This window comes from Trichechus manatus, unplaced genomic scaffold (assembly GCF_000243295.1).
Source record: "Trichechus manatus latirostris isolate Lorelei unplaced genomic scaffold, TriManLat1.0 scaffold00058, whole genome shotgun sequence".
Taxonomy (NCBI): domain Eukaryota; kingdom Metazoa; phylum Chordata; class Mammalia; order Sirenia; family Trichechidae; genus Trichechus; species Trichechus manatus.
The window spans coordinates 11,410,925-11,483,013 of NW_004443994.1; the positions used below are offsets into that span (position 1 = coordinate 11,410,925).

A 72,089-nucleotide genomic window follows, 5' to 3' on the forward strand; every position below is an offset into this window, starting at 1 on the left:
AGTTTCTCTTTAACTTGAATTCTATTATTTGCTCTTGGAGGAGAAAGGAATGGGAAGTAGAGAATCAAAATATGGAGAAAGGATACCTTTATTCAGAATTTAGTGTTTCAGCTGACAGGGAGGAACCATAGAGAACTCTTCTATAGCAATTCCTTGTTCAATCTTAAGTAGCATCATAGAAAAGGAGTAAAACATAAACATATTAAAGCAGGGTTTCCTAGCCTTTCCTTGGTTTAGTTTCATTTTTTTTTCCATTTGTGTCAGTTTAAAAAGCAGCACCGTGAATACTAGAGGATTTATGGAGGTTGGGGTGACTGTTTTAAGCAGCTGGCTTCATATAGACTTTCACACTAATGCTCATGGTGGTTGAACTTGGTGTTCTGAAAAGAGAAAGAAATGTAGTATTTTCATGCATAATTCTTAACTTTTTTGTTTTAATAATGCTCTCAATGCAGAATTTCAAAAAACAAAAACTGCCAGCAGTTAGCCAAATGCTTTGCCTGTATTAGATGCTTTCTATTTTTTACATGAATGAAAAATCAAAAGTGGGTAGTGTAATAGTTATTTTATACTAAGGGATTTTAACATTTCTAGGTCAGTTATTGATATGAGCATTTAGACAGATAACTGCAATATACCATCCATATGAAAATGCAAACAAAAAACAGGTCCTGTGTGGGGCAGGTGTGTCTGTTTTTGATTGGGCTCTTTTTGTTTGTTTGGCTAGTTTGGTAAATAACTCATTTCTAACAGTCATGTGTTCATTTACAAATGAGTTAGTTTGCAGGTAGAAACTTAAATCATAGAATGTTAGGGCTCCTGATGATGGTAGATAAGTCAGTAATTATGTACTTCTGTATTTGAGGAATGTATTGAAATATGGTACAGATTGTCATTATGCGTACTCATGAAACCTTTTAACACACTGTGTATTGTAAGGAATTTGAAATAGATCAAATATCAACATACCCAATGTCATTGTTGTTAGTTGCCTTTGAGGCGATTTCGACTCATGGCAACCCCGTGTGGTACAGAATAGAACTGCTCTGTAGGATTTTCTTGACTGTAATATTAACGGAAGCAGATCGCCAGGCCTTTACCTCCACTGTACTGCTGGGTAGGGTTGAACCACCAACCTTTAGGTTAGCAGTGGAGCACCAACTGTTTGCGCCACCCAGGGACCTATATCCAATATTAGTTCATTTATAATATTGGTACTCTTTAGATATATTTGGAGACAAGAGTCCTTTTGAAGTTAATTATTATGTTTACATGCTGTAATACTGGGACTGTCAATTTAGAAAATCTTTTTCCAGTATTCAGATTACACTGGTAAAATGAGGCACCTGCAGCGGATGAGATATTAGCAAAATGGAAAGCACATGCATGAGTATGAATGTATATTGTTATTGTTATTTTATTTAACAGACATTTATTGAGTACCTACTGTATGGTAGGCACTATTTAGGCCCTGGGGTCAATGGTGAGCGGAAAGAAGGCAATGGTTCCCACACTCATGGGGCTCACATGCCCCTGGGAGAAGGGATTCATTTAAAAATATATATATCACAAATTATGTTAAATTGCAGCTATAAAGGAGAGCCACAAGGTGCCATGAGGGTATATAATGGGGAGAAGGGTTTGACATGTTGAAGGAGCTCAGAGCAGTCTTCCTTGAGGAAGTGAGGATTGATCTGTGAGCTGAAGGAAGTGTGGGAGTTAACATGGGAGTGGAGGGGCAGGGGCAAGCGTGGGATTCATATATATACACATATATATATATACACACACACACATATATATATACACACACACACACACAGAGGCCTTATGGAAAGAGGGAACATGGCATGTCTAAGAAACAGAAAGAAGGTCACTTTAGCTGGAGTGCAGCAAGCGAAGGCAAACACCAGTTAAAGCTGGAGAAGGTGGGGTCCTCTCATAAGAGCACTGGGAAACCAGTGAAGGGTTTTAAGTTGGAGACAGCTTTTAGAAAAGATTCCCCTGGAGCACTCCAGTCTGATTTTACACTGAAAAGTCCAATTTGGAGGCTATTACAACAGTCCAGAAAAGTGATGGTAATAGCTTGAGAAAAGAGGATCCTTTTGTAAGCTGTTTAGGAGGTGTTAGGGGTTGAATTGTGTCCTCCAAAAATAAGCCTGGGAATCCTAACTCCTATACCAGTAGATGTAATCCCATTTGGGAATAGGGTTTTCTTTGTTATGTTAATGAGGCCATATCAGTGTAGGGTGTGTATTAAGCCAATCACTTTTGAGATAAAAAGCAGATTAGACACAGGAACAAGTACAGATGGAATATCTGCCATACCACATGAAGATCACCAAGGAACCTAGGAACAGAAGCTGAAAGAGACAAGGTTCTTCCCCCAAAGTTCCCCCAGAGTCTACAGAGAGAGAGAGAGCCTTCCCCTGTAGCTGGTGCCATGAATTTGGACTTCTAGCTTCCTAAATGGTGAGAAAATAAAATTCCTATTCTTTAAAGCCACCTACTTTTGGTATTTTTGTTACAGTGGCACTAGGAAACTAAGGAAGTAGAATCCATAGAACTTGGTGGTCGATTGGATATGGCAGCAGAGTAGGAAGATGGAGAAAGTAAGTTATCAAGGGTGACACACTAGGGTTCTGGCTGTCAGATTTGGATGCAGTCACCATTCACTGAAATGAAGAACCTAGAAGAGGGCCAAGTTTAGGGGGCAGGTGATGAGCTTGGTTAGGGTTTGTTGAGTTTGAGATGTCTTTGAGATGTTCAGAGGAGAGATCTGGGATGGATATTTAAACTGGAGATTTACCTGCATATAAGTGTTAATTGAAACCACAGATGGAGATGGAATCACATAAGAAATGAGTAGAGAGAAGAAGGTTTAGGATTGAACCTTAAGTCTATTATTCAGTGGCTGGTAGAGGAAGAAGACCTGCAAAGGTGTCAAAGGAGTGGCCACGGAGGTAGGAGGAGAATAGAAGTATGGTGTTATAGAAGCACAGGGAAGAAAGTGTTTCAAGGAGAAAGTGATCAGTGGTGTGTGATGTTGTTGAGAGATCAGATAACATGAAGACTGCACATAGAAGTCATTGTTGTTGACCTTAGCATTGGCAGTGGCTATTTCAGGAGTGTGATAAGAGTAGGAACAAGAATGGAGTGGGTTGAAGAGTGAAAGGGATAAGAAATGCTAACATAGTAAGGACAAACCTTTCTAGAATTTTGGTTGCAAAGGGGTAGAGAGAGTGGGGGAAAATATATATATATATTTAGGAAAAGAGAAATAGGATTGGAGAAGACGTTGTAGATCTGTTGAATTTTGTTTTTGTCAGAAACTTGAGAATGTTTAAAACCCAGTAGAAGGATCGAATTGAAGAGGAGAGAGTAAGGGATAATGAGGAGTTAAAGATTCCTTAAGAAGGCGAGAAAGGATGTATCTAAAGTGCACAGGTGGAGAGGTTGGCCTTAGATGGGAGGATAACACCTCTATTGTGTAGCTGGGAAGGAGGACAGATGGATCTAGATGTAGGTAGTGTTCATGGTTGGTAGTAGGATTTTGAGAGTTTTCATATATTGGCTTCTATTTTGTGTGTGTGTGTGAAGTAGGATGAGGATTATCTGCTGAGTATGAGGATGGAGGGTTGGAGATTGGTGGCAGGGCCTGAGGACATCAGTGAACGAGGGTCTTTGAGTCTTTGGATGGGAGGAAGTGATTGGAAGGTTGGAATATGGTATAACTGAATGGCAGGGCCAAAAAGGATATGGGTGTTCACAAGGGGTAGGGGGAGAAAGGCTTGAAGGGGGCCACAAGGAACAAAGATGCTAGGACTGCCTTCTGACTCCAAAGTGTGAGAGTCTAGACAGCCACTACCTGAGAGGATTTCAGGAAATGTGTCTTTAGGGCACTGAGAGGAGAGGCCCATGATGTAGCTCTGTTATCTAGGTGTGGAGCAGTGGTTCCAGAGGGCTTATTGGAAGTGCTTGGGAGGTGGAGAGGGTGATGGGCTGGGTCAGGTGGCCGGGAAGGAAGGTTGGAGCATGACGGAGAGAGTCAGGTGGTAGAGGATAGATTTCTGCATTGGTGGTGGAGCCTACCTACATTTTCAGTGTTGAGTGATGATAACAGGGATGAGTTAGGAACAAAGAGCCTAGCGTCCAGAGGACGGTCTTGTTTTGCTTGGCTGGAGTGACAACAGACCCCGAATTTGCATGTCCTTCAGGCTGCTTGAGATGGATGATAGTGGATGCAGAGATTTACTGAGTGCAAAAATACCATATTCTGTTCTGTGTGCTCGATGAACATTGTATCGTTTATTCCCCATGACTGCTGTGTAAACACAGTGCTGTAGTACTATTTTTATCTCCGTTTTACAGAAGAGGAACCTGAGCGTCAGTTAAAGCAAGTTAAGTAACTTGTCTGGGGTCACACAGCTAGTGAGTGATGGAGCTGGGATGCAAACCCAAGACTACCAGACTGAGCCCAAGCACTTACCACCATGTATCCTGAATATTTTCTTGCATGTGAAATTTTGCTGTTTTTAAATGATAGAATGTTAAGAAGTTACTGCAGTAGTTAATACAAAATTATCCTTTTAGACACCAAAATTAATTTCAATCCTAGAATCCCAGAATCTTACTTTGAGGGTACTCTGAAGGTCAGACTAGTGCCCCCACTCCCTCTGCAGACCAATCTTCCTAGTGATCCTTTTGTCACTTCCATTGTGGGTGCTGGCCACTTCTAAACTGTTGGACAGTTTTTCCTTAGATTAAGCTGAATTCTTCTCTCGTAATTTTTGCCCATTTGTGCCGTTTTGAGTAATGCAGAGTAAGTTCCATCTTTCATTTTTTACATGGCACTTCTTTAGATGTTTGAAGAATTCTCTCACGTCTCCCCTAAGTAATCTCGTTCCCAGGCTAACATTACTGAGCCTTTAACTTTTCATGATATAATACGGTTTCTAAAATCACCTTCTTAGTTATACTACCCTAAAGGTACTTTGGTATGTGATTATCCTGAGTAAAGTGGGACTGATAACTTATCTTGATTAAAAGCTATACTTGCACACTATCCAACTATAAATGAGCTTGAAGTTTGATTTTAATTTTTAGTATCTTCATTACACTGTTATCTCTTGCTGCCTTGTGTCACTTTGTGTGTGTCTGTACCCACATGTGGCTATTATATCAAGATCTGTACTTGGGTGTTGCCTTTAAAAAATTTATTCCTATTACCTTTCATCTTTCTGATTGGGATTTATTATTCCAGATTATGCAGATTATTTTGAAACATAATTCTGTTACCCATGATATTAGCTATCTTTCCCAGTTCTGTGTCATATGCAGAGTAAGTAAACGTGTCTTTGTAAACATATTTACTGAAAGCAGCACTCAGAAGAGAAAACCTGATAGAATAGCAGGAGATATTTCTCAAGCCTACTTCAGGCCATTGATCTACACTCTGCTTCTAGTTATTCAGCTGGCTCTGGTTTTACCTAATTTTGTTATCCAGCCCATACTTCTTTGTATTATTCACAAAGCTATCATGAGAAACTTTCAGAATTTCTCTGGAATCAACTTATGCTTCATTTGGCATTCTTCCATCTACTAGGATGTAGCAGTCAGTTAATTGTGGGCGTGAGGAATAGGAAGGAGTCAAGGATGACCTGTTGTTTTAGATTGGAAGATGGGGAAGCGTTTGGATCACAGTGTCATTCACTAATACGTGGAATTGGAGGAAGGGATGGTTTGAGGTGGAGCTCAGTTTGGGCCATGTAGCACCTGACTCAAGCCACGGTCTTTTGGATTGCCTTATATGCATGTATAAGCTGGACAATGAAAAAAAGAAGACAGAAGAAGAATTGCTGCATTCAAATTGTAGTGTTAGTGTAGAATATTGGATATACCATGGACTGCCGGAAGAATGAACAAATCAGTGTCAGAAGAAATACAACCAGAATGCTCCTTAAAAGTGAGGATAGCAAGACTTTGGCTTGCTTCCTTTGGACATGTCATCAGGAAAGACTAATCTCTAGAAAAAGACATCATGTTTGGTAAAGTAAAAGGTCAATGAAAGTGAGGGAAACCCTTAAGAGATGGATTGACACAGTATCCACAACAATGGACTCAAACATACCAAAGATCATGATGATGGCACAGGACTGGGCAACATTTTGTTCTGTTATATAGGGTGGCTGTGAGTCAGTGCCAACTCAACAAGAACGGAAGCCTGCAGGGCCTCCAGGATGCCCAGATGAAGCCATATAGTGGGCAGCTGACCATCCAAGACTGGTGCACTGGGGGATGGTGGCATCTGGGAGCACACAATAAGCAGTGTTGAAGTTGTGTAAAGAGGGCCTGGAGGGGAGGGAGGAAAGCATTGCCAAGATGAGGGAGTTCATGCCTGATAGCCTCTGTTTTCTTGGTGAAATGGGAAGAAACCCCATCTGTTACAAGAGAAGAAGAGCTGGAGATAAGAGAGCAGTGGATGTTTAGAATCGATGTAGATAGGAAGGGGAGCTTACTAGGGATGGGAAAAAGAATGCTAAGCATGAGTGGGGCGTTCTTTCCAGCTTCCCCATACTTGCTGCCCCTAAAAACTAACAGGAAAGACCTTTGTCCCTCTTTTTAAGAGTATTTATTGCTAAACACTACAGCAGTGGTTCTTACCTGCAAGTAGCATCAGACAGTGAAGGAGTGTAGTCGTTTGCGTTATGGTAGTTGCATCGGGGATTCTGACCTTCTCCCTAAGGAACCCCTATCCTGTTAGGAAATAACAAACATGGGAAAATTTGAGTAATCGTTACTGTTTGCAGTTTGGTAGTTCTCAACTTACCTGGTGGTCATCTCTGCTGGGTGTTTATCCACTGGAAAGCAGGGCGTGCTCCCTCAGCATCCTGAACTTACGCTTTATATTGTGATGACTTGTGTGCCTGTTTCCCTGCTGGGCGGTTAGCAGGTTCTCGTTCTATGTTGGAGCACCAGCACAGTGCCTGGCATGTGGTAGACATGTGACAAATGTTGGATAAACTGATGCTGAAGTGAAGACTGAGTCAGTCCTGTCCCTGGAAGTCCTCCTGCCAGGAAGAGACCGGCTCCAGTCAAGCCTTTTCATGTTCTTCCCTCCTAAGAAACCAGCTCACATTAAAGTTTATATTTTTGGGGGGAATGATGAATATCTTAATGGTGAATTGTTTGAGTACCTTCTACTGGATTAGTTAAATTAACAGTTCATAAAAGGGATGTTACATGATACCTATTTATAAATATATTTTATAGCATAACTTTTAACAAACATTTATGAAATAAATGCTCACGGTATACACTGGATTTTAATGAAAATCAATGAGCAGCCTGTGCCCAGCCCTGCTCTAGGACCAGGAGGGAGCAGGCAAAACCCTTCAGAGCAAACCATCCCTCCAGTTAAGAACAGACTCTCCACTCTGTTCTGATGACTGGTTTCATTTTCTTCATTTATCTGACCCCTGGCCTCCGAACCCCTATTTGTTTTAGAAGAATGTTTCCCCTTTACACCTCACTTAGTAGATTTTAATGATATTTAAGTTATGTGTAAAACTTTTATGTATTATTTGGTTAATATTAAACTTAGGCTAAAAGACCTCAAATTAAATATTTTAATAATCAATATGTGTTGAATTTAAAAAAAAAGTAAATGAGCAATATAGTTAATGGAGTCTCAGTGAGAAGAATTGTAATATGTGTAAATTAATGAGCACAAAAAATAGAATGAAGAGTTTGTTATAGACACATGAGCTGTGTGGGAAGGGCCCCTGTGGGAGACTGATTCTTACTATGATATCCTGGTTGGAAGGGAATGAAGTGGGGTTATTGCTGGTGTAGTCAATGACTTGGCTTTTTTCTAGTGAACTGGCTTCAGTAGGTGACTTCATTTCCTCACATTAGGCAGCTGGAAATGTGTATTGACTCGTTTCCCTTTCATTTGAGGGTCAGCTCCGTCAGAAATGGAGCCATAGAAATGCTCTATTTGCTGGATATGAGCAAATGCATTACTGTCTGTTTTTAATCTGAATGTTACTAAGGTTTTTAGGAACCAAATAAAAACCATGGAGGATTTTTGGTGCAAGGAAATGTGTGACTGCAGAATATTTTTTCAAAGTTAAATACTGATTTAAGTAGTAACAGTGGTATGGTTCTTTTCTAAGTCTTATGATCTTAATTTTATTCTAAATATTGCTTGTCCTTCTGTACAGTTAGTTTTTATTGGATAATTATTGTTTGTTTTGATTTTGCAGGTAATGTTATTTCTCTTATGACTTCTAGCTTAATTGTACCTTAGAAATTATCTAACCAGCTCTCTCATTTTATAGATAAGGAATTTGAGGCATAGAGAAATTAGTTGAGTATTTTACTAAGTTTAATTAAAAATAATATTCCTAAAAGGATATCTTCAGTTATAGTACTGCAGATTTCCTCTTAATGTTAAAATTTAAGACTTGGATGATTTTGAATCTCATGTTGTTAAAACTGTCTTCTAAAACACTGAGATCTTTAAGATAATAGATTCCCCCCCCCCCTTTTATTTTAAATACAAATATAAGATACATGACAAATAGCTGGTAAAGGCAAAGAAACACAAAAAGCTTAAAATTCTTATAATTTCCTTGTATTTTTACGTTTGTGCTAAATTTTAAAAAATTACTAAAAAAACTACATGCTCTTTAAAATGTAAGCAATTTTTAATGTAGTTTTATCATGAGATAGCAATTTATATCCATCATTTCTTTTAACAGGTTGAAGAAATATGGATACCATCACTAAACTAGGCACTATTTTTGCCAGCTTTGTCATCTTTCAGCTTCTTTTCCACTCTCTAAGTTCTTGGTTTTCAGCAAAAGTTTGTCCAGGTTTTAATCGTCTCAACTTCGAAAAGAAGATTGAATGGAACTCAAGGTAAAGCATATAAAAATGTAACTGATTAAAAAAAACCAAAAACTAGTTTTGTGACATAAAATAGCTATCTGAAATATCTCAAAAGAGTATTTTTCATTGAAGATGTTACAGAATTTAAGGTCACTTTTTTTATTTGACCTTAGGAGTAAAAGGAACGAAGTAATGTCATACACGACATTTTGAAAAATTCTTATATTGAAATGTGTTAAGATAAAATTATTTAACTTTCTGGGAAAGCGTGGGGAGGTGAGACACCAGCTGCTTGTTTAAGACTATTGTTTTGTCTTCTTTTCTGAAATATTTAAGATAACAAAACACATGTTCTTTAGAAGTGATAACAGAAGAAAACATTCCTTGGCGTTGTGAGTAGCATATGTATAGTATTGACTGGCTTAGGGCAGTTAAACTCAACACATGAGAGAACACAGAACATGATATGCATCCATATCTCTTTTTTAATATACTTTTCATTACAATTCAGAGCCCTCCAGAATGTATTCTTTTGCTGTGATCTAAAATAAAAATTACTTTTTAGAATTTTTTAAATAAAAAAAAGGAAAAAGAACAAAATATCTAAGGATGTAAAAATCTGTTGTGGTTTTTTGATAAATGGGCTATACATTTTTTTTTCCTGCAACTCATTAATGTCTCACAAGGTTTCAAACACAAAATGACTCTGATGACTGTTTCACCTCCTTTAAAGCATTTCATGTTCTCAGACATCACTGTGCATTTGCAAACCTCAGAGAATGGTAGCAGCTATGGGAATATTTTTTGTTGTTATTTAGTGGAACTTAATGTTAACTATAAAATGAATTCAGCAAGTCTTTAAAATTGCTATAATTGTTTTCCATTGACTTTTCTTGTAGAATTAAAGAACTTCTGCCAAATGTCTGAGTATTTGAGAAAGATCATAGTTGACCTGAAATCCCCTATTTTTGTTTGAGTCAAATTGTTTTGTAGGCCTCCACTTTTTTTGTGGTAAATGTATAGGTAACAAAACATTTGTCATTTCAACAGTCTTCACATGTACAGTTCAGTGACATGAAGTACGTTCGTCATGTTGTTCAGCCATCACATCATCATTAACCATTCCTGAATTTTTCCATCATCCTTAAAAGACTCTCAGTGTTCCCTAAGCATTGTATCTTTCTTTCCTGTACCATCTCTCCCGCCTGTGGTAACCACTCAGAAACTTTGGTCTCTATGTACTTGCCTGTTCTAGATATTTCATGTGAGATCATACAACATTTGTCTTTTCTGTTACTGACTTATTTCATTCAGCTTAATGTTTTCAAGGTTTATCCATGTTGTAATATCAGGACTTCATTTCTCTTTAGGGCTGAGTGATATCCCACTTACATATGTGCCATATTTTGTTTATCCACCCATCTTTTGATGAACATTTAGCAAGTTTCTACCTTTCAGGCATCCACTTTTATAAATCCTAATGTGAATTAGACTTCAGTTGTTTTCTTGTGCACCTTATACTGATTTGTCTGGTTCATACATGCTATAGTTCTTCTTGCCCAAAAAGCAAGAATCATTTCTCCACCTATGTTTGAAAAATGAGAAGTATTTTTTTTTGTCTTAAGAATAGCACACATTGTGTTGTTGAAATGTACCATACTAAAGTACTAACCATTATTTGTTTTAAACTCTTCCTGACGTATGGAGATAGGTGGAATAGTGGAAAAGAGAAGGGAGAGTGGGATGGGGGGCCGTGCAGTCTCTGCTACCAATTTGAGCTCTCCATTTGTTTTTCACTGTGGTTAGCGTAGGCTAAAGGATTTTCAGTCTTGTTGTTGTTAGGTGCTGTCAAGTCAGTTCTGACTCATAGTGACCCTGTGTACAACAGAACAAAACACTACCTGGTCCTCCGCCATCCTCATGATTGTTATGCTTGAGCCCATTGTTGTAGCCACTGTGTCAGTCCATCTTGTTGAGGGTCGTCTTCTTTTTCACTGACCCTCTAATTTACCAAGCATGATGTCCTACTCCAGGGACTGGTGCCTCCTGATAACATGTTCAAAGTATGTGAGAAGAAGTCTCCCATCCTCGCTTCTAGGGAGCATTCTGGCTGTACTTCTTCCAAGACAGATCTGTTCATTCTTTTGGCAGTCCATGGTATATTCAGTATTCTTTGCCAATACCATAATTCAGAGGCATCAATTCTTCGGTCTTCCTTATTCATTCCCCAGCTTTTGCATCGGTAGCTGCAAGTCAAAGAAATGGGGCGGAGGGGGGGCGGGTATGGAGAGATAGATGCAAACTTGAAAATGAAACAAAACAGTGAAATTAAAAAATCCTTTACATCATTTAGTCTCATCACTGCCATTCTAGGCTGCAGGGAATTAGCATTTGGGAAAGTGAGTTCCCATTTGCAAAAGGAGCCTGGGATTATGTAAATTTCATTTAGCTCTTCAAATGATGTGTTCTCTCTGTCTCTCTCTCTCTGTCTCTCTCTGTCTCACATAGTTTAGAGTTAGTCCTGCTTCCCACTCCAACTATGAAGTGGAGAGTGCAAAAAGGGAAAAAACTGACATTTGTCTTGAAACCCAGCCTCCAGTCTTGAAACCCAGCCTCCAGCCTTGAAACAGATGCATCAATACAACACACATAGTTCTTCCTAGTAATCAGGAAAAAGTCTCTGAACCGTAGGTGGTTTAAGCCATCTAATAGAAAAAAGAGAGGAGGAAACTTCACCAGAAAATGTACACTTGAGGGCTAACAGCTTAATTATAAATGAGACGTTGCTGTGTTTAATTGTTGCCTTTTCTAAAAACTTACATGCTCGTAGATGATATATAAAATATCTTAAATTTTTAAAATTTTCTTAATTATTTTTATCCAGTTGCTGTCATATAGCTTAGAAAGTTCCATTGTGTGGAAATACTCCTAATTTTGAATCTACTTCTCCAAAATTTAACTCTCCTGTTTATTTGAGATACCATTTCTACTGGTAATACTCAGACTATTTGTGAATGATTAAATCAGTAACTTTAAATAGCTGTTCTAAAAACAATCACTGATTATTTCCTAGAAAGCCAGTATCTTTTTGTAAGCACAAACATTTCTATTTAATCTTCTTTGAAAAAAATTGAAATATTTTATCTTGGGCAGCATTTTGCTATTTCTTTTTAGACACTAATGAATTTACATTTTACTTTGTCAGGAATCTAATTTTAAAGAATACGATAGGAAATTTGTACTAACAAAGAAGCTTCAAATTATAGACTTTTAACATAGAATAGTATGTAACCGCAGGGTGTCTGCTTCTCCTGTTCCTTATAATGGGGACGGTTTGGTCCATGTTACATTCAACTGTCCTGTAATGAATTATAGGAGTCCTGGTGGCTCAATGGTTAAGAGCTTGGCTGCTAACCAAAAGGTCGGCAGTTGGAATCCACCAGCTGCTCCTCGGAAACCCTGCGGGGCAGTTTCACTCTGTCCTCTTGGGTCGATATGAGTTGGAATGGACTCAATAGCAACGGGTTTTTGGTTTTAATGAAAAATATGCCACTTCCATCAGCTGAGGGCTTGTAATCCATACCATTTACCGTATAACTTCTCAACACAAAAGATAATTTGAGGCCTGAGTATCAGGAACAAAGAGATTTCTTCTGAAAGGAAAGTTTTGGACTTAAGGTTATTGAACACTAAAACTGGTTAGTAAGAGAGGCTATGCTTTTTCTTTTTTCCTCTTACAGAATTTTTGAATAGCTACAGAAAGCTGGCTGTAGGATTACTTAGATGGAGTGTTTCATTTAATCATCATTTACGTTTTTCTCTTGCTAAACCAAATGGAACACAGGTGTGCTTGGCATGAAAATTCCAGACTTGCAAGTCAGATAAATTGGGCTAATTATTCACACGTCAAAGTGATCTTTGGTATTATAAAGGATCAGTGCCTTTAAATTAGTGAGATTCTTTGAGACTTTAAAATAACATTTGGTTTAGTATGATTAAACTCATCTATTTAGGAATATATCATCTATTAGAGCAAATATATTGTTTTTTCATGTTATGATGAGATCTTCTAATATCAAGCTTAATTTTGGTTGATATATTTCAGTTATTTTGAAATATTTGGGGTCATATTATAGAGAAATATTTATTGCACACCAGTAATTTCTAGAGGGAAAGCTTTGCTGTTCCTTTTAATTTTTATTCTGTTGAAGAGAAAATAAACTTCATTACTTGCAAACTTAATCAAGATATGAGAAATCCTAAATTGTTGGATAAAAAACTTCACTGTGGATAAATACACAGTAACCTACGTATAGTTCTTTAAGTGGCACATCATAGATTTAGGGTATCATTTGAGTGATTAAATTATTAATTAGCAGGGTATGTTCGTAGAAACTGATGTTTTTCATTTAAACCTTATTCTTTCTGTAAAAGAAAACTGGACCTGGATCTTGTGAACATTTGCTTTCACTTGAATGCTCCTTTTAATAACTGATTCTCTGTACACAGGCCTCAATTTCTCTGTTTATAAGGGCTTTCATAGTACTGTTAAAAAAGGACTAATAATTGCTGCCCTAGCTTTCTCACGGCTTCGTTACAAAAATCAAGTGAAATAATGCATGTGGATGTACCTTTAAAACTGAAATCTCCCAGGTAATACATCTTCATTTCATGATCCATCTGAAATCTGTTTTAAGGATACCAGAGCAAAAAAAAAAAAAAAAAACCGGTTGCCATCAAGTGGATTCCAACTCATAGCGACCCTATAGGACAGGGTAGAACTGTCCCGTAGGGTTTAGGGTTTGCAAGGAGCAGCTGGTAGATCTAAACTGCCAAACTGCTGACCTTTTGGTTAGCAGCTGATCTCTTAACCACTGTGCCACCCGGGCTCAGTTTTAAGATAAGGAAGTGGTTAAAGGTCAATAGATTTGGAAGCATTCCGAACTGATTTCCTAAAGAGCAGGAAACTCAGCCTGCAGTGACCCTGTTGGAGATGGAGCTGGGAGCAGGGTGCTGGGTAGTGGGCTTATCAATTGCCATCTCTCTGTCCAAAACTCCATCAACTGCATTATCACGTATGCTTCTGCTTTAGAGCTCTTCACCAAGAAGTGATTCCTTGGTTTTCTAGCAGGGGAACTGCAGTCACAGGCAGTCTTTTTGTCATTAATTCCAAAGTAAAGTGTGGCCCTTGGGTTTCTAAATGGCAGTTTTGTATTATACTCTGAGATGGATCCACTACAGTATTTAAATGCTTCTAGATATAACTTCTTAAGAATGCTAAATGTCTTCCCAGAATGAGTTAAAGTTTGGTGCAAAGAATCTAAAATCTTTGTATTTTGTTTCATTTCAGGGTGGTATCCACATGCCATTCTTTAGTGGTTGGAGTTTTCAGCCTGTATATTTTCTTTTTTGATGAGGCTGCTATAGCTGATCCACTTTGGTAAGCTGTTTATTTCTAAGATAGTCAATTTCATTCTATTTTTATATTAATTATTAATAAAAACATTTCTTACCTTAAAATATAAAGCATACAGATGGTGTATGTTTTATGAAAATGCATGTGTTCAAGATTTATTTCAGCAAGTTGCCTTAATATGATTTATTTTAGATTTGAGTACATATGAGGGCCATTTTGACTAAGTATTACAATTGTTATCAAAAATAGGGAGTATATGGTAGTAATACAAACATTTTTTCTGTGTTAGTGAATAAAACCAAGTTATTGTAACTACTGTTCTGAGTAAAAATGAGTTATTATTGAGATACGTTAGTCAACTTGGATAATAGCTACTTAAGACTTAGTCTTGAAATTCATGAAGTTGTAGCCATTAATTAATATCAAAGAGATGAAAAATAAGAATTATTGATGGCTATGTGAGAAGAATTTAGTACCACACGAGGATTTGAGGCACTAATAGTGACTGTATTCATCAATCATAGGATGATTTGTAAGATGGTTCCTTTTGAAAAGTTTAAACTCATTCCAATGGCAGCAATTTTACAAAATGTATTTCCTTGTGCTGTAAGAAAGTTTTAGTTCAGCTTAGTTTGAGAGATGTGTTTTGAGAAAGCACTGCACTGGGACATGGTAGACATGGGCTCTGGGGACAGTTTGACCAGGCATTTTGACCACCACTGTTTGCAAGGATGCTGTGTTTTATTCATCAATATGGAATTATTCCAATCAGTATTATAGCAATATTGATGAATTTTCACTGGGAAGCCATATTTTGGAGTGAATCAATTTAGTCAATTTAATTCCTTGACCAGGTTTCTATACAGTCTACCTAAACAATTTCTAGTTTTTTTTTTTTTTTTTTTTTTTTTTTTTTAACTTTTATTTTACTTAGATGGTTTTCAGAAGAACTAATTGTTTTGGGAAGTAAATTTTACAACAGAGTTGACTCATTGATCAAGATTTTTCTTGACAAACTTCAACTTATTATTTTTTTTATTTTTGCATTTTTATGCCATAATTTATTCCAGTTCAGTTTTCATATGTTATATTTTTCAGATCCAAATTTGTAAAGAAGACATGACTTGTGCTAAATCTTTCCATTTGTAGTTTTAGGTGTTGACAGTTTTATTTTGTTGCAAATGACACTTACTTTTTTTTTCTATTGAGATTTAAATATTTCACCATTAGTTCACATTATTAATCAGATAAAGGACTGATAATTTATATTTGTTTTTTGGAGCAAAGAGCATTAGTAGGGCAAAAGTGTAGGATATTGATATATGTAGAGGTTGAAACAGCAAGGTTAAGCTGTCCAACTCTGTTCATTTCCTAATTGTATGATAATAGGCAGATTCCCCTAGTCCTCAGTAAAATAATGATGATAATACCATATTGGTTCAAAATCAGAGGCTGGACCAGATGATCTCTCAAGGGTATTTGTTTGTCTGATTCAGAATCTATCCCCATCGTCATCGAGTCGATTCTGACTCATAGCGACCATGTAGGACAGAATAGAACTGACCCATAGTGTTCCCAGGGAGTGGCTGGTAGATTCCAACTGCTGGCCTTTTGGTTAGCAGCCAAGTTCTAAACCACTGCGCCACCAGGGCTCCCCAATTCAGAAAAAGGAGTCAAAAAAATCAGCATCTGCAATTCCATTTAAATTCTCTTGCAAACAATAATTTGAGAATACATGTATAAAATGTTATCTTTTGGCTAAATTATCTTAGTAAAACTTTTAGCTAATATATATGAGAATTATGGTTATTCATGCAGTTGGAAGTATTATCATAGTTAACACAATATTTTACACATTGTAAGGCTTAGAATGGGATCCAGAATTTCGATTGAGACATTCCTTAGGTGACTTAATACACTGGAGTGTCAACTATAGTGGGCCCTTAGATATCCTCCAAGCCCATCGTAAATTCCACTGGTAGTGTAGATGATACCTTCCAAATTCTGAGGAAAAAAGCAAAAAACTGGTAACCTTTATTTTACCCCCCTGAATTTGGAGATTCTGGGAATAGTTCTTAAAATGTGGCTTTAGTACAAAATGCATGGGAACTTTTCACTACCCTCAGAAGGTTTGAGGTCTTCTAATTCAGGGACCTCGGTATAGGTTGGCTTTAGGTACTTTAGAGAATTTGAGCCTCGTCAGAATTCTGAGAGTTGATGATTTATTCTCAAGGAAATTTTGGAGACTCGCTTGGGCCTAGAGTAAACTTCAGGGAAATTGTGGACTACAGAAGATCTCTTGATTAAAATGAGTCATCTTGGACAGGAAGGCCACAAGATTTCCTCAGGGGGCGTGGTTTGAGATTATCCTGGGGACAGCATATGCCCGCTAGTACTAGTACTACAGGATCATTTTAGTTCTGCTAAGCTGTTATTGTGTGTTTTGTGATTTATATTTGAAAATAGCAACTTAACATTTGAGAAACTACAGTAAGTGTTTTCATTATATTTAAATCTCAATAGACAAAAAAGTAGGCATCATTTATAACCCATGTTCTAAAAAAGAGAAAAAGGAAACTTAATTTTTTTCTTTTTTTTAATATTTACAGGGGTGATCCATCGCTTGGGAGTGTGAATATTGCTATTACTTCAGGCTACCTCGTTTCTGGTATGTGATAAGTGGTTTACTGTCTACTACTTTTTAAAATACTCGCGGAATTGTGCTAACAGTACATAGTGTAGAACCGAACCGAACAGAACTCATTGCCATCAAATCGATTCTAACTCATAGCGATCGTATAGGACAGAGTAGAACTGCCCCCATAGGATTTCCAGGGAGTGGCTGGTGGATGCGAACTACTGACCTTTTGGTTAGCAGCCGACCTGTTAACCACTGAGCCACCAGGGTTCCACATAGTGTATGCTTTTGGTTTATTTATTTGAGAATGAAGCTTTTAGAATTCATACAGAGAAAAATAAAAGTTGGCTTTTGTCCTGATCTCAGATGAAGATCACTGTTGCAGAGAGAAGCCCCAGACAACTGAAGCCCAGACATTTTTTACTAGTGATGGGTCCTTTTGTAGGTCCCTGGGTGATGCAAACAGTTTGCTCTTGGCTGCTAACCAAAAGGTTGGTGGTTTGAACCCACACAGTGTTGCCATGGAAGATAGGCGTGGCGATCTGCTTCCGTAAAGATTACAGCCAAGAAAACCCTATGGAGCTCAGTTCTACTCTGTAACACATGGGGGTGCCATGAGTGGGAATCAGTGAGTTTGGATTTTGTTTTTTTGTCTCTTTGTGTCCTAAGAGTCTCTCAGGTGTAATTAACTGTGAAGCTAAAGAAGTTCAAGCTTCAGAATCCCTCACTTGCAAGGGCCCTTGAATGGTGCTCCTATGCTGATTGTTTTGTTTTGTTAAAATTTGCAAAAGTAAGCTGTTTAAGCCACAATCAATTAAAATCCAGACTTTTTCTACTCCACATTCACCTCTCTCATATTTCCCCTCATGTTAGATGGAGTTGGAGTGGCCAAGGGCACTTGTACAATTAGGTAAAGGGGAAGTTGGGAACATGTCATTTTAACTGCAAAAGACATTGGGACCATCTCAATAAAACAAGAGAGAAATAACAGATTCCTGATTTGGACATTTATATAGGAACTGTATTTTGTAATTTTCAAATTTATTACAAAATTGAGAGAAAATCAAATAAAAATAATGGAATATGAAACAAAAATGATAAATGAAATCAATAAACATTTTTCTGAAACTAAGAAGTGAATTGTAACCAAAAGAATTAGATCATACCAAAATGCAGTAATTCATTAAAAGGAAGAGCTAAATTTTAGTATAAATAATTAGTTAATAGGTTAAAAGGAGTGAATCACTGATATGTTGGAAAAAGATTTTCTGCTTTGACACAAAACGCCGTCTTTGTCCGGGATAACACAAAATTCATAATACACCACGTACACTGGTTAATGAATGTTATCAATTCCGAGAGTAGTTACTCTCCGGGAACTCTTGTATGAAAGAAACTTGATAAAGGTTTTCTCAAATAAGATAATCCAAAAAACTTACAAACAAGAGCTATGGAGTTAAAGAAGCTTTTCTAAACTATCAGAAATTTTTAAAAGCTGAATGAAAAGTGAATTCTTTTTATTCTCTCTACAGAAGAGAATTATAAAATCATTGTCATATAAATTGATGACCAAAGAGTGTGCAACCAAAATATGTAGGGGGAAAAAGTACTCATTGCCGTCGAGTCGATTCCGACTCATAGCGACCCTATAGGACAAAGTAGAACTGCCCCATACGGTTTCCAAGGAGTGCCTGGTGGATTTGAACTGCCAACTTTTATGGTTAGCAGCCGAACTCTTAACCACTATGCTACCAGGGCTGTTATATTACTTTTCTTGATATTTCACATTTGTGGTATTTATTTTCTATTTAAAATTTGTAATTTTATGATGCATTTTCTTTCTAAGTATTGATATCTAATTTTTTATTTGCAATTTTTATTTTTATAAGAGAAGGTCCCACTTTATATAAGCTTTAGACCTCACAAAACCTGAATCCTCCCTCTGGTGTCCATCCATGTTAGCCATTTGTTTCCATGTCTAAATTTCATCTTAACCAGGTGGTTAAAAAGCCACAATAAAAAGTTACATTGACATTTTGAGGTTTTTCGGTTTTGGTATGTTTCCTAACTTATAGTGTTTCAATTCAGGACCTTTTAAGGAAAAATTACCATCGTGACTTCATGGTGGTTTTGCCATTTGAAATTAGTATTTAATTTGTCCTTTGTTCATTTTCTATATTTTTGTTGAATTTGTGTTATAAATCAGTTGGTCATTTTATACCACCATCTTATCTCTGTCTGAATTAATGTAATGATGAAAATCAATAATCTAAGCTTTTTAAAAAATTGTTTGATAATATTTTCATTTTATTTAACACTGGAAACAAGTTATCCATTTATTCATTCAACAGATAATATGTTACATGCCTATACGCCAGACACTGTAGGTCTCCGGGTAGCACAAATGGTTTGTGCTTGGCTACTAGCTGAAAAGTTGGCGGTTCAAACCCACCCAACGGCACTGCAGAATGAAGTCCTGCTTATCTGTTTCTTCAGAGATTACAGCCAAGAAAACACTTTGGAACTTGGTTTTACTCCGTAACACATGAGGTCGCCATGAGTTGGAATTGACTCAGTGGCAATGGGTTTTTGGTTTGGTGCTAGATTCTATGAGTATAAAGATGCCTACAACTTGGCTCTCATCCTGAAGGAACCACAGTGTAGTGGGTGTTATTGTTGTTAGATTCTTAGATACGTACTGTCAACTCCATGCACAACGTGATGGGACCGTTGTGATCCATAGGGTTTTCATTAGCTGCTTTTTCAGAATTAGATCTCCAGGACTTTGTTCCTAGTTTATCTTAGTCTGGAAGCTCTGCTGAAACCTTTCTAGTATCATAACGACACACAAGCCTCCACTGACGGACAGGTGGTAGCTGAGCATGAGGTACATTGACTGGTAATCGAACCTCGGTCTCCTGAATGGAAGGTGAGAATTCAACCACTGAAGTACCAATGCCCCCCAACCCCATAGTGGGTGAGACAGTTCTATCAAAGCAGATACTTTACAAAAAAGTGGGTTGATGGACTAGCTGAGGTATGAGTAGACTGCTGTGGGCTCAGAGTAGACAGGGATGATTTGCCAAGGGAAAGAGTTAAATACATTTGGGTAACAATGCAGCTTTCTTCCTGTGTAATATCTTACTTATTTTTCCTTCTTACAGATTTGTTGCTTCTTGTTTTGTATTGGAGAGCGATTGGTGACAAACTTTTTGTAATTCACCATTGTACAGCGCTGTATGCATACCATTTTGTACTGGTGAGTGCTGTGTTTTTGCAATAGCCTAACAAGCAGACAGGATTGGGTATGGTGACTTCAGGGGGAACATAAGTCTAAGCATATATTTCTTAATTTATAAAGACCAACTCCAAACACATTCAGGAATCTCTTTCGTGATGTTATCTTGTTTATTGAACAAAATAGTAAGTTAACGTGTGTCTATCGCTGTGACTGTTTGGATTTATAAATTTTGAGAGAGACAGATGACCTCAATATTTTGAATTTTTACTTAAAACTTTTAGAATTATGTAGATCTGGACATTTGTCTGTCTTTCTAGATGCATTTATGGTTTAGCAGCCATAGTTATAGCTTCCTGTATAGCCAGTTAAATTATTTCTTTTCTGCTTAATTACATGTTCATTAGTTAAGTAGGTTGCAACAGTGGGGGTGTCTTGCTCAGAGACTTAATCAGAATTCCAGGGCTGAGCTTAAGGAGGATTCTGACAGTAAATCTCAGGCAGTAAAGCACATTAAATTCTGTATCTAAAATTATTTTTCTACGTATGCATTTGTAAATTAACAATTTTATATCCCTTTCATGTTTGTTTGGTTTCTTGATAATCAATTATTTTTCAACCTAGATATACCACCAAGCTTAAAATATATATTTGGAAGTAATACACGTATGTAAATGAGAATTTTATAAACTTTATGTAATAGACATGACATAAAAGTCCATCTTTTAAAACTTAAATGCAATTTCTAGCTTTTTTTTCCTTTGGTATTACCAAAATCCTTATATTACTGGATATTTGTGACTATTTGAGGATTTAAAAAAAAATTCATACAAATGCTTATTAATATTCTTCTATTTTTCTTTATGTTGACTCCCAGAAAGATAGCTTAGTGACTAAGCAGTCAATTTGGCATTATTTCTGCAAGAATCAGATATATCAAAACATCTCGCCACATCACCCATTTGAAGTCACAAATTTAAATAATATAAATGTTTTAAAAACTATGTGGGTTTTAATGTATAAAAATAAGTGCTTCTGTACACCAAAGATATCTATAATCACTTTATTTTTCTGAAGAAATAGGATATTTGTACTGGCATTTCCTACTGTTCATTCCTTAATCTTGTTTTTTTGAAATTTTAATAGATAATAGATAGTTAAAAATATAGCTTCTTAGTTTCAAATTCTAATGATGACAATAGAAAACATCCTTTCAGGAAACCTAATAGAATATTTTCTGATCCTGTGGCAGGTTCAGCATTTTTACTACTTCCTTAAATGTTATCACCATTAATGTATTACCAGTTTAAGATGCATCAAAGACTTCATCCTTTTACACGTCTTAGATATTTGGTATATCGGCACTTTGTTTTTTAAGTACTTTTTCTAAAAAAGGATGTAAACTGATTAACAAAATACAGGTTAACTCTGGAATAAATGTACACAGGTGAGTTTATCATCATGCTGTAATTTAGAATATGTTCTGTGAACATGAGCCACACATAACAAATGTGTTATGAAAAGAGTATAAGCTGGTGAAAGTTAACAGATTACTTACACACATTTTTAAATGTGAATATTATGAACTGCTGTTCTCTGCTGGCCACTGAAATCACAGGCTTAGTAAATGTCTGGCTCTGCATGGATTGGCAAGTTGAGTGTTTAATTATGTGGGATAAATACTTTTTTCTCTTTGGACTATTACACCTTTTTTTAAACCAATAAAATGCATGCTGGATTTTTAAAAAAGAAATTAACTTAAGGAAATCAACTGCAATTTTGTTTGTTTGTTTTAAAGATGGTTGTTGCTTCTTTGATGCCTTCCTGTGTTTTGTTGTTTTAGTAGGAAATAAATTTATCTAACTAAAGTGAATCTATTCACAAGGAACCAAAATAGAAAAAATTAGATGAAATGATGAATGTTTCCATGCAAAGAAATTCTGTGTTGTATCTGTTTTCAGACCGTACGTTTACTGGATTTTTCATGTAGTGAATCCCTAGGTCACTTTGTGCATTTTGTTATTCTAAGTAAGCCTAGCAAAATGACTGTGCAAACCATGATGAAATCCTTGTCACATATAGAACGAGAACTGGTATTTGTGAAGCACTTTGACTTGATACTTAACTCCAACTATTCTTTAGGCTGTTTGTACTAAGCTTTTTTCTTAAAAGAAGTTTTTGTAATTGCAACTAAATTTCAAGTGAAGAATAGAAGGAAATTACCTCTAGCTTTTTTAAAGGTATGCGCTAGAAAAGAAAGAGTGGAATGTAACATTCTTTTGATTTGGAGTATTACAGTTTATATATAGGTTATGTAATGTTGTGATCACTGTTTTTGCACCTCTCTCTAATATATGTACTGAAGTTTTAAAAGTCTCTGGTGGAGTAATTTAAAGCTTAAAGGGTCCTCTTCTGTCTATATAAACCAAACTAAATGTGTTGCCATCAAGTCGATTCTGACTCATGGCAACCCCATGTGTTACAGAATAGAATTGCTCCATAGGGTTTTCTTGGCTGTAGTCTTTGTAGAAAAAGATTGCCAGGGCTTTCTTCCATGACACTGCTAGGTGGGCTTGAACAGCCCGCCTTCAGGTTAGTAGTCAAGTGCAAACCACTTGCGCTACCCAGGGACCTTTCTATCTGTATTGTTAACTGTTGTTGTTAGGTGCCGTTGAGTTAGTTCCAACTCATAGGGACCCTGTGTACAACAGAACAAAACGCTGCCTGGTCCTGCACCATCCTCCCAGTTGTTGCTATGTTTGAGCCTGTTGTTGTAGCTACTGTGGCGGTCTGTCTCGTTGGGGGTCTTCCTCTTTCTCGCTGACCCTTTACTTTATCAAGCACTATGTCCTTCTCCAGGGACTGGTCCCTCCTAATAACACGTCCAAAGTAAGATGAAATCTCGACATCCTTGCTTCTATGGAGCATTCTGGCTGTACTTCTTCCAAGACAGATTTGTTTGTTTTTCATGGTATATTCAGTATTCTTTACCAGCATCATAATTCAAATGCATCAGTTCTTCTTTGGTTTTCTTTATTCCTTGTCCAGCTTTTGCATGCATATGAAGCAATTGAAAATACCATGGCTTGGGTCAGGTGTACCTTAGTCCTCAAGGTGATATCTTTGCTTTTTAACACTTTAAAAAGGTCTTTTGCAGCATATTTGCCCAATGTAATATGTTGTTTGATTTCTTGACTCTATCTGTATAAACAAACAAACAAAAAAACACCAAACCCATTACTGTCAAGTTGATTCGTACTCATAGCGATCCTATAGGACAGAGTAGAACTGCCCCGTAGGGTTTCCAAGGAGCGTCTGGTGGATTTGAACTGCGAGTATTTTGGTTAGCAGCTGAGCTCTTAACTACTGTGCCACCAGTGTTCTATCTATAAAGAGAGGTTAAAATCCTAGAGTTTTTTCTGATATTCAGCTTTCACTCCTTCTTGGACAGGATACTAATTATTAAGAAAACCAAACAGGCTAATCTCTTATTATCAGGAAAATAAATACATTTATGCTTTAATGTCCTATTTTTAAGGATAAACCACCATCCTTTGTACACGCTTTATGATTCCATGGTAGGCTTCCTTTTTGTATTTCTTCTGAATCACCTCATCCCCAATCAAACCACAGCTTAAGATGAGTAACAATAAATTTCAAAAACTATTAGGGTAACCTTGAGAAACAAATCACTGAGTATTGCTCATGCTCATGGCTCTTATGTATTATTGCACTACCCTGGGATCTAATCATTAAATGATTTCACTATGAAGAAACTTTGGCTTCAGGTGGTTCTTGGTGCATTTATTTAAAGGTACTAGGTGTGGTGTAATGCCTTGAAGGTGAGAATTTCTGTCTCTTGTTTAGTGCTTTATCTCGGTAAAATATGTGTGAAGTGTTGCTGAACAATGAAGGATTTGTTATGTCAGAAACAGTAAATTTGTAATTTACATCAGGAGACAAGAATTATAAAAATATTCGTCTTTAGTCTAATGAAAAATTTCCCCAACATTGCCATGAAGTAAATACTAGGACTCACTAACATTTTGCCACTAATATTGTTAAAAAAGAAAAACTTGTTTTCAAAGGATTTTAATAAGATTGCCTATTCTTAATTACACCTAAATACTGTATTTCCTCCTTTTTTCCAATTAGAGTAGCCTGAAAGGAAAATTAGGTAACTATAGTAACCATGATAGCTACATTTCAAAAGATAATACAGTTTCAAAAATTAATATTCTCTTGACTAGGTAAGTGCTAAAAATAGCAACCTAATATAGTTTACTAAAGCAAGATTTAATATTAAGGCCTGGGTGATTTATATTTCCCACTAAATTTACATACAATAAAAGATGTTTAATATTGAAAGCAAAATACTTTTAAAACTTGAATAATCTTTTTCCTACTAAAATGAAGAAGATTTTGAACTTTTTTTCACGTAGAGTAATGAGCAATAGACTGGCAGAAGTAAATCTTAGGAATTAATTGTTCTGTTAGTATTTTCTAACTTACACAAATCTAAATGAAAGCAAAATTATACAGTTAGCTAATAACTCTTACTACTAAATGTTAAGTAATCAGGTTTCAAAAAATATATATGTGCATACATATATATGTAAATCATATACATAAAACACAGTCGTGTGTTTTTTTTTTGTTGTTTGTTTTGCAATGTGTTTTAATATTTAACTTCTTAATATTGAATGTCTGATGTTGCCATTCCCCATATTTCATGAACATAACATAGCTCCTGTAAGGCCTTTCCTCATTTTTGGTTTAGGAGGAGCTGACGTCTAACTCTACCTTCCTTGTTCTGTGGTGACTGCTTCATCCTCTTCTGTGAGCACAGAGCATCCTCTCAGATTTGTACAGTGGAATTACCTTAGCAGAACTCTCTCCCTCTCTTTCTCTAAGCTTGCTAGCTTTCTTAATTTATTTTTTCTTTCAATACCAGGAAAGAAAACAGGTTGATAGATTGGACTTAGTGTGTGATGATTAAAATAGATGTCAGCTGAGAGAACTGTTACGGCCACCCTAGTTACTATTTTATTCTCAATGTAGATTTTTTAAGAAGCAAGCTTATCTAATGACTGAAACAAAGTCAGGAAAAGGAACTAATAATCCATGTGTTGGGTGATGTATTACATTTTTGCAAAAGCTTCAGACTGGAATAATAGGCTGAAACAGATAAAATTTGCTAGTGATAAATGTTAAGTTTTGCATTTAGGTTTAACAGTAGTGTAAGAAGGGCGAAATGACCTGGAGGTGGTAGATGACCACAACTACATTTGCCGACCTTTTGGTTAGCAGCCGACCTCTTAACCACCGTGCCACCAGGGCTCCAATAGCATGTCACATCTGCTATGCAAGAAAGTTATTTCAAATTTAGACTCTACAGGGGAAGCACAATATCCAGTTAAAACAAAGTTATAGTTTGCCTGGAGCCCTGGTAGCGTAGTGGTTAAGAGCTCCACTGCTAACCAAAAGGTCAGCAGTTTGAATCCACCGTCGCTCCCTGGAAACCCTATGGGGCAGTTCTCCTAGGTGTCAGAATCGACTAGATGGCAATGGAATAGTTTGCCTGGTCAGACCACAGTCAAGATCATCATCATCTGAGGTTCCTATACCTGCGTGTGTTCAGGAGAGGGCTTCCAGATAACTGTAGAGGGGAGATTAGGTTTACTAGCTGTTGTCCTATGACAGGTAATTGAAGGTCCCAGAAATATTAGCCTAGAAAGGCCAAGAAGTTGGGGACACGATGACTTTGAAATGTGCTTGGAAATGTGAAAGCGCTAATAAGTGAAAGAGGGAGTAGATTTATTCTGGATTATTTCAGACCCCAGAACTAGGACCAGTTGAGGATGGTAAGGAGAGATAGGGAGACTTCTGTTTTACAGAAGAAAGACATCCCCAATGATTAAAGTATTATAACAAGGTTAATGGCCTGCCTTTTAAATGTGCTGTTCTACCACAACAGATTTTCAGTCCAGTAGATAAATAGGGTAGATGCTTTGGGTGGAGCTTGTACTAAATCATCTGTATTTTTTTTTTTATTATACTTCAGATGAAGGTTTACAGAGCAAATGAGTCTTCCACTGAACGATTAATACACATATTGTTTTGTGACATTGGTTGCCAACCCCACAACATGTCAACACTGTCCCCTTCTCGACCTTGGGTTCCCCGTTACCAGCTTTCCTATCTCCTCCTGCCTCCTCGTCCTTGCCCCTGGGCTAGTGTACCCATTTAGTCTCATTTTGTCTTACGGGCCTATCTAATCTTTGGCTGAGAGGTGAACCTCAGGAGTGACTTCATTACTGAGCTATAAGGGTCTCTAGGGGCCAACACTAAATAATCTTTAAAGTTCCATTCTTATTCTGTGATTCAACAATTTTGTTGAAATTATTTTATTTAGGTCCAATACTGGACAATGAGCAAGTAAGAGTAAGCTATGTCATCAAGTTTTTAAGTATCTCTGGGAGGAATATGTGCAAGCAGCTGGCCTGCAAATCCATTCACTTCCTTGGGGGAAAGGGAGAAGAAAATGTGGCTAGTGACCCAGTTTAATCAACTGGTCAACAAGACATTTGGGTAAATGTTGTTAGCTGCCATTGAGTTGGCCCCCCTACTCATGGTGATCACATACACAGCTGGATGAAACAGTTCTGTGCCATCCCCATGATTGGTTGCAGATTAGAACATTTTGATCCATAGGGTTGACATTCGCTGATTTTCAGAAACCGATCTCCAGGCCTCTCTTCCTAGTCTGTCTTAGTCTGGAAGCATCCTTGAAACATGTTCAGCATTATGGCAACATGAAAGCCTCCACTGACACATGGGTGGTGGCTGCTCATCAGGTGCACTGGCAGGAAATTGAACCCGATCTTCCACACAAACCAACCTGTTGCCATAAATTTGATTCTCATTCATAGCAACTCTGTAAAAGAGAGAAGAACTGTCCCACAGGGTTTCGAAGGCTGTAAGTCTTTACGAAAGCAGACTGCTACATCTTTCTCCTGCATGGTGGCTGTTGGATTTGAACTGGTGACCTTTTGGTTAGCAGCCGAGTGTTTAACCATGGTGCCAGCTGGGCTACCACTGAAACACTAATGTGTCTTGGGTAAGTAAAGTACTGATATTTGTTAAGAGGAGGGTACCTTAACTCTGAAATGCCCTTAGCAGGATGTCCATAGCTAAGGATTACTTACAGTGAAGAGAACTCAGGATCTATGAAGCATGGCTCCTTGGAGAATGTCATGTAGTCTGCACAACTTTCTAGGGGTGTAAAATGGAGATGTTTTATAATTTAAACTCTCACTGCTGTGTGAGGAACTTCATGACCCTCACTTAGTCAAGCATACATCTATTTAGGGACAGAGCTGCCTGCCTCTTCATTGCAGGAAGGACCTGGGCTGCTGTCTGCCCTTGATGTCCCAGACCTCTTTCTGCTTCACCTGAATCTTTTGATGACCATATCTTTGTAACATTTAATAAGGCTTGATACTAGGTAAGATAACTGTTTCAGATGAGTGTGATTTGACAGCCCCATCCTGTGTGTTAGCTCAAGCCTTGTCTTGTAATTTAATATCTGAAAGCTTTGAATGATTTAAGTTAAGCAAATAGTTATAAACATAGGCATGGATTTTGTTCCCCAAACTCATTTCTAGTTTATGCGTACTCTGAAAGGCTTTCCCATAGTAATGTGCTAAGGCTCTGGATCAGTCTGCAAAAGCCTGAATAACCTATAAAAAGGGCCTCATTATTGCTACTGTAGAACACAGTCATATTTTTATACAAAGTTCCAGTTTGGGATGCCCAGAGTTTATCTTCTAATATGCCCTGGGGCGCAGCGGTTAAGTGCTTGGCTGCTAACCGAAAGGTTGGTGGTTTGAACTCACCCAGTGGCTCTGTGAGTGAAAGACCTGACAATCTGCTTTCATAAAGATTATAACCTAGAAAACCCTATGGGACAGTTCTACTCTGTCACATGGGGTTGCTGTGAGTGGAAACCGACTCAATGGCACCCAGCAACAACAGTGGTGGGAAAGGGTGCCATCCCACTCCAAGCCATTGGTGATAGCACAGTATTTAGCACAATACTAGCAGTAGTAGGTGCATAATAATTTTACTTGTCTTTGCCCCTACTTTCCAAACCTTTGGCCCTAGCCACTGTCAGCAGCTAGAAACTTACCTTTCCCGTGGTAAGAAAATCCAGATTTTCATAATCATTGGATAAAAGAATTTTCTTGTAAGCTCTGGAAGGGATCAGACAAATCCTATTTTGCCTTCACAGAGTCGTGCAGAGGCCATGGCAAGTGTGAATTTTACTAGAGGCAAAGCTCCTTAAAGGTAGACGACAAAAGTAGAAACACCGTATTGATAAGAAGTCAGTTGCGAGGTTTGTCATAATTTACTGACAATACAGTATCAAAGCTTGAAATCTATTTAAAGATATTAGAACAGATTTTTAATCCTATCCTTTTAATAGTATCTATCTCACTTGCATTCCAGTAGATATACCTGAGTGGGACGGAAGGGGATAAAGTAACAAGAAGGAATTATTCATAACCTGACACTTATCTAATGGCTACTCATGCTCTGGAAATATGCCCCACATGTGAGTGCTAGCTGTTATGGGTGTAGGATTTAGAAGATTGAGAATCATTGGCATAGAAGACCAGAAAATATAGAAGTAAGACGAACCAGTTTCCATAGAGTTGGTTCCAACTCATGGCCACCCCATGAGCTCTATAGAGTTTTCAGTGGCTAACTGTCTGGAAGTAGATCACCAGTACTTTCTTCTGAGGTTCCCCTGGGTAGAGTTGAACCTCCAACCTTTCAGTTAGCAGCGAGTATATTACCATTTCACCATGCAGGAACTCTAGAAGCAGGACTATTGAAGCAATTCTATACCCCAGTGTGGCTCTCAGTGGTTTTGAAGTAAGAGGGTGGGGAGCAGGGGATAAGGATATAATATACCGATGTTATCAATTAGTGAGCTAAGGTTTCCATATAGGAAAGTACTGAAAAAATACAAACAATGTATACCAAATGATGGATCAATAAAGCTATAGTAATTTAGGGAATGGAAAAATCACTGTGTTAATTTCTATTAATCTTTTTTTTTTTCTGATTATAGATGTTTTTAAAAAATTGAGTTTGTAGAGATAATATATACTATAAAGTTCTCTATATCTGATCTTCTAGAAATAACTACTGATAATACTTTATGTGTATTTTTACAGTTGATATAAACAGTGAATGAATTTTCCTATATATATTTATGCGTTTTGTATTATCTAAGAGAGCTTTTTTTGGAACCCTGGTGGCACAGTGGTTAAGAGATTGGCTGCTAAACAAAAGATCAGCAGTTCGAACCCACCAGCTGCTCCTTGGAAACACTATGGGGCAGTTCTACTCTGTCCTGTGAGTCGGAATTGACTTGATGGCAACAGGTTTGGTTTTTCTTTTTTTTGCTTAGGAGAACTTTCATGATAGATGAGACTTTAAACTCCACCTCGCCTTCCTCCCGCACCCCCCACCCAAAAAAAGAATTCTTGCTTAGAATGGCAGAAAAAAGTAGAGAAGGTCTCCTAGGTCAGAAAACTTTATGAGGAAAGGCACTAGGGAGATGATGTCAGGTCTTCAATGGTGAGATTAAGGACATGAGTTAATCAGGGCATGGGATTTGTGCAGGAGGTGTTGCTGTAAATTTGGATGAGTAAAACAGAACCACCTGTCTTGGTCATCTAGGGCTGCTATAACAAATACCACAAGTGGATGGCTTTAACAAACAGAAATTTATTTTCTCATAGTTAGGAAGCTAGAAGTCCAAATTCAGGGTGCCAGCTCCAGGGAAAGGCTTTCTCTCTGTCAGCTCTGGGGGAAGTTCCTTGTCATCAGTCTTCCCTTGGTCTAGGAGCTTCTCAGTGCAGGGATCCTGGGTCCAAAGGATGTGCTGTTCTCCTGACTCTTGTTTCTTGGTGGTATGAGGTCCCCGTGTCTCTCTGCTCGCTTCTCTCTTTTATATCTCAAAAGAGATTGGCTCAAGACACAACTCAATCTTGTAGATTGAGTCCTGCCTTATTAACATAACTGTTGCTAATCCCATATCATCAACATGTTAGAAATAGTATTTCCAACACATGGGAAAATCACATCAGATGACAAAATGATGGACAGTCACACAATATTGGGAATCATGGCCCAGCCAAGTTGACAGATATTTTGGGGGGACACAGTTCAATCCTTGACACCACCTTATGGAATAAAAGCTCCAACTCATCAGCCTTGGATTTTTATGTTTTATTGCGTAGTTGCAGGACCTTTAGCCAGAAAATCACCTGATACAATTAGCATTTTACAAAGATAAATCTGATAATGTTACACAGGTGAGAGATGAACAATTTAATTTTGGTGGTGATGGTAGTGGTTATATTAATGAGGAAGAAACAGATCTAAAAGCTGTTTTGCAGTCGGTGGAGCATGGTAATTAATTTGGATTTCAGAGAATGAGGGGGAGGAAGAGGCCAAAATGACCCAGAGCACTAAAGGAGCACTAAAGGAATGTGATACTGTGGAAGGAAATGGGAGAACCAGTTTGAGAAGAAGATAACTTTTAGATGTGATGAGGTTTGTGGTGATACGTGAGTATGCCAAGGGAAAGTGACCCATATGCCATTAGAAATAAAGGTTTGTCTAGTGGAGGTGTGGTGTAGCCAGGGTCAGAGACCAGAAGAAGGATGATCTTCTAAAAGAGGCAAAGGAGAACTCCAGAAAGGCAGAAAAAGAACCATAAAAGTGATCATTTGGGCAACAGTGGTTGTTTATTAAAATGGAAGTTTAAGGCTCTTTACAACAATATTGTAAATTAAAATGCTATGGTAAATAATAAATAGAGTCTATTTTTAAAATTAGATAATTCATTTTCATTTGAGAATTAGAAAAATATTGAGAAACAAAAAGAAAATATAATCAACCCAGAGATCATTTTTTATATTGTTTACTTAGTTACCATTTACATTTAGGTATATGTCCTGTTTACTTTTTTCCCTGTATGTGTATGTTTATGTGTGTATGAGTCAAAAATAACATTCTGCGTATGAGTGTATAATACATATTACAAAAACAGGTTAAGAATTGTTGAATTTCACATGTTAAAGTATTGCATACTACAAAATGACCCTGGTGATCTTGTGTCAGAAAGCAACCTGTCAGAGACTAATGGGTTTGTCAAAAGGACAGGAACCAACATAAAGGGTCTCCCATTGGATAAAGATGTGACATTTTGATCGCCAGTAAGAATAATGACTGCAGTTGATTGAAACCCATTGATTCATGAGTTCTTAATGATAGGAAGGAAGGAAGGAGGGAGGAAAGAGAGAGAGGAAGAAAGAAAGAAGCTGAGTGGTTGAAGTCTCTCATGTGGGTGCTGTTAAATGGCAGTTGAGGCTGGAGTCATCTAAAGGCTCAGTTGGGTTGGACCTCCAAGAGGGGCACATGCACATGGCTGGCAGTTGATGCTGACTCTTCTGGGAGCTCAGCTGGTGTTGTCTATAGAGTGCTGTTATTGTTAGCTGTCCCCAAGTTGGCTCCTGACTTCTGATGTGACGGCAGATGACCCCATGCACAATGGAATGCGACTCTACCAGCTCCTGCACCATCCCCATAATTGGTTGTGAATCGAAGTGTTGTAATCCATAGGGTTTTCACTGGCTGATTTTCAGAAGTAGATCGCTAGGCCTTTCTTCCTAGTCCATCTTAGTCTAGAAGGTCCACCAAAACCTATTCAACATCATAAACATCATCCAAAAACCCATTGCCATCCAGTCAATTCTGACTGATAGCCACCCTATTAGGGTTTCCAAGGCTGTAAATCTTTACAGAAGCAGATTGTCACATCTTTCTTCTGCAGCGTTTGGTGGGTTCGAACCACTGAATTTTTGGTTAGCAGCTGAGGGCTTAACCACTTCACCACCAAGGCTCCTTATGAGTATCGTAACAGCACCCAAACCACCACTGACATATGGGTAGTAGCTGTGCATAGGGTGCATTGCCAGCTATCGAACCCGGGCCTCCTGCATGGAAAGTGAGAATTCTACCACTGAGCCACCAATGCCTATATGTGACCCTGTATATAGCTTGGGCTTCTCACAGCCTGACAACTGTTTTCTGAGAGGGAGCATCCCAAGAGCGAGCATTCCAAAAGACCATTCTATAAGAAGCTTCAAGGCTTCTTATGACCTAGCCTCAGGAGACCCAGAACATCACTTCCATTGCCTTCTGTTGATCAAGCAAGTCACTTAAGCCAGCCAGGATTTAAGGGGAAAGGAATAAGACTCCACCTCTTGATAAGAGGAGCATTATGTACATGCAGGAAGGGAAGGAATTGATGATACTCATCTTTCGAATCTGTCTACCACATCTTGATTTGTCAGTTTTAGATAGCATCTATTATCTTCTTGCTATGATGGATAAAGATTTAACTCTCACAGCTCTATTTCTCTTCCCTTCTTCCTTCCAATATTGTTATAGTTTTAGTTCTTTGTTACTTTTAAAACCTTAAATACCTTTATTTCTGGTTCTGTAGGACTTCTTGATACTTTTTAAGGTGAAGGTATTAGTGCTTCTGCCTCCCTTCTACTACTCTCCCAGTTTGCTCTCTGTTTCTGTCATTTGTATTTGTGTTTTTGTATTGCCCATATTTTAAAATATTTATATTTTATTTAGTAATCATACTAAGTTTCCCTTTATCTCTAGTTGATAACATAGGAAGTCAATAAAGGGTTTATTTTGATTATATTAAAGTAAGTTTGTTTCACAACCAGGATTGCATTTCCTATCTAATTCTTAGAGTTTCTAATTGCCTTTCATTTTTTCTTGCATTATCTGCCTTTATCACATATTTGAGTTGCTGCATTTCTCAGGGATGGTATCAAAGCTCTGAAATAACTTTTCTCAGATTCCTGCTCCCCAAGCTCTCCATCCTTTTGCTCCAGTCTAAACAGGCTGCTGTCTAGGTCTGCTGCCTAGCGGCCTGGGGCTTCCTTTCTTTCATTACTCTCCTGGGTTGGAGTCTTTGTTTCCTGGATCCCATGTCCTTAACTTTCTAGGTTTACTCACTCGTTCTTCTGCAGCCTATTCTCAAATAATTTCCTAAGAAAGGGTGTGAAGGCCGTAAACTCTGAGTGATTTTTGCAAGTTCTGCAATTGTTTTTATTCTCACACTGTCTGGTTCCATCCTTATATCTTTTGGTGGCATATGGAGATGTAATATATTTAGCCAATTCCCTATTGTTATGTGTTTCTTTGTTCTAAGTTTCGTTGTTATGTATAACTCTGAGTGAGCATCCTTAGATCTTCATATTTGTGTACATGAATAATTACTACTAATATTACTAATGGTTATTTGCAGCAGTCATTAGTTCAACTTGAGACAACTATTGCAACCTGTCTAAGTGAATATTATGTACAATATGCCATCTTTTAAAAATGGTATAGAATCCCAAGTATATTTCTAAGTCCTCAAAAAGAATATATAATCTGTTTGCCCGTAGAAGGTAGAAAACGCTTCAGTTTGTTTTGATATTAAGAGTGTCATTTTATGCTGAGAAGCTGTTGAGTGCTTCTTCAGTATTTAGAGTTTTTGATAAGAATGTTATAGCTGATACTGTATTTTATGTTTATTTTCCAGAAGGATGGAGTACTGGTATACATTGGGAATTTTCGTCTGATAGCAGAGCTTTCCAGCCCATTTGTGAATCAGCGGTAGGTTACTGATATCATTATTTTAAAGTTGTGCTGTTTATTTTTAGTTTGAGGAAAGAGTTTTCCTTGATCCTAAAGCTACTATATAAAAAATGGACATACGTAATATGAATTATTACCACCATTGTACAGATGAGGAAGCTGAGGCTTGGAAAGGTTAGAGTAACTTTTCAGACTCCCGAGCTAGTAAGTTGACTCGATGGCAGTGGGTTTGGTTTTTAGGTTTTTAGCTAGTAAGTGGTGGTGTTAGCCTTTTAACCTAGCTGTCTTTGCAGCATGACAATGCTTTATTATACTTTCATCCAGTGCATTTGTTATGGATTGAATTGTGTACCCCACAAATGTGTGTCAGCTTGACTAAGCCATGTTTCCCAGTATTGTGTGGGTGTCCTCCATTTTGTGATCTGATATAATTATCTCATGTGCTGTAAATCTTAACGTCTATGATGTTAATGAGACAGGATTAGAGGCAGTTATGTTAATGAGGTGGGACACAGTCTACAGGATTAGGTCATATCTTGAGTCAATCTCTTTTGAGGGATAAAAGAGAAGGAAGCAGAGAGGAGAGGGACCTCATTACCACCAAGCAAGAAGTTCCAGAAGCAGAGCACCCAGCATCCCTGTGCTGAGAAGCTCCTAGACCAGGGGAAGATTGATGACAAGGACCTTCCCCCAGAGCTGACAGAGAGAAAGCCTTTCTCTGGAGCTGGCACCCTGAATTTGGATTTCTGTCCTCCTAAACTGTGAGAGAATAAATTTCTGTTTGTTAAAGCCATCCACTTGTGGTATTTCTGTTATAGCAGCACTAGATAACTAAGACAGCATTCTTACACCCTTATAATGTATGCTGCAGGATGAACTATGTTCCCCGAATCTTAGGATTCATTGGGGTTCTTCACGGGAAAGAATATAATCTACTTCAGTTCATCTTGGGGTCATTCCTATCCCTGAATTCAGCTTCCTCCTGTACCAAATTTCTGATGTCAACATTCTCTTAGTCCCTCACTTTTTAAAAATAAACGGTTTATTTTACATATACAAAAAAGTTGTGAAGTTAGCACAGAGAGTTCCCATATACCGCTCACCTAGTTTCCCCTATTTTTAACGTCTTACATTGCCATGGTACAGTTGTCAAAGCTAAGAAACCAGCATTGATACATTACTATTAACTAAACTTGAGACTTTACTGGATTGCATCAGTTTTTCCACTAGCGTCCTCTCTCTGTTTCAGGATGTAATCCAGGGTGCCACATTACATTAGGTTGTCATGTCTGCCCAGTCTCCTCTGGGTTTGTGACATATTCTTACTCTTTCCTTGGCCTTGTCAATACTGGCCAGATGTCCTGTAGAATGTCCCCTAATCTGGGTTTTTCTGATGTTTTTTTCATGATGAGTTAGAGGTCATGGGTTTTTTGGAAAGAATACCACAGAGGTGAAGTACTCTTCTTGTCATATCCTGTCAGTGATAACATGACATCACTGGTGATATAAACCTTTATCACTTCGTTCAGGTAGTGTCTTCCAGGTTTCTCCAGTGCAAAGCTTTCCCCTTTCCGTACTCTTTGAAAGCAAGTCATGAAGTCTAGCCTACTCTCAAGTGAGGAAGTTACTCTCCCCCTCCTGAAGGGATGTAGGTGCTTACTTTTGACGTGGATTTATTGTTAACCTTTGTTGCCCGGATCTGGTCAGTCTGCTGATTTTTTTTTTTTTTTTTCCTGTGAAATGTTTAACTGTTCCTTTCTCTCTGTATCTATTGACATGGTCCTAGTTTAGCGCCTTCAGAATCTCCAAGGTTTGATTACAGCAATAACTTCAACTAATTTCCCTAATTCCAGATTAACCTTATCCAGAATGCTTTCCTCACAGTGCAATCAGAGTAATATTTCTCATGTTCCACTGTCAGTATCTTATTTTTTTATTAAAAAAATAAACAAAAAACAAAGACCCTGCATTCTGCTTAGACTCTTCCCTCTGACTTGCCAAGTTCTCTGTGATGGGCGCCTACCCTGTGTCTCCAGCTTTATTTACTGCTTGTTACAGTCAGGTTTGTACTCCTACTGTCCCATGCACCTGTGGGTTGTTCTTGCCTTTCTTCCTTTTATTCATAGCCTCCATTTCCCCTCCATCTTTGCAAAATTTACTTGCCTTTCAAGCCTTAATTCAAAATCCTAAACCAAGGTGTCTTAGTTAGCTGCGCTGCTGTAACAGAAGTACCACAGGTGGGTGGTTTTAAACAGCAGAAATTATTTTCTCACAGTTCTGCAGGCTAAAAGTCCAAATCAAGGCCTTGACCGTGTGGATTCCTTCCTTGTCAGTAGCCCTGGGCATTCCTTGGTGATCCTTACATGGCATCTGTCTTCCCTAGTACATGCTCAATTCTGTGTCTGATCTGCTCTTTTTATAACTCAGAAGTGATTAGGTTTAGGACACACCCTGCACTGGCATGACCTTATTAACATAACAAAGAAAACTCTATGCCCAAATGGGATTACATCCACAGGTATAGGGTTTAGGATTCCCATACATATTTAGGGGGGCACACTTCAATCCATAACAGTGGGGAAGGATTGATATATGTAGCCTTTCATGATTTAGTACAGGGATAACAGAGGATTGGGAAGGTGAGTTAGAGAGCTTACCCTGTATCAAGCTTTACTAATGATTTAAAGGATCCAGGTAAGCATGAGGCACAAGCAAAGCAGGGAGAGGCTCAGGACCATCAGTATGGCTCCCTAGGTCCTTTTTGCATTGGGCAAGTTCTTGAGCACGATGACCTGTGTGGTCTCTAAGCAACGTGCGCATTCACATCTCTGACACAGAAGGAGTGCTCTTGGTTATAAAGCATCTCCATTTCATACTCAGATAGTTACACAGCTTAAATGCATACATTCCAGGTTTAGCATAACCAATCCTAGGCTAGGTATATCCTGCTAGAAGCATTCCATGGATGAAGACTCTCCTACTACAGATACCATTAGTCTATCAGGAGGTCTGTTATTAGTATGCTTATCAGGAGATTAGCCTGAATCACCCATCTTTTTTCTTACTTAGGGGGTCATCCCAGAATAGGAGAGAATGGATTGCAGATCTGCTGCGTAACCTTTTCTTTCCCAAGTACTTATATACTGTCTTATTTTCTTTGCTGTTGTTTTGAATATTGTAATCTTATTTCTTCAAGAAGACAGTTGCTAGTGCTTGAGCCCAGTTTTAAAATCCTCAAAAACTCTCATAATGTGAAAGTGGAAGCATATAAGGGGAAAGACCATCTTCTTTGAAGTCTAAAGACTTGGATTCAAATCCAAACTCTCCCACTTACCATTGTCTGCGAGTGCAAGTTGTTTAACCTCCCTGAGTGTCAGTTTTCATATCTATAAAATGGAGAAGATGATACCTACAGGCCTCATAGGCTGTTGTGAAGATAAAATGAGATTATATATGTAAAGCACCTGGCATAATGTTTGTCATTGAGTATATATTCAATAAGTGCTAAATCTAACATATACTCAGTATGTTAAAACCTAGCAAACACTGAAAGTGCACAGTTTATATTTGCTGTCTCATATCCTTTATATCCTCGTTGCTCTTCAACCCAGTATAGTTAGGCTTCTGCTTCTGCATTTTCTTGAAACTGTTCATTAAAGTTACCTTTGACTTCCAGTTGCAAAATCCAATGAGTTGTTCTTGGTGTCTGTCATAGGACTTGATGCTGCTGGTCACACCCTTCTTCTAATGCTGCACTCCCCTTGCTTTCATGGCATTGCCCTCGCCTCATTCTCCTTCCTTTTCCCTGACCATCCCCTCTCAGGAGACAGTTTGTTAAATGATTGTGCTCCCCAGGGACTCTCTTCTGGGCCACTGACTTTCTGCTGGGGTGAGCTCTTCCACTCCCAAAGTTTCAAGTTATTAACTATTTGCTGATATTGGTTTAATGGACTGTGCATGAGTTTTGAAATCAGATAAACTCAAGTTAGAATTTAACTTTGCCACTCCCTATGACCTTGGGCAAGTTATTTAACATTCCTGTAACACAGTTGCTTTCTCTTCTTAAAAAAAAAAAGCATATTAGTATTGTTGTTGTTTGCTATTGAGTTGATTCCGACTCATAGTGACTCTATAGGACAGAGTAGAACAGCCCCAAGGTTTCCAAGGCAGTAATCTTTTTTTTTTTTTAATTGTGCTTTAGGTGAAAGTTTACACCTCAAGTTAGTTTCTCATACAAAAATTTGTACACACATTGTTATGTGACCCTAGTTGCTATCCCTATAATGTGACTGCACATTCCTCCTTTCCACCCTGTATTTCCTGTGTTCATTCAACCAGCTCCTATACCTTTCTGCCTTCTTATTTTGCCTCCAGACAGGAGCTGTCCATTTAGTCTCGTGTGTTTACTTGAACTGAGAAACACACTCTTCATGAGTATCATTTTATGTCTTACAGTCCAGTCTATTGTTTGTCTGAAGAGTTGGCTTCAGGAATGGTTTCAGTTTTGGGCTAACAGAGAGTCCAGGGGCCATGTCTTCTGGGGTCCTTCCAAGTCTCAGTCAGACCATTAAGTCTGGTCTTTTTACTAGAATTTGAGTTCTGCACCCTACTTTTCTCCTGCTCTGTCAGGGACTCTCTGTTATGTTCCCTGTCAGAGCCGTCATTGATGGTACCAAGGCTGTAATCTTTATGGAAGCACACTGCTACATCTTTCTTCCGAGGAGCTGCTGGTGGGTTTGAACCACCTACCTTTCGGTTAACAGCTGAGGGCTTAACCACTTTGCCACCAGGGCTCCCATATTAATGTTACCTACCTCTTAGTATTATAGTCGTGTTTTCTCCTCTCAGGTGGCACATCAAGTTTTCACGTCTAAAATAGAATGCGAAGGAGCCGCGGTGGGGCAGTGGTTAAGCGCTCGGCTGCTAATGGGAAGGGTGGCGGTTTGAATTCACCACCGATCTGTAGGAGAAAGCTGTGGCAGTCTGCTTCCATAAAGATTACAGCCTTGGAACTCCTATGAGGCAGTTCTAGTCGGTCGTATAGGGTCTCTGAGTTGGAATTGACTTGACAGCTACGGGTTTGGTTTTAGGTTTTTAAAGTGGAATGCAACATGTTTCCCTCTGTATCCTCATCTTGTATTCTCTTGTTCAGTACGTAGCGCAGCCGTCCACTCGGTTACCCCTGCTGGACATTTGGGAATCATCTCTGACTACTTCTTCCTCACCTATATTTGGCCCATCACCAGGTCCTACCGTATCACCTCCTAAATGTCTCTTGCTTTTGCCACCTCCTCTCCATCTCTGTCCGTGCCCTAGTTCATCATCTCTTGCCTGGTCTACAGCACCAGCCTCTAACTCTGCATTGTACTATATAGTAGCCACAAGCCACACGTGGCTGTTTATACTGAAATTAAGTAAAATGAAGTAAAGTAAATTCAGTGCCTCAGTCTCACTCGTAACATTTCAGGTGCTCCATAGCCCTATGTGGCTATGGAATTGGACAGCACATATATGGAACATTTTCATTATAGCAGAAAGTTCTGCTTGGCAGACCCTATTCCATAGTGATCTACTAAAATACGTAAATGAACATGCAGCTCCGCTGAGTAAAACCTTGCTCAGTGGCTCCTACTGCTCACAGGATGAAAGCTGAGCTCTTTAATGTGACCCAGAAAGATCTCCAAGTAAAGCTATCTTATCTTCGCCACTTTCTTCCTCAAATTCTTCTCTCTCACCAACTTGCCCATCTTCCGTCACAGCCTCCTGTCTCCTTACTCGTCCTTCAAGACTCAGCCCAGGGATCATTCCCATCACTAAACCCCATCAATTTCCAGGCTAGGTTGGGTGTCCCTCACTTGTGCTTCCAAGTTAGCGGTGTATGTTTATATCACTGTGCTCAGTATATTTTATTGTAACGTTCTCTTTTTTTCCTCTTTCCTGTTTATCTCTATATTTTATTATGTCAGAGACATATTTTGTTAAACTTTGCATAGTCTAGGGTTTACACAGTGCCTAGCACATATCTGTTGCTGTCACAAGTCTTTCTCCCACATAGCCGCTGAGTGGGTTCGCACCATTGACCTTTTGGTTAGCAGCCGAGTGTTAACCACTGAGCCACAAGGGCTCCTGTCTGGCACATACTAGCCATTTAATTGCTTTTTGAATAAATGACTCCCAAGAGGTGATCTGTTAAACTTTAGCGAGGTCCATTTCTTGAATATGATTCCGATTATGAGATTTTGAAGCAGGAGAAAGGTAACTTTGACACAGGAACCTCAATTTGTTTTTGTTTGAAACTCTTCTTCAGAAATTGTAAAATTAAAGATAATTTCATTTATTCTTTAATTTTATAGTAAAAAGTTATACTATGGTTTTATCTAAAAGCCCTGGGTCTTTGTAAAGTAAGAAAATGAAAAGTGAATGGGGTTGGAGTACGAGTAGGAGAAGTGGTATAGTGTGAGCAGCAGACAGTATAACAAAACTGAGCACAGCTGCTGAAGTCCTGTTAAAGCTTTCCATAGTTTACTTATATTCTTTCTAGTTTGTGGTACTTTTATATTTTCTTCATTTTAGAGCTTTATATGATTTAGGAAGGCACAGGGATACATGTGGAGGATACAAATGAAAAAGAGTGAAATAAAGTTAGATACCTGGGCTTTAGTTAATGTCTGCTGCTGATTTTTACCTTTACATCAGGTTTCTTTTGTGAAATACAATTTAATGGTGACAATCTCTTTCTAAATCAAATGTCCCAAACTTAGGAGGACATATTATTGAATTGCTGTTAAAATTGAGTACCTTACACAGACATGGCACCTATGTTTCTTAACATGTTTATTCAGTTTTTTGTTATTATCCTCAGTGCCTAAATGCCCTAGTCCCTGCCTTCAGGTATACTGTCAAGTCTATTCAAAAGTCTATGTAAAACAATGAGCTAGTAAAACAAGACATGTGAAAAAGGGCAAAAAAAATAAAAGTGCTATTAATAGTATACAATGTAGGTTCTTGAACATTTTGGTCTCATAAATTATTGAGGATGCCAATGAACTTTTTGTTTCTGTGGATTGTATCTATTTATATTTACTATACTGGAAATAAAAGCTGAGACATTTAAAAATATTTATTAATTAATTTAATAGTAACAGTATTGTATGTTAACATCTTTTGTGTGAAAAATAACTACATTACCAAAAAAAGAAATTTTAGTGGGAACAGTGTCATTTTCTTTTTTTGAAGTCTCTGTAATGTCTAGCTTAATAGAATTCAGCTAATTCTGAAGTCGGCTTGTTATTTTTGTTTTTAAGTCTACTTCATTTTCAATTTGTTGTGATAATATAGGAGTATTTTACTAGCTTTTCCAAATAATTATGAATATTCTTTTTTGATACCACACCAAAACTCACCAAGAGGTTATTTCTTATAAATTAGTTAAAACATAGGAGTCCCTGGGGGACACAAACAGTTAAGCATGTGGTTACTAACAGAAAGGTTGGCAGTTTGAATCCACAGAGAGGTGCTGTGGAAGAAAGGCCTGGCAATCTTCTGAAAGGTCACAGCCATGAAAACCCTTTGGAGTGTAGTCTACTCTGCAACACATGGGGTGTTGATGAATTGGAATCAACTCGATGGCAACTGTCTAGTTATAACATAGAATCTGAAACCCTTTTGCACCTAGAGTGGATATTACAACCATGCATGATTTTGTATCATCATGCATTGTTCATTTGGAAAATATTGGTTCACTGAGTAGATCTTCTAAATACTGGCACTTTTATTACATAATATAAAAAAAAAAAAACACATTAGTTAATATCACCGCTGATCTCAATTGAAATGTCTTTAACAATTGGGAAGTTGTGAAGTCCACAGTGGCTTTCCAAAGCTAGATTTTCCAAAATTCTAACTTTCATATAAAAGTTCAAGTTTTGTTATTAGCAACAAGCACTGTCAGTTGTTTTCCTTGAAGTGACAAGTGACAAATTGTTTTCCTTTGTTCTTTCTGAGAAAATGTCTGTCACATACCAAAGTCTAAATAACCATAGTTTGTCATCAGATGTTCTTTCAAGTAAAAATGGTATTCCATGGAAAAATCAGGTGGTTCAGCTCACAACTCAAACAGTCATACAAGGGTTTTTTCCTCAGGGTATCCACTGTACTTTGCAGCACAATTTCTTTGTGTAATTCCCATTTCATCAGGCAGAATATTAAAAAGATGTGTACTCAAGGTCATGATTTAATAAAATTAATAATTCTTACTGCTTCATCAAGGACATTCTTAAGTTTTTTCTTCCTTTTGGTTCTTTTTAACTGCAAGAGTGTGCGGGTAACAGAGTACAATGACTATTAGTACCGTCTGGTGCCGTTGCCTTGATTTGTGTAAGACACCAGCAGTTTTATCCACCGTTGCTTTTGTACCATCGGCGCAAATGTCAACACAGTAAAAAAGGCAAATAACGTTTTTGTATTATGAAAATTATTTTGACCTTGTGGACCCCCCGAAAAGATCTCATGGGTCCCTGGACCGCAGTTTGAAACCTGCTGGCATAAACGTAATTGCTGTGAGCTCTTGGAAAGAGGAGAGATTGTTATTGATTGATGTTTCTCATGCAAGGCTTCACAGAGAAGGTAGGACATATTCTTAAAATCTTTCAGGATTTTGTAAGAAGTGGATGGGGAGGGGAGGCCTTACATATAAGGAGAAAAGAGTGAACAGAGGTTTTTCAAAAGTGGAGTAAACATGCTGTCAGTAGGAAAAAGTGAGTAGCCTTGCAGGATCAGAGTAGGTCTTAGGGAGAGGGTGGATAAACATAGAGAGCATTAAGTACCAGGGAGAACTATTGGAACTTGACCCAATAAATAGCATTTATTATAGTGGAAAAGATTCTGAAAATAGCATTGAGTAATTCTGATTTCTGGTATGTGTAGTAGGGTAAGACTGGAAGCAAAAGGTTGGGTTAGCAGGTCAGCATCAAGCATGAATAAATGAAAACAAGTAAGCATCCAGACTAGACTTTGGAAATTGAGAGAAGATGACAAAATAGAGATTTTGAAGGAAGAAAAAACTAAATTGGCAATGGATAAGGAATTAGAGAAAAAGGAAAGGTTTAAGATAACTTGCACATTGAATCCAGAAGGAAGAGCTCATTAAAAACATGGGGACAGGTCTGCTTCAAGAGATGGTAATTTCACTGTCCCTGAAGACATTTGAAGAGAAGCTAGAGGAACAAATGGGGGTATTATTGAAAGAGGGTTTTGAGCATTAGAATATTGGGTGGAAGAGGTACTGGTTCACAAACCTAACTGCTTATCAGAATCATCTGTAAAGCTTTTTAAGTATGTAAATGTGAGAATTTGATTCATTAGGCCTGGGAAAAACCAGAGAATTTGTGTTTGGGCCAAGCAACCCCCATTTATTTTGTTGCAGCCACCTGCCAGTGGAACCAGATGACTAAGTTCTCCTAAAGGCCTCTTTCAGCTTTAGGACTCTCTAAAATAATTAACTAAACCAATACATACATACCTTGTATTACAGACACACACGCACACACACCCACACACACATAAAGACCTGGGGAATTAGGAAGACTAGAAGACAAAGTCTTGAGTTTGGTTTGGAGACCTTGGATAAGAGGACAGAGCAGCTGAGTAGAAATAATTCTAAGAGCTAGAGAGAGGAATTTTGGGATGATCAGAATAGAGGTGATATTTGAAACCATGAGTAAAGATGGTACTTAAAAGATAAAATTGAATGTCTGCAATTGGGGAATAGGAGAAGGAAGAGTAGATACAGTGAAGGAGTAGTTTAGAAGTAGGAGGGGAATCAAGATAATGTCGAGGTAGAGGACCACTTTTCTAAATCTAAGGTCCCGAATTTTCTAAGGTTAATATTTATTAAATATAAATGTTTACATGTCTGAAAGAATTACATTTGCAGCTATAATATAACTAGGGTCAGCCGACAACCCAGTCCCTGTGTAGAGTTGGAGCAACAGTCCAGCATCAAAATCCTCACTGGAGTTTCTCCAAGGATGTCAACGAAGATCCAGTTTGTTGTGCACAACAACACTTCATAAATTTCCCTTCATTCCTCTTCCTCACAATATCGCCTGGACCACACAGCTTCCCCAGACTCTATCAGACTTCTGGCTCTGAACTCCAGACTCCTTAAACTCACCAAACCAGCATCATGCAGGGATAGATTCTTTGTGCCTCATCCCCTTTTCTCACTTTTTCTTTCTCTACCAACAGGTAACCCCCCTTCTTTTCTCTAGATGTGAATCAGACCAAATGATTCCTTGTACTTTTTAAACTATTTTTAGTGGGTACCACACTTCTGCACAATTAACTCTCAGAAACTTAACTGAAAAGTTCAGTTTCCTTAGAAGGCCAGGGAGTGGAAGGAATGTTAAATAAGCAAGACAGAATTTCCTCTAAGGGCCCGGGGGGAGGATTGCAAACACATACAATTTGCAATCTTTTTTTTTATACCTGTCTTAGTAATAACTGTGTTGTTGTTAGTTGCTGTTGAGTCAATTCTGATTCATGGTGCAGAGTAGAACTGTTCATAGGGTTTTCAAGGCTGTGACCTCTTAGAAGCAGATCACCAGGCCTGTCTTTCGAGGTGCTTCTGTGTGGGTTCAAACCGCAAACCTTTTGGCTAGTAGTCAAGCAGTTAACCATTTGCACCACCCAGGGACTCAGTAATAACTACAGATGATATAGATGATAGGTAAAAGGGAGTGCTGTCCTTCTGTCCTTCCTTCCCACATGCATGTCTTCCTCGTCCTCCCCTGTCCTCTTCCCTCTCAGCTTGAATACATATCTTCACAAACTCTTACCTTTATTTGTTGGCTTGAAAGAGTGTTTTCATTAAGTAAGGAAAGGTGGATTCCAGCTAAGTCAGTGGTGCTTCTGACGTGGGACAAGAGGGTAAGGTGGACAATTATTTAAATATTATTTCACCTTGAATTAGTATAGAGGTTCTTTCCTTTGAAAGAGACTGGCTTACAGACCAGGGCACTGCTCAGATGGAAAAATTGGCAGAAGTAGAACAAAGTGATTACGTAGTAAAAGCAAAGGACAAGTTCTTTAAGTCTGGGTTTGTAGATAATCACCAAACAATAATTTGGAAAGTGTGTGAACTAGTTGGAGAACAGGAAGTAGTCTGGGCTGAATACAGTGTAGAACTTGTGGTATTGAAGAGAAAAGCCTATAAAGGTAGAGTCAGGAAGACGAGTTGGGTTATTGTAGTCATCCAGGTAAGAGATGCTGAGGACCAAAACATCATAGTGGTAGCAGTGGGAATACAATGACTAGGGAGGATTAGAAAGAATTTTAATAGATCTTGGTTAAAACTATAAACGAAAAATAGAATACAGGTAGGAATAGCCTAGGATGACTAAATTGATGGTGATCTCATTGATAAGGATTGGGAAGATCAGAAGAAAAACAGTTTTCTATGAAGATGTTAATGGAAGGAGGAGAGATTAAGTGATTGGATAAGGAGTACAGTATTGGTTTTAGGCATATTTGAGAATTTGTGATTTGTCAGGTGAAAATACCCAGCAAGAAATTAGAAGTATGGAACTATAATTAGAGCTTAAGAGAGAACTGAAACCAGAGATTTGTGTCATCTATATCCACAGTGTTGTGAGCCCCTGAGAATGGATGCAATGATCTTGGTAGAGCATATAGAAAAAAATACATCCACTGCTCAGTTATTGACATGGTTAGTTTCTAAACACCAGGTCATTATGTGAAAATCAACATTATGTGAAAACGAAGGATGACCACGTTAGATCACAAAATGAAGGATGACTACATCATCACATAACTGTCAGATTACATTATTACATAACTGCCAAATTATATCACTTCATAACTGCCAAATTACATCATTTCATAAATGTTAAGGAGTGCTGGTTGTGCAGTGGTTAAGAGCTCATCTGATACCCAAAAGGTCAGCCATTAGAATCCACCAGCTGCTGCTTGTAATCGCTCTGGAGCAATTCTACTCTGTCCTATAGGGTTGCTGTGAGTCAGAATCGACTTGATGGCAATGGGTTATAACAGCCAAATTACATTATTACATAACTGCCAGACTGCAGAGAATCATGCCCCAGCCAAGATGATACATAACCTTAACTATCACAGCCAGTGTTACTCTCACCTCACATACCAGCATTTGTTACTGCCAGACATATGTTGTTAATGTACAAAATAATTTACTTGATGGCAATGGGTAGTTTTACTATTGTTGCAAATGTGAAATGACAAATGACGAGATAGTCAATAAGCGAGGAATAGGTGTACTCCCTGGGAAGCACGATTTAAGGGACAGGCAGAGGAAGTAGAGACTGAGACAGAATAGAGAATCAGGAGGAAATTGTATCATGGAAATTAAGGGAGGAGAGATTCAGAAAAGTATGGTGCTTGGCAGTGTCAAATGCTATGGAGAGATCAACTGGAATGAAGGCTAAGAGGAATCTGTTGCTTTGGTTGTGGGGAAGTCACTGTGACCTTTCCAAAAACAATTCTATAGTATTAAAGAAGTTCAGTCATATTGTACCAGGTTGACAGAAAGGTAAGAATGTCTATGAGTACAGTGCCTACTCCTCTTTTAAGAAGTTTGACAGGGAAGGAAAGTAGAGAAAGAGATTTTTGGATTAGGGAGAATTGAGCATGTTGCTAAGAGAGAAGGGGGACTTGATGGAGCAAGGAATAGGGGATAATTGATGGAATAAAGTCCCAGAAGGAGTGGTGGGATCTAGAGCATGGGTAAAGAAACAGTTAGCCTTGGAGAGGGCCAAGAGATACCTCTTCCTCTGAGTGCAAAAGTAAAGGCAACTGAAAATAAGTTTTTCAGCCTTGGAATCAGAATTTGAGAGGATTCATGGTTGATGGACTCTTAGTATCTCAGTAATAACTTAAAAGTACCAAACCCATTGCCATCGAGTCGATTCCGACTCATAGGAACCCTACAGGGCAGAATAGAACTGCCTCGTAGAGTTTCCAAGGCTATAATCTTTACGGAAGCAGACCGCCCTATTTTTCTCCCGCAGAGTGACTGGTGAGTTTTAACCACTGACCTTTTGGTTAGCAGCTGGGTGCTTTAACCACTGAGCAACCAGGGCTCCCATCTCAATATTAGAAAATACCAGTTCCTCTTATGAGATTGATTAAGGAGAGAAGTGGATGGAGGAAGGAAAGGGACTTGAGTGGCAGGCAAGGCTGTAGTTTGGAAGCAATTCTACGGAGAATGTGGAGGTAAATAAAAAAGATATCAAGTAAATTTGAGAAATCAGCTGAAGTTCAGACTCTTAAGATAATATGTGTGCCATTTAACTTAGATATCTAACATCAGTGGGTAATAATAGCTATTTATTGAGCTCTTAGACACAGCTTCATAGTACAAGGTAGGTACTATCATTATTCCCATTTTATAGCGATAAAGCCAAAACATAGAGGTTAATAACATGGAGAGCTAAAGACCACACAGCTAATAAATGGCAGAACTAGTCTTTGAACTTAGGCAGTCTAACTGCAGAGCAGAGTACCCATTCAACCATTTTACTGTAAGGGAAGCTGAGTTGAGGAAAGATTGGAGCTAGGCAGGGTGGATGGATAGTTGACGTGTCAAAGAGAACTGAGGGTGTTGATGGTTCTGAGGTTAACTTTGAGTTCAGGTAGGTAAGAAAGAAGTGAATGAAAGTGTGGAGGCTCATACTGGAGGGATTTGAGGGTTTGGAGGTCACAGAAAAAGTTCAGGTGGAATTGGATAAAGTGAAATAGGGAAGGTTGAGTTTTAATTTGAGAGGAATGAGCTATTTGAAGTATAACATTTCTAAATAATACCAAGGGCACCATGTAGTCAAAGAAATGAATGGCTGAAGGAGAAGAGGGCAGATCTTTGGAGTAGAGAAGGCTGGCAGATAGGAGAGTTGTTAATTAGACCAAATGATGGTGACCTCACTGCCTCAGTGATTTTTTTTTCCTATTTGGGATATTATTTTAACCATTGCTGCCTAAATAGTCAGGGGCCCTGGTGGTGCAATGGTTAAAGCACTTGGCTGCTAACCAGAAGGTCAGCTTTTCAAACTCACCAGCTACTCCGCAGGAGAAAGATGTGGCAGTCTGCTTCCATAAGGATACAGCCTTGGAAACCTGTGGGGCAATTCTTCTCTGTCCTATAGGGTTGTTATGAATTGGAATTGACTAAACAGCAGTGGGTTTGCTTTTGGTTTGACCTAAATAGTCTGTTCTCTTGTAATTGCCTTGCATAATTTAGCCCTTCTATTTGCACTGTATTTATACTTATAAATTGATATACATCACTTATTCTATAGATTATTCCTATTTGATATTTTAATCTCTTCAAGTAAAATGTTTTCAGCTTTTTTTTTTTTTAACCATTAGTTTTTAATTTCTTAGGTTGAATAGTTTCTAGCTTAGTCATGACTAGTTCACAGTCAAACTGAATATTAAGATACATGGGTATATTAGTTTTACTACATCTACAATTTAATGTCTAAAACAGTGAAGTACAAATTAGTCAAGATAGTTTTTCAAAGGAAGAAAAAGTAGAGTCGGAGAAATGTTCACTGAATTTTTTAAACGTAAACTTTTTATTTTAGAATAGTTTTAGATTTACAGAAAAGTTGCGAAGGTGATACCAGATGGTTCTCATATACCCCACACCCAGTTTCCCCTATTGTTAACATCTTAACATTAGTGTGGTACATTGTCACGATTAATGAACCAGTACTGATACATTATTATTAACTATAATAATAATAGATAGTAGATTTTTTACTATTGTCATAAATGCGAAATGATGGATAACAAGATAGTCGATAAGTGAGGAGTAGAAGTAGTCCCTGGGAAGCACAGCTATGTAAGGGACAGGCAGAGGAAGTAGAGACTGAGGAAGAAGAGAGAATCAGGAGGAAATAGTATTAAAGCCAACTGTATTCACATTTCTTTGGTTTGTCCCTAAGTCCTTTTTCTGTCCTAGCATCCCAGTCAGGATTCCACATTACATTTAGTTGTCATGTCTTTGTAGGTGCATCTTGTTTGTGACAGGTTCTCAGGCTTTTTCTTATTTTCAGTAACTTTGACAGTACTGAGTACTGCTCAGGTATTTTGTAGAATATCCCTCAATGGGAGTTTGTCTGATGTTTTTCTCATGGTTAGACTGGGATTATACAGCTTGGGAGGAAGATCACAGAGGCATAGTGCCCTTCTCATGACGTCCTATCAAGACTACATGCTATCAACATGACTTATCACTGTTGATGTTAACCTTGATCACCTGGCTGGAGTATCACTGTTCGGTTTCTCCACTTTAAAGTTACTCCCTGCCCCCTTCCATACTGTACTCTTTGGAAGGAAGTCACTATACATAACCCACACTTGAGGGGAGTTATGTTCTACCTTCTTGAGCATGCAGTATCAACAAATTATTTGGAGTTCTTTTGTATGAGAGGTTTGTCTCTTTTTCCCCCATTTATTTATTTATTTTTCAGTTATTTATTTATATCAGTATGGACTCCTGGATATTTATTTTATACTTTCAGTTATGATCCAACACTACATGATTTTGTTGCTCAAATTGTTCTGCTTTGACTATTGGGAGCTCTTTCAGTTGACTTCTGTACCCCTTTAAGATGCCCCCATCATTTTGTTTTTTTTTTAAGCACTTCTTACTTTCTGGAGCCCTGGTGGCACAGTGATTAAGAGCTCATGCTGCTAACCAAAAGGTCAGCAGTTCAAATCTACCAGCCACTCCTTGGAAGCTCTATGGGGTAGTTCTACCCTGTCCTGTAGGGTTTCTATGAGTTGGAGTTTACTCGATGGCAATGGGTTTGGATTTCTTGGTTCTTAGTTTCTGGCACTACAAGATACTGTAGGCTCATCTTGTATATTCTCTGTCCTAGCGCTAGAATCAGCCTTTTCTCCAAGGAGCCCTAACTCCTTTTATTGGAGAATATGGTATTAAAAGCCAAGATCTGGGCACTGGGTGTACTCATTGGTACAGTGCCATTGTTTCTAGGCCCTCTCAGCTTGGAAATATGCTAACCTGTGTATGTTGTTGTTGTTAAGTGCCATCGAGTTGGTTCCAACCCTAGGCACAAGAAACGAAACATTGCCCGGTCCTGCACCATCCTCACAGTTGTTGTTATACTTGAGCCCATTGTTGCAGCCACTGTGCCAGTCCATCTCATTAAGGGTCTTCCTCTTTTTCACTGACCTTTTACTTTACCAAGCATGATGTCCTTCTCCAGGAACTGATCCCTCCTGATAATACGTCCAAAGTATTTGAGACGAAGTCTTGCCATCCTTGCTTCTAATGAGCATTCTGGCTGTACTTCTTCCAAGACAGATTTGTTCCTTCTGGAAGCCCATGGTATGTTCAGTATTCTTCACTAACACCATAATTCAAAGGCATCAGTTCTTCTTCCGTATTCATTGTCCAGCTTTCACATGCATATGAGGCAATTGAAAACACTATGGCTTGGGTTAGGCACACCTTAGTCCTTAAAGCGACATCTCTGCTTGCTTCTCTCTTTTATATCTCAAAAGACATTGACTCAAAATACAACCTAATCTTGTAGATTAAGTCCTGACCCATTAACATAACTGCCTCTAAACATCATAGAGGTAGGATTTACAACACATAGGAAAATCACATCAGATGACAGAATGGTGGACAATCACACAATACTGGGTGTACTGGCCTGGCCAAGTTGACACACATTTTTGTGGACACAGTTCAATTTTTAACAACACGCATATCTATTATTATTTCTATATGTATCCATCTGTATCTGTATTAAGCTGAACATATGAGTTCATGCTGAGGTCTCCAGTTCTAATCAGTATCACATGGATCATTCTCGCTTCCCTCCCTTGTTTGTCCATAAGTTTCTAATCCAGCAGTGAGAAACCTAGTTTCCAGTATCTAACATCCATTTGCTTATTTTTTCAATCCTGGTATTATATGTATAGTGGTTTCAGAATTGTTAACCTGCACCACCATGAGATACTTTACCAACTAGAGTACAGTGTCTGTGTATGGTTTCTTTTATCTTTAGTCTTACATTGTCTCTACTCATTTTCAAAATTACATAGGACAGTACTTTTTTTACCCCACCCTTTTCAGTGAGGTTAATACAAGTTAGAAACTTTGTCGAAGTCTGCATTCCATCCTGGCATCCCTCAACCTCCTAACTGATTTTTTAAAATATGCATAAGGGTCACTCTTTGTGCTGTGAAGTTCTGTGGGTTTTGACAAATGTGTAGTGTCATGTATCTAGCACTACGGTATTTCCTGCCCTAAAATATCCCCTGTGCTTCACCTAGTCATTCCTTCTCCCTTCCGCTTGAACCCCTGAGAACCACTGATCTGTTTTCTGTCTTTATAGTTTTGTTTTTTTCTAGAATGTCATATAAATGGAATCATACAGTAGGTAGCATTTTCAGACCGGCTTCTTGCATTTAACAATTTGCATTTCAGATTCATCCATGACTTTTCATGGCTTGGGAATTCATTTCTTTTTATTACTGAATAATATTCCATTTTATGGATGTACCCCAGTTTGTTCCTCCATTCACCTATTGAAAGAAATATTGGTTGCTTCCAGTTTATAGTAATTATGAGTTAAACATGTCTATACACATTTGCATGAAGGTTTTTGTGTGGATATGTTTTCAGTTTAGTTGGAAAAATAACTAGGTTCATGATTGGTGGAGTGTATGATATGAATATGTTTAACTTTATAACTGCCAAACTGTCTTCTAAAGTGACTGTACCATTTTGCATTCCCACCAGCAATGAATGAGCATTCCTGTTGCTCCATGTCCTGATTAGCAGTTGATATTCTCAGTTTTTTTGGATTTTAGCCATTCAAATAGGTTCATAGTGGTATCTCGTTGTTGTTTTAATTTGCATTTCCTTATAATGATAAATGATATTGAGCATCTTTTTTTTAATATTCTATTGTGTTTTCAGTAAAAGTTTCCATAGCAAATTAGGTTCCCATCTGACAATTTCTACACAAGTTTTCAGTAACAGTTACATTTTTCACAGTGTGTCAACCTTTTCATTAATTGTGTTCTAGTTGTTCTGTTTCCAGTACTCTAGTTTCCCTGACCCCTTGTCTTTTCATCTTTGCTTTAGAGTAATTGTTCACCTTTTGTTCTCATATAGATTTTTTTTTAATGGAGCCCGATACTCAAGGGTAATAGATTTCGTGTGCCAATCTGTTATTTCACTAAAAGGTGACCTTGGGATAGTTTTGGTTCAAGGTTTAAAGCGTATTTCAAGGCGATATCTCAAGGAGTGCTGAGCATCTTTTCATGTGCTTATTTTCCACCTACATATTGTCCCTGTTGTTGTCATTCCCAGCATAGTAGACCAAGTGTTTGTCCGATTCAGAATGGCCAATACCAGTCCATTTCAGCTCACTAATGCCTAGGATATAGATGTTTATATGTTCCATTTCATTTTTGACAATTTCCAATTTTCCTGAAATCATACTTCGTACATTCTGCATTCCAGTTATTAATGGATGTATGCAGCTATTTCTTCTCATTTTGAGTCGTGCCACATCACCAAATGAAGGTCCCGGAAGCTTGACTCCATCCACATCATTAAGGCCAACTCCACTTTAATGATGCAGCTCTTCCCCAGTTGTCTTTCGAGTACCTTCCAACCTGGGGGGCTCATCTTCCGGCACTATATCAGACAATGTTCCGCTGCTATTCATAAGGTTTTCACTGGCTAATTCTTTTCAAAAGTAGACTGCCGTGTCCTTTTTGTTTGTCTGTCTTAGTCTGGAAGCTCAGCTGAAACCTCTCCACCATGGGTAACCCAGCTTGTATCTGAATATCGGTGGCATAGCTTCCTGCATCACCGCGATGTGAAAGCCCCCACAGTACGACAAATTGACAGACTATGCCGGGAGTGATAACTTGAAGAGGAATGGCATTGCATTCATCGTCAAAAAGAACATTTCAAGATCTATCCTGAAGTACACACTGTCAGTGATAGGATAATATCCATATGCCTACAAGGAAGACCGGTTAATACGACTGTTATTCAAATTTACGCACCAACCACTAAGGCCAAAGATGAAGAAATTGAATATTTTTACCAGCTTCTGCAGTCTGAAATTGATTGAACGTGCAATCAGGATGCACTGATAATTACTGGTGACTGGAATGTGAAAACTGAAAACAAAGAAGGATTGGTAGTTAGAAAATATGGCCTTGGTGATAGAAATGACGCCAGAGATAGCATGATAGAATTTTGCGAGAACAATGACTTCTTCATTGTAAATACCTTTTTTCACCAACAAACAGCAACTATATACGTGGACCTCAACAGATGAAATATACAGGAATCAAATCGACTACATCTGTGGAAAGAGGCAATGGAAAAGCTCAATATCATCAGTCAGAACAAGGCCAGGTGCCGACTGCAGAACAGACCATCAATTGCTAATATTCAAGTTCAAGTTGAAATTGAAGAAAATTAGAGTAATTCCATGAGAGCCAAAGTACAACCTTGAGTATATCCCACCTGAATTTAGAGACTATCTCAAGAATAGATTTGACGCATTGAACACTAATGACCGAAGACCAGACCACTTGTGGAATGACATCAAGGACATCATACTTGAAGAAAGCAAGAGGTTATTAAAAAGACAGGAAAGAAAGAAAAGACCAAAATGAATGTCAGAAGAGACTCTAAAACTTGCCCTTGAACATCAAGTAGCTAAAGCGAAAGGAAGAAATGAAGTAAAAGAACTGAACAGAAGATTTCAAAGGGTGGCTTGAGAAGACAAAGTAAAGTATTATAATGACATGTGCAAAGAGCTGGAGATAGAAAACCAAAAAGGAAGAACAGGCTCAGCATTTCTCAAGCTGAAAGAACTGAAGAAAAAATTCAAGCCTCAAGTTGCAGTACTGAAGGATTCTATAGGAAGAATATTAAATAATGCAGGAAGCATCAAAGGAAGATGGAAGGAATACACAGAGCCATTATACCAAAAAGAATTGATCGACACTCAACCATTTCAGGACGTAGCATATGATCAGGAACCGATGGTACTGAAGGAAGAAGTCCAACCCGCACTGAAGGCATTGGTGAAAAACAAGGCTTCAGGGATTGATGGAATATCAGTTGAGATGTTTCAACAAACGGATGCAGCACTGGAAGTACTCACTCATCTATGCCAAGAAATTTGGAAGATAGCTACCTGGACAACCGACTGGAAGAGATCCATATTTATGCCTGTTGCCAAGAAAGACAATGCAACAGAATGCAGAAGTTATCAAACAATATCATTAATATCACATACAAGTAAAATTTTGCTGAAGATCATTCAAAAGCAGCTGCAGCAGTGTATCGACAGGAACTGCCAGAAATTCAAGCCGGATTCAGAAGAGGACATGAAACCAGGGATATTATTGCTGATGTCGGATGGATCCTGGCTGAAAGCAGAGAATACCAGAAAGATGTTTACCTGTGTTTTATTGACTGTGCAAATACATATGACTATGTGGATCATAACAAATTGTGGATGGCATTGCGAAGAATGGGAATTTCAGAACACTTAATTGTGCTCATGAGGAACCTGTACACAGATCAAAAGGCAGTCCTTCGAACCGAACAAGGGGATACTGCATGGTTTAAAGTCAGGAAAGGTGTGTGTCAGGGTTGTATCCTTTCACCATACCTGTTCAATCTGTATACTGAGCAAATAATCTGAGAAGCTGGACTCTATCAAGATCAGAAGAAGATGCATTAACAACCTCTGTTATGCAGATGACACAGCCTTGCTTGTTGAAAGTGAAGAGGACTTGAAGCGCTTACTAATGAAAATGAAAGACCACAGCCTTCAGTATGGATTACACCTTAACATAAAGAAAACAAAAATCCTCACAACTGGACCAACAAGCAACATCAAGATAAACAGAGAAAAGATTGATGTTGTCAAGGATTTCATTTTACTTGGATCCACAATCAACACCTATGGAAACAGCAGTCAAGAAATCAAAAGACGCATTACATTGGGCAAATCTGCTGCAAAAGACCTCTTTCAAATGTTAAAAAGTAAAGATGTCGCTTTAAGGACTAAAGTGTGCCTGACCAAAGCCATGGTGTTTTCAGTTGCCTCATATGCATGCAAAAGCTGGGAAAGACTGAAGAAGAATTGATGCCTTTGAATTATGGTCTTGGGGAAGAATATTGAATATACTATGGACTGCCAAAAGAATAAACAAATCTGTCTTGGAAGACGTACAACCAGGATGCTCCTTAGAAGCAAGGATGGCAAGACGACGTCTTGCATACTTTGGGCATGTTATCAGGAGGGATCAGTCCCTGGAAAAGGACATCATGCTTAGTAAAGTAGAAGGTCAACGACAAAGAGAAAGACCTTCAATGAGATGGATTGAGGTAGTGGCTACAACAATGGGCTGAAGCATAACAATGCCTTGGTTCGTTTTTGTTATGTAGATGACACAACCTTGCTTTTTTCTTTTTTTTTTTCTTTTTTCTTTTTTGCATAAGGACATCCAATTTCTCTAGCACTGTTTATTAAAAAGAGTACTAGATTGATCTTTCTCCATTGTATTGCCTTTACTCCTTTGTCAAAAATCAGTTGAGTATAATTGTGTGGGTCTGTTTCTAGACTGTTCATTTCCACTGATCTATTTGTCTGTTCTTTCTCCACTACCACGCTGTCTTGATTAAAATAGTTTTATAGTAGGTCTTGGAAGTGGGTAGAATTTTGTTCTTTTCCAGTATTGTGTTGGCTCTTCTGGGTCCTTTGCCTTTCCATGTAAATTTTAGAATCAGTTTTTTTTAATATGTTAAAAAAAATATTGCTGGGATTTTGTTTGGGATTGCATTGAATCTGTAGATCTAGTTGAGGAGAATTGACATTTTTTAACAATACTGACTTTTCAAATCCATGAAAACGTTTATCTGTTGTTTGTATATTTAGACTTTCTTTGATTTTTCATCAGTGTTTATGGTTTTTTGCATTGTAGATCCTGTATATAATTTATTAAATTTATACCTGAGTATATTATTTTTTGGTGTTGTTGTAAATGATATTTTTTTAAATTTCAACTTCTAAGCTCACTGCTTGTGTATAAGAAAGCAGTCGACTTTTCTGTATTGACTTTGTATCCTGCAATCTTGCTATACTTTCTGTTAGTTACAGGATATTATTATTACTGTTTTGTAGGTTCTTTCCAGTTTCCACATATACAATTATGTCATCTGCAAATGTAGATGGTATTATTTCTTCCTTCTCAATCTATATACCTTTTATTTCTTTTTCTTGTCTTATTGCACTAGCGAGGACTTCAAGTCCAATATTGAATAGAATTAGTGAGACAGGACATCCTTGCCAAGTTTCTGATCACAGGGGGATGTTCACTGAATTTTAAAAACTAAAATTTAAATTATTAATCCTCAGAGATGCAGAATGAATACAGTGTTTAATTTTTTTCCAGATGGTTCTTTGAAACTCTGAAGTATCCAAAGTTTTCCAAAGCTAACGTCATCAATGGAGTACTCATGACAGTGGTGTTTTTCATCGTACGGATTGTTGTGATACCTCCTTTTTATCACTTCGTGTGTTCTGTGTATGGAACGGAACCCTACGTCAGGCTTGGATTGTTAAGGCAGTGTTCCTGGATCGGTAGTTGTGTGGTTTTAGATATAATGAATGTAATGTGGATGATCAAAATTACAAGGGGGTGCATCAAAGTCATCTCTCTAATCAGACAAGAGAAAGCCAGAAGTCATCTTCAAAACGGAAAACTTGACTAAAAAGTGGGATATTGATAAGCAAACTTCATTACAACGGCATTTATATCTGCTGATAGGATGAATTCTTGGCATGTTCTTGTGTTTATTAATTATAAGTGTTATTCAGGGTTTCAGTGTCTTTTTTTTTTTTTAACTTTAGAGAAGAAAAACTAAAATTTACTTTTTATTCCAAGATTTCTTTTCTGCCTTTCTTCTACTTTGTAAGTTTAAATTAAAATTTATAAATATAGTGGTGAATCTTTTCAGAAACCTGTTAACCTGCACTGGTATTTTTCTCTGAAAAGATGACTATGATAATTCAGTGCACTTGGTTTTATGTCATTAATTTTGTTGAAGGAATGGAAACTGCTTTTAAATCTATAAATAGCTCTTAACATTTTGTTCTACTGCACTCCTTTCTTACCAAGACTGTCGATACCAGTGTAGAGTTTGATTTCTAAATTGTTGAATTGTTATTTTTCTTAGGCTATTAGAAGTAATGTATTTTTCATTTCAGATATGCAATCATCTATTAATGATGATGTATTTTACTCATTTTGGGAATATTTACTTTGCTTATTCATGATAAACACTTCCTGTATTTTAAGATTTTTTTTTTTCAGATGCCACTTTCTTATTTCTTTTTTTAGCATTTTGTCAAATTATTGCCTTTTGATTATGTAGTAAGGCTTAAGACCGATCCTATAAATCTCTTTAACAGGTGAATGACTTCTCAGAATGCATGTTGATACATCACCATTTAGGCTAACAGGAGGAATCATTAAGAAAAAAGCTTTAACACTGCTGTCCCTAGCTACCTCCCTTGCACTTTTTCTATAAAAAATATATTGCAGTCAATCCTCATTTTCGCAGATTTTATATTCATGAGTTCATCTACTTGCTAAAATTTATTTGTAACCCCAAAATCAGAGTCCCTGGGTAGTGCAAACAGTTAATGCCCTTGACTGCTAACCGAAAGGTTGGTGGTTCAGGTCCACCCAGAGGCACCACAAAAGAAAGTCCTGGCTGTCTACTTCCAAAAAATCAGCCATTGAAAACCCTATGGAGCACAGTTCTACTCTGACACATCCACAGTTGGTTGCAGTCAGTTGGAGATGACGCCACAGCAACTTTTTTTTAACTCCAAAATCAATAATTGCCGCGCTTTCATAGTTATTCACTGACATGCGCAGTGGCAAAAAATTTGAATTGCCTATCATGCATATTCCCAGCTGTGGCCTCTGCGTTCTTGTTTCAACTCTCATAGAATAAACAAGTGTCCTTCTTTACAGTCTTTTGCCATGTTTTTTTTTTTTTTTTTTTTTGTTTCTTTTTTGCATTTCTGTGTTTTTTTCTTGGTGATTTTGTTGTTTAAAATGGCCCCTGAGCATAGAGCTGAAATGCTATCCAGTGTTTCTAAGCTCAAGAAGGCTATGATGTGCCTTAAGGAGAAAATAATTGTGTTAGATAAGCTTCATTTAGGGATGAGTTATAGTGCTATTGGCTATTAGTTAAATGTTAATAAATCAACAAAATATATTAATGTGTCTTTAGGCAGAAGCACACATAAAACAAGGTTAGGTATTGATAAGTTGAGACAATGTTATGACCAGAGGCTTGCAGGAAACTAACCCTGTATTCCTCTAGGAGCAATGATTTAGTATTCACTAATTCACTGTTTGCAGTGACTTCACAGAATGTAACTGTTGTGATTAATGAGAATCGACTGCATTTCTATTTGCAAAATCTCCCGATTTCAGAAACTAACATGATTAGTACTAAAGTCTTACACAATGTGGATTTCTCATGCTTCTAAGGTAGGTCCCTTCTTAATGAGACCGAACATACAAAAACATCAGTGTTTGTGTTTTATTCAGTTTACACCCATATGTGCTTAATTAGCTTAAGATAATTTAATCACAGGTATTCTGATTATCAGTATTATTGTCTTATGCTAATGTAAGTGCCTAGTAACTCTTTTTTGCTTTGTTTTGTTTTTGTTTGTGTGTATGTATGTGTGTGTGCATATTTGCTTTTGCTTTGGTTCTTGCAACCCAAACATAGAATCATATATTTAGCTATTATTGCCTTTATTTTTCTCAAGTACTTGACTGTAATAATTATTCTTACCTAAGAAAAAAAGAATTAATTCAACAGTGGTGAATACTTAAACTTAATTGAACCCAACCCAAAAGATCTAATCCATTCAGTTTCTCAATTTGAAGGAGAATGTTTAACTCACTTGTTCATGTTATGATGAGGAAGGGAGGCTGGCCTAATATAATCAAGACTTTTTATTTGATTTGATTTTCCAGTGCAGATAGAGCTTAGAACATTTAAAGAAAAGAATTGAAATCTCAGTCTAAGTAAATGATAAAATGTGATTGATTGGCTTATACAGGTACACTTCTTTTTGAAAGTCTTAAAGTAATATGAAATATAGTCATTTGTTCTTTAAGCTACTAATACTACATCAATAATTTATTACTAAATTTAGTGCCTTCCACATCATAGGCACTTGAATATGTATTTGTTGGTTAGACAGGGTAGGAAAGCAAGTGATTTTATCTTGTTCTTGCTCTTTTGCAAGAATAATGGCTTTTTAAAAGGAAACCATTTATATTATAAAACTATTTTGGACATTCATTCCTTTGGAAAGACATAAATCTTAGGATAAATACTTTTGACGTGATATTTCTATTGTTCTGAAAACGTATTTTAAACTCATAATCAAAATGAAGATAATATAAAAACTGTATTGGACCTACATATAGCAGTTTTAGTTTTTATACTTGCTGTGTCATGTTTAAACTTTATTTTTACTTTCATTGACATTACCTTTCATTGGGATAGTCGCTCACAAAATAAGTGCATTTCGAATATCAAAGTTTTGATCTAATATTTGTTATTCTCTTAGTAAACAAGCCATATTTTATGCTGGCTGTGTGACATCTAATTCAACATCCAGATTCAATATCCAAAAGTTGATTCTACATATTTCCTCATCACAACAGACATAAATGGAAAAGATAATACAAACTGCAGTGCTATTTGAAGTCAGATCTTTACAGGAGCTGTATACTTTGCTTTTCTCTGATTGTATCCACCTATGTAAGGTACAAATAGTTAATGACAGAACATGTCACTTGTTAAATGATGAACTTTTCATTTATAAACGACGAACTTTTGCTAGAAATTTTAGTATTTTGGCTACATGAATTAATTTAAATGATTCTATTCGGCATTCTGATACTCAACAACTTTGTTAACATATTTATAGAAAATAAAAGCAAATTGGTATAAATTTTTAAGCAACTATTTTTGTAGAAAAAGATTAATGACAACCTTTAATTATAAAGATGCTCTATGAATGTGCACTATTCTAGAAAATAAAAATTCTTACGAAACTTTAAAAATGTATGAAGATCAACTAAGCATGCAAGATCATAGATTCTGCATTAAATATTTTATTTGAGAGAATTTAAAAATTATGAGCTTGAGTTGATAAACTTTGAATTCTTGTATCTAAAATCTTTTTAATGAGGATTTTTTGCATTTATTTAAAGCTAAAAATGGACTTACATATGAGTGCAAAAAAAATTAATTCCTGCTTAAATTATGCTTTGATACCTGGTAGTAAGTTGAAACTGAATTTTATTATTTCATGGTCCACTCCTATGTTAAGAGAATTTTGTTATTTCATGGACTAGTCCTATGTTAAGAGAAATAATAGTTACGTTTTACCATCCCTAAAGGTCCCTTTGATATACACTTTGATATTGGGATGACCCAATAATGCCTTTAAGGTCTAGTTGTAAAAACCGCCTAGTTTATAGGTATTTGAGTCAAATTCTTTTCTGAGTTTTAATAATCCATTTGAGTCAAATCAAATTTTTGCTAAAGTATGTGTTTTTAAATTGTACTCTGAGGTGCACTGGGCATTTGGAGAACAGTTCTTCACAGATGAGAGAGCCAGATTTACTGTTAACATGCGTGTAGAAACGTGTTCTCATGGAGACAGAGAGGGAGGTATTGCTGTAATACACGTTTCTTCTGTTTCCTTTGTAAGGGAAATAAACATGTTCCAAAAGACTCTATTAAATAAATGTTTGAACAAATTTCAGTTTCTAGGTTGCCCTTAACTCCAAACATATAAATATGCATTTCAATTTGAGTGGTTTAAGTGGCTTAGCCTGTTCAATGAAATTGACAAGTCCAAGCAGTTGATGACGTCATCTGTTATAATTCACGGGAGACTATATATTTTTGTGTGTTCTGAATACCATAAGAAGTAAACTCATGCAGTGTCCTCAGAAGAGTGGCATAGTGTTTCCCAGCAGGTATGGGCCAGCACAGCAGTGAGACCTTCCTGTGTCAAGAGACCCTGGACACAACACCTTGCCAGCCTTAACCACAGCGGGCTGATGACAAACACGTTAAAGCTACTGAAAGTGAGTTCTGACGCGTGAAAAGCCTGCCAGACCTGGAGTTGGAAGACACACGGCGACTGCTTTCCCTTAAAATCCTCCCTGGATCTAGGACACTTTCTCTATGAATCCTTTCAGTCCTTCCATCTCTTCAACAACACCCCAAGGACTTCATCAGCACCCCTCACTCCAACACCTTTCTATGTCAACTTTTGAGACCCCTGTACACCCATACGCTTCGCAGTCTATTGCGACAAATTTAAGTTTACAAGTATGTGTTTTCATTGGAAAAAAGCATTGTAGTACGTTTAAGTAGAGATCAAACAAACAGTTATTAGGAGGCTAGGGGAAGCAAGCATTTGGTCACTAATACCTGTTTATAACATGCAGCAAAGGTAGTCATAATATTATGGTTTTATGGCAAAACATAAGTGACATGTATTTTTCAAGTGGTTTTGCAGTAAGTGCTTTATAATATGTTTCAGCTGAGGATTTGTTGTAGGCATGTAAGTTATTTAAATGCTCTTCCTTAGACCCCATGGCAAGAGAGGGGAGGAACTAAGGGAGCTCTGTTGTAAGAGGAAGCTCTGGCCTGTGACAACATTGTTTTAGAGTCCTGTTCTTTAACAGAGCCAACTTTGTTGTTGGGTACCGTTGAGTTATTCCAACTCATAGCAACCCCCATGTGACAGAGTACAACTTCCGCATAGGGTTTCTTAGATTGTAATCTTTACGGGAGCAGATTGCCAGGTCTTCCTCCCACAGAGCCAGTGGGTGGATTCGAACTGCCAATCTTTTGGTTAGCAGCGGAGTGCTTAACTGTTGTGTCACCAGGGCTCCTTAGAGAAAACTTAGTCATGGTAATATGGTAATGTTTCTTTTAAAAACAACCTTACCAGCATATAGATTACTCAGAGTGTTTTCCAAAGTATAACACCCAAGGACTTGAGGCCTATCTCTTTCTAGCCCATACTTTAAACAGCCATTACTTGCTGTGATGAAGTGGACCTTCATTTAGAAGATAATTTGAATAGCAGTTAAGAACTGAAGGCAGCTATTAAAGATTGGTTTGTTTGCATTGAAAATGTTTACACTGATTTATTCTGGCCAGTAGATAGTTTTGATATCAGGCCCTATACTTAAGACCAAAAACAATGAGAAAGATTTCTAAATCTCAAAGATGTTATCTCATTTAACTACACTATATCTGCCTGAAAACTCGTTAAGCATCAACTACATATTTTTCTTTCTATCTTTATGTAATTTCTGTAATTAAGTGTGCATTAGGGTTATTTGCTTCTTGGTTAATGAAGCCTGAAAATATAGCTGTAAATAAAATGTTATGTACCATGTATTTGTTTGTTTCTTGCCTGGTTTGCTACTGGTATGATTATGCCTACTTTTTACTTAAGGATTTTCTGCATAGATAATAACTTCTTACTAACTTGTAGTAGGGTATGTTATGGGTTTTTTTTTTGTAATTATTAGTATTTGTAATGATTACTTTCAGACATTATGGACTTTATTTGAGAAAGCTACTTTAAATCTGCAATAAATGTGATAGCTACTGTGATGTATACTTTTTTTTCTGAAAATATATAACATTAACATTTAATTGATGTAAAGATTTTTATCTTAATTATTCTTTGGAAGTCTTTCAAAATACACTTAGCATTTTGAAAACACACCTTCGAATTTAGATCCACAAAGCTGAAGACATTCTGTTTTATTTACAAAACATAAGACCAGTCAATTTATAATTCAATGTTACTCAGATTGATTAGCAATTAAAACAGCAACTTAATATTCTTTACTTTGCTTTCTGGTTGTGCATTTTATGGATGGAAAATAAATGTCTTTAGGTATTTCACTTAAAAGTTTGAAATGTTTGTATACTTTATTTGTATGTATGCCATCTTAAAAAGTTTATGCAAGTTCTAAGCAATAATCTGCATGATATATACAAGGTTGACATACTTTGACATGACAGTTTTGTTTAATATCACTAATTTTAAGACTGTGTTTAAAATCAACAGCCTATAAATCATGTCCCAGTGAAAATCTTAGGATTTTCTCATGCAAGAACTCTACTATAATGTGGTGCAAAGCTTTGTATTTTGTGAGAAAAAAAAAGTTAATAAAATCACCATTATTTAGTGCAAAAGTTGGAGTCTGCAAGATGTACACTTCAATAGTAATTAGTGAATAAATTGATGCTAAAAGTTACTTTCCTCAGATCACCTCTCCTAGCACCTGATTCCTAAAGATAATTTAATATTTATTTCTCAAGGTTCTTGTAGAGTTTGCTTATACCCTCTCCCCGTTTCTCTCTCCCTCTTGAGGTTCCTAGCATTGTAGCAAACCAGAATAGGTTACAAACATTTGAGTCATGCTTGTTAATGGAAGGAATGGAGCTATCTAATCAATAGGCTCTTTTAGATTAAGTCAGACTTTGGCAGTTATGTTTTTAAATCTCCTTCCCTTTGTCCCTGAGGCCTCTCATGTGGTCTCTAGTGTTTTTTGCTGATTTCTTGGCTGGAATTCCTACCTCCTCAAATTGCCTGTGGTCTTAATCTTGCATCTTGGTCCTAGAATATCCAGTACATCAGGAAGCAGAGCACTACTAATTGAATAGAATGCAGAAGTGGTTTGGCCTTTGGAGAGTATTGAGTCATGCTCCTCAAAATGCCTAAAATGTTGTGTCAAGACTGGCAAAAGAACAGCTGAATTTCAAAATTAAAATAGGCACAGCTGTCAGTTGAGATAGACCACAGGTACAATGACAAGGCAAGTATAAGTGGCTTTTTCCCCTACACCTCAGGCTGTCTCAAAGATGACTTACCCTTTATTCTCCCATTCTCTAGTCTTTACCAAAGCCTACTTCCTGCTTCCCTTCTGATGTTCCTTAAGCATGTAAAAAGTAAACAATATGGCAATTTTACAACTCTTCCCCATGCTAGTAACTGATAAGCTGACAGTTTCCTGGATGCTACTCCCAAATTAGACTGAGGATTGTACCACCACTATCTGCTTGAGTAGCTATGCCTGTTGTCATTTATGACACAAGGCTCCTAAGTTCTCCCTGTCACTGCTAAATAGCCCCTTCTTCTTCTCATCTACCTCCTGCTAAATTCTACTGCCACATCTAGTCTTGTCCTCTTACAAAGTCATTGATTATACCACTCCAGAAATGACCTGAGTAAAATTTTTGAAGAGGACTTGTAGGGAGAAATGAAAGGTAATATGGATGATAGGCTGCATTCCTATTGAAGATAAAGATCAAGGACAGATGGAAGTTAGGACAGAATGACACAGAAAAGGAAGGAGGAAAGGACTACAGAGAACAGGACAAATAATAAAATTTTAAAATGCTGTGTACGTCTACTAACGAAAAGATCAGCAGTTCAAATCTACCAGCTGCTCCTTGGAAACGCTATGGGGCAGTTCCACTGTGTCCTATAGGGTCGCTATGGGTTGGAATTGACAGCAACAGGTTTGGTTTGGTTTTTATGTATATAAACATTGCATTCTGATGTAGGAACTTAGAAAAATGAATATAGGAAATTCCTATACATGGTATCAAGATGTAAGAGTTTTATGACTTTTCTGTGTTAAAATTCAATACGTACATTATTCATTATATATACATATATATGTGTGTGTATATATTAGTGATATTTATTTAAACACACACATATGAGAGAGACGTACACTCCCATATAGGGGATATGGATTCACTGGCAGTCCAAAAATCATTTATATACGAGAGAGTGCATATCTTAACCAGTGTTTCACCCACAGCCAATGATCAGATGCCCCCTTGCAGAGCCAAGAGTGAGGAGGCAGCCCTGTTGGAACAGTGGTCCTGGTGGGCTGCAGAAGAGCTCAAGTCCTGACCTGATGTAGTACCAAGAACCAAACTATGTCCAACAACTAAGCTTCCTGGAATGATCTGTGTTGTCAGGCAGGCTAGGTGTGAGAGGTTTTAGAAGATGTAATGAGCAGTTGTAGATAGAATGTGTGAATGCACGAGGCACCAGAGGGTAGGATTTTGCTTCAATTGTAAGTTGAAAATGAGTGATTTGGAAAAAGCGAGGTGCCTAAAAGCCTAAGATAACAATGAAGAGGCATCTTAACCTCTTTAAGTCTTAGTTTTGTTACCTGTGAAATGTTAGTGGTATCTCTGATGCTCCTCCCAAGTCTCCTATCCTATTAACAAGAGCTTTAATTTGAAACAAGACAATTAGGAAGGAGCAAGTGTAGCTTTGAGGGCTTAGTAATGGGATTAAAATGACATCTGAGGAAGATTTGCAGTATCAAGTTAGATGAAGGGGAGTACAGAAATTGGTTAGTGATGGAGAAACCAGCCAAGGGACTGCAAAGTGATAAAGCCTGATGCTTGGCCTGAGACAGGAAAATAAATAAAAGGGCTGGATCTGATAAATATTGCAAAAGGGGAGCAGAAAGGACTTAGAAAAACTGAACATAATTCTCGAAGAGGGCTGAGAGGTGACATGCCACAGGTTGTGTCAGAATGTGGAGAACTGCAGACTCAGTGGGAGGTCAGTGAGCAAGCTGGTGGAGCATCCCCTGTGGATGGGAGAGAAAAGAGGGAAGCTAGAGTTTGAGGCATTTTACCATGAATGAGGAAAGACAAAGTAGTTAGAAGAGTGGAGCTCATGACAGAGTTAAAACATGATGGCAATGTTGTGCAGCATTCAATCTGAAGGAAAGGAAAAGGTCTCTCAAAGTGCCTCATTGCTGTGGTTTTGATGGCTTTTCTGATTCTGACCTACAGTCTTGTCCTGACCCCTAGGGCCTGAGTATCGCAGGGTCCCAACTGGTCACTGACCCATGGTTACCTCACAATGCCTTACTACTCCCCATGGTGTCAGCACAGCCCTATCAGGTCAAGGCCTAAGGAGGATGGTCAGAGGTCCAAGGTGGTTCATGGCAGAATTCTTGCCTGATGTGGGAGTCCCAGCCAGTGCACCCCATGTGCAGCCACTGCCCATCTGTCAGTGGAGGCTTGCATGTTACCATGATGCTGAACAGTTTTCAGCTGAGCTCCCAGACTAAGACCAACTGGGAAGAAAGGCCTGGTGATCTGCTTCTGAATATCAGCCAGTGAAAACTATGGATCACAACGGTCTGATCCTCAACTAATCATGGAGATGGCGCAGGTCTGGGCAGCATTTTGTTCTGTTGTGTATAGGGTAGCCATGGTTGGGAGCCAACTGCACTGCAGTTGACAACAACAATGGAATTTCAGGCTGCAAGCCCAGTACCTGGAGCTTGGTGATGGAAATGGCTTCCTAGGTCGTCTTTGGGATGGTGAGAGGAGGAGTAAAAATTCAAAGGGGGAAGAAGAAGAAACTGTGTCTTGGAGCAGGAGGAAAGGCTGCAGTGATGGTGTTACATTTCTAGTTTCTGTTTATGAATTGTTAAAGGTGCAATGGAGTGCCACTCTTAAAAATGTTCACTCTTAGACTATCTACAGTGTACTAATTGGCCTCTATGACTCTACTCTCTCTCCCTGCCCATCCATCACACATGCTACTGACTGACTTATCATTGGGAAATGCTGCTTTCATTTTTGTCACAGCCCTGCTCGAAAACTTCCATTGGTACTCCACTCTCAGGTTTTGACAACTTAACCCTACCTATCTATTCAATCTCACCTTCCACATGAAAATTTTACCAGGAGGCTGCCACTGTCTGCCACATGTTCATCCAACTTGCTGTTCCTCTGGCTTGAGACTCTTTCCTCTCTAACTGATCTGTATCCTACTCATCGTCAAGACCAAATGTTAAGGGAATTGGTTCATTTTTTTCCCACTAAAAACAGAAAAACGTTTAGGCAGAGCTGAAAGAAATAAGTTTGTTAAATTCTTTCGATATTTATTGAGCACCTGCTAGATTGCCAAGGTGTTTCTGGAACACCAGGATAAATAAACTCTTTCTTGATTGACAGTCTGGATCTCAGAATTTCCTGTCCTGAATAAGCTTATACAGTCACAGCTAAGCTGCTATGTCTTCTTTCAGCCTGTTGTTGGGTGCCGTTGAGTTGATTCCAACTCAAGGTCACAAAAGTTAGTTATCCCACCTTACTGATTATGGCAAGTACTAAAGTACTGAGAGCCCAGCCCTCTTCAGGTTCTAGCTCAGATTTTGATATTTCTGAGTGGCATGGTGTTATGGGTTGAATTGTGCCCCCAAAAAAGATATGTTGAAGTTCTAAACCCTGGTACCTGTGAATGTGACCATGGGTCTTTGAAGATGTTATTAGTTAAGTTATCATGAGGTCATACTGGTGTAGAGTGGGCCCTATAAAAAGGAGAGAAGACAGACACAGAGGGAAGACGGCTATGTGAGGACAGATTGGAGTGACACGTTTACACACCAAGGGACACTGAGGATTGCCAGCAACACCAGAAGCTAAGAGAAAGACATGGAACAGATTCTCCCCTAGAGCCTTCAGAGAGAGCATGGCTTGCTTTGATCTCAGATGCCTAGCCTCCAGACTGTGAAAAAAGAATACGTTTCTCTTCTTTTAAACCACCTAGTTTGTGTTAATTTGTTATGGCAGCCCTGGGACACTAATACACGTGGTGGAGAGACTCCCTCTGGGAGTCTAGAAATCTGGATTCCAGTCCTGGCTCTACCACTGGCTAGTGACCATCTTAGGTAAATGCTTACACCTTGCTGGCATTCACTTCTTCATCTGTAAAGTGAGGGGTAGAACTGGATGAATCATAGACCCCTTTCTTTTCAAATTCCATCATTCTGTGATTATGGTAATTAGAATCAAGGATAGGGTATTGAACAGGGTATGGCAGGCTATAAGTATAATTCCTACCAGACAGCAATTTTAGAATACTGGTTTCAGTTGTATAAATTGTTGGGAGTGGCCCCAAAAGGAGACCTAATTTCAATTGTCACTGTATGCCCTTGAGTGAGGCCATTTGTTTTGTAATGCTGTCTTCCTCAGTTTAAAGAGGAGATGGTATCACTTGCAGTCGATGAACCTTGCCAAAAAGGCTGAATATTATATTTGCTGAGTGCCTCAACATTCTTAAGGGGAAAGAGATAAAGTTTTAATGATGTACTTTCTCACATTCCTTGAAGCCAAGCTGAATTTTTTTTATACTCTTCCTAATATTAACCTTTTGAAGATGTAAACATCTTGGTCATGGACTCCAGATATGGAATCTGTTTTTCCTTCCCACAATAAAATATAATCATCATTGAGAGAAATAGACGACTAATGAAAATATAGATAGTAAGTTACTTATTCCTCCCTTACCAAAACGAAAAATCTGATCCTCCAGTTATCTTGAGAAGCCAGTCTGCCACTAGAGGGTCAGTTACCTTGGTTAACTCAATATTGGGTAATGAGGACTTTCCAGAAGATTTTTGTGTTCTTGGCTGACCTAAACATAGGCTTCTGGGGTTACTTGGTGTGCTTTGTGGAGAGTCAAGAGCAGGAAGAATTGGAATGAGTGAGTTGTTCTGACAATGTTTATTTTTTTGACTTGGTTAAGTGGTACACTTATTTGTTTCTTGCAACTTTGTTGGTCTTCAGTTGACTTGTGATGGAATTATCCATTCCAGATTTTTACAGTCAATAGATGGACACTCTAAGACACTATATCTTGAAGGAAAATAATGTAAGAAGTAAATCTGCATTGCTCTAGGGAGAATGTGGATTTCTTAGCATTGTAATGAGTAAAAATTATACTAATTAGGATTTATGTTCTAAAGAATGGAGTGAGAAAAATACTATAAATGTGCCAGTACTTTAATTTTTTTCTTTAAAAATGACTATAAAATAAAAACTTTTGTAACTTTGGACCAATATTTTTAAAAAGAGATCTAAGCTGGTTATTAAAAAAAGGGAAGCCAGAAAAAGTCTACAATCCATACCCCGTCCCTTTTGTGACTCGCCAACCATAGCTTCAACTCTTAAATATTTTTATCTTGGATCAACACACATGTTTACATTTTCTAAGCTTAACTTAGTCTTCAGAGACCTGCTGGAAAATTATTCAACCCTGTTGTGATGGTTAATGTTATGTGTCACCTTGGCTAGACTATGATTCGCAAACACTGTTAATCACCTTCCGTTTTGTGGTCTGATGTGAGCAGCCAATCAGTTGACAGGGGAGTTTCCCTGGGGGCATGTCCTGCCTGCAGTATATAAATGGATGTTCTGGCAAAGCTCACTCTGTTATACTTTTCTTGTTGCCTGACCTCTGATTTTTGGAACATAAGCCTCTGGTCTGCTGCAAAGCTCACTCCGTTATACTTTTCTTGTTGCCTGACCTCTGATTTTTGGAAACCTCTGGTCTGCTGCCTGACCTGCAGATTTTGGATTTGTTAGCTCCTGCAACCACGTGAGCCAGTAGAGGTCTTCAGTCTGTTTGTCTGACCCGCATATTTGAGATTTTCCAGCCCTTCCAATTGTACGAGCCGTTTCCTTGAAGTAAATTTCTTTCTTTATATGTTTGTATATACTTCACTGGTTTTGCTCCTCTAGAGAACCCAGACTAAGATACCTGTGTATTACAGCCACCACAAATTCAAGATCTTAGTAATTCACTTAAAAAATATTTATCCTCTAAGTACCGCTCAAAGTCCCTGTGTGGTGCAAATGGTTATGCGCTTGACTACTAGCCTAAAGGTTGGCTGTTCGAACCCACTCAGAAGCACTTTGGAAAACACAGGCCTGGGGATCTGCTTCCAAAAAGTCACATCCTTGAATGAACAGCCACCCAGCTCTAGAATATTAGATATAAGATTTTGTCATAAAACAAATTCAAAACACTTACTTTATGTTCTGCTTATTAAACTCTTTTTCCCCACCCCCCAGGACACAGTAATCTAGGATGGAAGGAATGTCTTTAATAAGTTAAAGATAGATAACAATTGTCTAATGATTCTATGGAAAAATGAAGCTTTCTTGTGTGTTTGGAATTTTATCTACAAGGGGTACCCTTTATTTTGAACCGGCTGCAAGTTGAAAGCTAAGCCTAAAGTCTGACTAATGAGACCCTTCATACTAAATATCATGAATGAATAATTTGTACATGACTGGTGAGTTCATTTATAGAATGATGAGCAAGTTAAATGATAAGCATTTTGTGGATTGCATGATATAAATAATAAACATTAAAAATTAATAAGTAGTAAACATTCGATAGGTTAAATGAAAATATAATTTCCTATAACAAATATAACATTTTTAAAAATTATTTCTTTTTGTTGATGTTTAAAATGTACATAGCAAAATACACACCAATTCAACAATTTCTCATGTAGAATTCAGTGACATTGATTACATTTTTCAAGTTGTGCAATCATTCTCACCCTCCTTTTCTGAATCGTTCCTTCTCCATTAACATAAACTCAGTGCCCCCTTAGCTTCCTATCTAACCTTCCGAGTTACTGGTTTCACTTTGATCCCATATACCCAACCCATTGCCCTCGAGTCCATCTGATTCAGCAACTTTATAAAACAGAACTGTTCTGTAGGGTTCCTGAGGCTGAAATCTTTATGGAAGCTGACTGCCACATCTTTCTCCCACAGCTCATCTGGTGGGTTCCAGCTGCAGGACCTATAGTTCTTTAAAAGAGCCCAGTGCTCAAGGCAGACATTCTTTAGTAATTGAGCTAAACTATTGATTTGTTTAAACAAGATTTCAGGGGATATTTTTGGTTTAAGGTTTAAAGATTAATCAGGACAGTATGATTTCGTATAACGAATATGTTAAATTTTTAATACAATTTTTGATTCCCTGGAAATAAACTGAGAAACTGTTTTAATTCTCCTGGAGTCCAGATTTCTGGGTCTGTGGAGTTAGAGTGATCCACCCAGGCTGTCTGCCTTTAGGTGTCCTTTTGAACCTTGAGTCTTTAAGGAACTGTTTTCCTAAAGTCGCCTTTAAGTCAAAGCAAAAACAAAAAACAAAAAAAAACTCATAGCCATCTAGTCAATGCCAACTCAACTCAAACAATAGCCTAGTAAGCAGCTTAGTGGAGATTGTTTTGTCTTAAGTGTTGGGCTTTTTTGGAGAATTACAATGACCTTCAAGGAGCCCTGGTGGCGCAGTGGTTAAGCTTTCAGCTGCTAACCGAAAGGTCAGTGATTCAAACCCATCAGCCACTCTGACAGAGAAAGATGTGGCAGTCTGCTTCCGTGAAGATTCACAGCTTTGGAAACCCTATGGAGCAGTTCCACTCTGTCCTACAGTACACTATAAGTTGGAATCAACTTCAAGCAGTGGGTTTGGTTTTTTTTTTTTTTTTTTTTTGGTTCAGGAGATTACCCTGCCCAGATCCCGCCTATATAATCTGTTTTTACTCTCCCCTCTTTGAGCGCCTTCCCTGTACCTTTGGGTTGACGATGGGACATTCGACTCATGTTTACTCACAATAAATGTATTCTGTTACACTAATTTCTGGTGTTTCTCTGCACATTTAGTTTTTTGACAAAACAAAAAATTAGTAGTTAGCAGTTGAAAATCTCAGAGAACTTCCGGCTCCTCAGTGAACGTTGAAGAGAACAGCAATTAAGTAACTTCTTTACCCCTCCAGGGTAGTGCTGTTTGTTTACTGTGCTCCCAGACCACAGGAGTGTGAGCACTTTCCATTGTTCTCTTATCTTGCTAAGAAGGATGGGAGCCAGCACAGTACTCAGAATTCTCAGAGCACTTAAGTCAACAAGATTGTTTCTGCTCAAGTTTCATTGTCAAATGTCATCGTGACCTCTAGTTTTTCCTTAATTTTACCCTAGGCTGAAAAAAAAAAATTGAGGGGTGCTTATAATTTTATTTTACAACTTGAAGGAAGCCCAAATTATAAAGTTGAATGGTGACTTAATATAGTTTGATTGTTGG

The 72,089-nt window shown here is 37.8% G+C and overlaps 1 protein-coding gene across 1 annotated transcript; it reads left to right on the top strand.

The window, feature by feature from the left end:
* The first annotated feature begins 4,035 nt into the window (after window positions 1-4,035).
* Window positions 4,036-56,787, top strand: LOC101359815 (transmembrane protein 56-like). Its single transcript, XM_023733349.1, has 8 exons — window positions 4,036-4,052; window positions 5,107-5,141; window positions 6,282-6,285; window positions 14,246-14,335; window positions 16,921-16,979; window positions 20,114-20,208; window positions 33,881-33,954; window positions 56,467-56,787. Exons 1-8 carry the CDS (start codon window positions 4,036-4,038, stop codon window positions 56,783-56,785), a joined length of 693 nt encoding a protein of 230 aa, XP_023589117.1. The 3' UTR covers window positions 56,786-56,787.
* The last annotated feature ends 15,302 nt before the right edge of the window (window positions 56,788-72,089 follow it).

What these genes read in the sequence shown, in the direction of transcription:
- LOC101359815 (XM_023733349.1), top strand. An exon ending in ATGCATACCATTTTGTACTG is followed by an intron (nt 20,209 to 33,880) that starts GTGAGTGCTGTG and finishes TTTATTTTCCAG; the next exon opens with AAGGATGGAGTACTGGTATA. An exon ending in AGCCCATTTGTGAATCAGCG is followed by an intron (nt 33,955 to 56,466) that starts GTAGGTTACTGA and finishes ATTTTTTTCCAG; the next exon opens with ATGGTTCTTTGAAACTCTGA.